The sequence below is a fragment of the Hyla sarda genome, unplaced genomic scaffold, assembly GCF_029499605.1.
Source record: "Hyla sarda isolate aHylSar1 unplaced genomic scaffold, aHylSar1.hap1 scaffold_1337, whole genome shotgun sequence".
Classification (NCBI taxonomy): domain Eukaryota; kingdom Metazoa; phylum Chordata; class Amphibia; order Anura; family Hylidae; genus Hyla; species Hyla sarda.
The window spans coordinates 463-72551 of record NW_026607963.1 but is presented as its reverse complement, the minus strand read 5'-3'; the positions used below and the strand labels follow the sequence as shown (position 1 = coordinate 72551).

The following is a 72089-nucleotide window of genomic DNA, read 5'->3' as shown; positions in this document are numbered from 1 at the left end:
GCAGAGCAGAGCCAAGCAGAGTTTTCCAACAAGCTTTCCCCAGGTTTGTGGCAGATTCCTGGGGAAGAAGCTCCTGCAATGGAGCCTCGTGGCTCCACTCCCCGTTCCAGGCTGGCGGGAAGTGGAGTGAAAACTTCGACAGCCATTGTTCCGGCCGGGAGAAGATCGGGCAGAGTCTGCAGCAATGCAGGCTCTGCTACCCAGGCTACGGATGCCAGCCAGAGATCCACTGGTGGAAGAAAGGCAAGGAAAAGCAGTGTGGAGATGTGGTCGGAGAGTGGGCCCGGCGAGTCCAGTTCCACGTACTGCTCTCGCATGGCCGCAAGGTTTGCGGAGTACGAGCAGCGCGGCAAGGAGCTGAGGATGGCCAGAGAGGATCTGCGTGCGACCCAGAGTCTGATGAGTACAGGATCCAGAAAGAGCAAGCCAGAACTGAAGAAGAGGATAACATCGCTGAAGGGCGAGATTGTGAAGCTGGAGGCGAGGAGAGCGGAGATACTGGAGGGGAGCGGTCTCTTCAAGGAGAAGCTGATCAACAGCGATCAGTTTGCCGCCACGAAATCCCCAGGTAAGGTGGAGGTGGATGATGGGGAGAGTAGTGGCGGCGAAGATAGTGAGGATGGTGGTGAAGAGGAGAAGATGGAGGAAAGTGTGGGAGTTGTAGCTATTCCAGGTGACACCCAGACCCAGGACAGCTACATTGAGGCTGGACAGGTGGCACTTCCGCCAAGCGAGAGTGAGGAGGATGACGTGGAGGGTGAGGCTGGGGGTCTGCTGAGGGCAATTGTGATGCAGGAGTCCCCAGCCCACCTCCAGAATTTCACCTTTGGGGACGAGGAGTGTGAAGATGTGGTGGTCCAGCAGAGGTCCAAGAAAAGGAAGACAAAGGAGACGGTACAATATGTATTTGTCCCCTTCCAGCAGTCTGGGCCAGCTGCAAAGCTGGTTCAGGCTGCGGGCTCCCCCAAACTGCCAGACCCCGTTCCTGTGGTGGAGCGGGGCCAGCACGGGGAGTACAGTAAGGCGTCAGCAACGGCTAAGGGCGCAATAGTTGTGAAGCCCACCCATCCTGTCGGTAGGGAAGGGCAGGATGGGCACATGCCGGGCAGCTCTGGCACTGCAGGACCGCCCCAGGGTGGCAGGGGGCGTGTCCAAGTGCCAGAGGCAAGTTATGCTGCCGTGTGCTCGGGGGGCGGTTCCCCGAGTACTGTGGGCACTACTGGCGCCGCGGGGCACTCCCCTGTGAGGGGGGGGGAGTGTCCGGGCGCCAGAGAGCGTTGTGTCTGTGTGCTCGGGGGACGGTCCCCCGAGTACAGTGTGTTCTGCGGGCACTGCAGGGCACTCCCCTGTGAGGGGGGGAGTGTCCCGGTGTCGGGATCAGTGTCCGGCAATGGCGCCGTGGGAGGAGCTGGGGTGCGCTCGGTGGGGCAGCCCCAGACTCAGGGAGCACCATTGATCATTCAGAAGGAGGAGCCATCATCATCATCAGCAGCAGCAGCAGCAGCCAAGCCGGAAATTAAGCCAGCGGTACTACAAATCCCAGCCAGCCCAGAATCAGTTAGGCAGGGTATGAGTGAGAATGCTGAGTGTAGTAGTGTTGTGGATGAGAGGAGTGTCAGTGGAGTGAATGTTGGTGGGAGTAGTGGTATGAATGGGAAAAAGGATGATGTGAGTGGTGGTGTGAGTGGTGGTGTGAATGGTGGTTCTGGGTCTGGGTCTGGCCCGGCTGCCCCCCCGGCAGTGACTGCTCCTAGGAGCTATGCTAATGTCGCTGCCGGGGGTCCAGGGGGATCCCCGTCTCCGTCCGTCCCCGGGGGTTACTTGCAACAGCGCCTCCTGGAGGCTCTGCGTAGGGGAGACAGGTCGATCCAGGTAGAGGGAAGGGGTGAGGTCGACCTGTCTTTCTGGATAGAGAGGCACGGTTTGGGGGCTTTCCGAGAGCAGAATGGGGAGGTGGTCTGGTCCCTCCCGACAACCGGGCAGGACAATAACCGCAGGAATGTGGTCCGTCTGATTTGGAGGGGTGAGGATGCGTGCCCACCTCGCGCTAAAGTGGTTGAGCTCCTCCTCCAGATGGAATTCAGGGCGAGTGACATCTTTGCCCTGATCCACCCCTACGGTACGTCCGAGTTTGACGTCAGTTTCGTTCGGCCAGAGGGTCTCGAACTCTTCTGGTCAAACTACGAGGTGGCGAAGAACGAGCCCGGCTGGCAGGATTTTGCCGTAAAGGCAATTTCCCGTCAGAACTCGGTCAAGAAGGTGACCGTTTTGACCCGTAACGAGTCACTTTCTTGTTACGACATCATGACCTGGCTCGGTCGGTATGGGGATGTGACGGACATGCCCAAGAAAAACATTGATGAGCACGGGATCTGGTCCGGGGCCTGGACGTTTTCCGTCAAACTCAGGCGTTCAGGGAGTACGGTTGCCCACATTCCGTCAGCCGCCTTCCTTGGACGTGACAGGATCCAGGTCTTCTACCAGGGGCAGCCTAAGGTCTGTCACAGGTGCGGTAGCCCCACCCATTTTAGCGCAGCTTGTACTGTACAGGTCTGTGCTTTGTGTGGTGGGGTGGGTCATCTGGCCGCATCCTGTAGGCAGATCCGCTGCCATCTGTGTGGTGTCCTCGGGCACCCTTTCAGCCGTTGTCCTAGCGCCTTCGCCCGTGCGGCGGCCGCTCCGGCTGGGGAGAGCTGTGAAGTTGCCTCGGCTGGAGAGGGTACGAGCAGGGATGGGGGCGCACCAGGGCTAGTGAGGAAGAAGGGCCCCGCCAAACTAAGGCGGGAGGAAAATCGGAGGAGGAGTAGGGAGCAGGAGAGTGCCCAAGTGACGGGGGTAGCTCCGGCCCCTGCTCCTGAAGCTGGCCCTGAAATGACTGAAGCCCTGGAGGAGGACGTGCTGGATGAGGAGGTCAGGAGACTGGGCGAAGAGGAAGGCAATATGGCCGACTCTTCCGATTCCTCCCACTATGAAAGTGTGGATGAGGAGAGTGTAGAGAAGGCCAAAAAGAAAGACAAGGGCAAAAAGAAAGGGAGAAAGAAGAGGTCCAAGCCCTCTCTCCCTCGTACTGCGGGCCGGGTCCAAAGCGGAAGCCTGACTGCCCCCCCTCTGGTTGACCTGTCAAACCGGTACCTCGTCCTTGATAACATCTCCTCCCCCTCCTTGGAGGGGGAAGGTGAGGGCGAGGTGCCTAGGGAGAGAGAGCCTCTGGGGGGGTTGGACGGAGACGGGGTCGGACGGAGACGGGGACCATATGGACCAGAGTGAGTCCAAAAAAAGGGGTAAAAGCGGTCCTGCCCTTTCTTCTTCTTCTGGGGATGAGGGCACGAAGAAGGGGAAGAAGAAATAAAGGTGAGGCCGTCTAACTTAATCACCCATGATGGCGGCACTCACCCCATTGACGCTGGCATCCATTAACTGTGTCAGCATAAAGTCTGATATGGCTAGATTCGCAGCCTTTGATTTTCTCGGCCGTGTTGAAGCCGACATTTTGTATCTGCAAGAGACCAGGTTGTCAGATCTAGCCTCCCTGGTAAAAGCCAGAAGAGAGTGGAGGCGCGGGCCCTCCCACTGGTCTCTTGCGGCTGAGCCGTATAGTGGGGTGGCGGTCCTTTTTACCGCTCCGGTTGAATGCCGACGGGTTATTGAGTTAGAAATGGGGAGGTGCCTGATCTTAGATGTCCTCATGAAGGGGCAAGAGCTCCGGCTCATTAACATCTACGCCCCACAAACCAAGTGGGGCCGCAAAGATCTCTTTATGAGGATTAAGCCCTTCCTTTTTACTAGCCGGCAAGTGATTTTTGGAGGGGACTTCAATAATGTCACGAGGTCCCAAGATAGGAAAGGTTCCAATGGTCCGCTGGCTTACGATAGCGTGGCCCTCAATAATATAGTTAGGGAAGCTCGCCTAGAGGATGCCCACATCCGGAGCCCCTCAGGCCACGTGGGTTTCACCTATCATCGAGGTAGCTGCAGGTCTAGGATAGACAGGTTTTATTTAAAGGAGGAAGCCGTCTCTTCCGCAGTGTCCGTGGTTGAGGTGGAATTCTCCGATCACTGTATGATTTTGTTTTCCTTGAATGTTTCAGAGACCCCCCGGATGGGTAAAGGTTATTGGAAGCTGAATTCGTCCCTCCTGGAGGAAGCGGAGATAAGACAGTCCTTTGAGGACTTTCTTCAGAGTCAGGTACCTTTACTGGACTTTTGTAGTAGTAAGTCAGAGTGGTGGGAGATATTCAAGAAGCGGGTTGCGGGGTTCTTCCGCCAGCTCTCGAGCCTCAGGTCCCTGAATAGGTACCGCCTGTATCAGGGTCTGAGGAGGAAACTCGAGCTCCTTGTCTCGACTGGAGGTAGCCGGGAGGATATCTCCAGAGTGAAATCCTTGCTGACGGGGTGTCAGTACGATAGGCACGCATCTTTGGTTTTTGAGAGGGATTACGGGAGGTACCGCTCGCCCGACCCTTACAAGAACTGTAAGATGTCAGTGAGTAGTAAAGTGGTCTCAGGACTGATTGATAGTACGGGATCTCTGAATCGGTCCAGATCAGGGATCCTGGAGGTCGTCAGATCCTTCTACTCTTCACCTCTTGGGAAGGAAGGATCTAGATCGAGACAGGATGTCGGCTTTCCTGGCTGAAACTATTCCTGAGCCAGGGGTAGACCCCTCTCTTGATGTTTTGGCAGAAGAAATCAGGGAAGAGGAAGTGAGACTGGCGATCGAGGGGCTCGCCCCCAAGAAGTCGCCAGGTCCGGATGGCTTAACATCCGAGTGGTACAGGACCTTTAAGGAGTCTTTAGCTCCCCTCTTGACTGAGGTATTCAATGAGTGTCTCTCCTCAATGAGGTCAGCCCTGATTCTTCTGTCAAAGGGTAAAGATCCTAGCCGGATTGAGAATTGGAGGCCCATAGCTCTCCTCAATACGGACAGGAAGCTTCTGGCCAAGATACTGTTTAATCGGTTGGTGAAATTTGCACCCCGGCTCCTTTCGGGGGCCCAGCACTGCTCTGTTCCAGGCCGAAGCACCTTAAGTGCTGTCCTCAGTGTCAGGGAGGCAGTGGAGCGGAGTAGTGCGGGTCTCTCGAAGGGGTACATGCTGTCCTTGGATCAGGCCAAAGCATTTGATCGGGTGAACCACGAGTACCTCTGGCCCGTCCTCCTGAGATATGGCTTACCGAGTACTTTTGTGAATTGGCTTGTCACCTTATATGCAGGGGCAGAGAGTTTCCCGCTGGTGAACGGTTGGTCTGGCCGCTCTTTTGAGGTGGGGTCCGGAGTCCGTCAGGGTTGTCCTTTGAGCCCGCTGTTATACGTGTTCGCAATCGATCCCTTCGTCCGGAGGGTAGATTGTGGGCCGTTGGCGGGAGTCGCGATGACTCTGGCGGAGCCGGATGTCGCCCAGAGAGTAGTGGCGTACGCTGATGATGTCACTATTTTCGTCTCCTCACGGGAGGAGGTCGATGTGGTGATGTCAGAGGTGGACCGCTACTCGGAGGCATCCGGGTCCAAGATCAACCGGGATAAGTGTGAAAGTCTCTGGCTGGGAGGGGGAGATCCCACGAGGGGGAGATCTCCCTGACACCCTTCCAGGGCTCCAAGAGTCAGCAAAAATTCTGGGCATCACATTCGGCCAGGATGATTATCCCACCAAAAACTGGGACGGTAAGCTCCAGGATGCCACTCAGAGGGTGAACCAGTGGAAGGGTTGGTCTATGACCCTCAGGGAAAGGGTACACCTGATCAAATCGTACCTGCTCCCCTTGTTTATCTATCTGGGCAGTGTATGTATCTTACCAGAGGCTTACTACACTAGGGTCTACAGCCTGTTTTTCCAACTGTTATGGGGGAACAGGTTGAACCTAGTCAAGAGGGAGGTTACGTACCGCACGAGGAGACTAGGGGGTTTATCTATGGTAAACCCCGTGGTGTTCTTAACGAACACCTTCTTGAAAGCCAACATTGCAAACCTCTGGAAAGAGAGGGCTCCTCCGTGGGTACTCTCCTGCAAGGAGTGGTTTCGGCCTTTCTTCCAGGAATGGGAGACAGGAGGGCAAGTGAAGGACCTCCGTACGCCCCATGGATATCTTCCGGCTTACGCTACCCCGACTCTGAAGGCGATACGTCGGTGGGGTCTGGGAGTGTGGGAGATCAGGACCCAGTCAAGGCAGTTCCTTGACAAACGGGTTCTGTTGACCCACTTCCAGAAGCCTCTGGCGCTCAGGGACTGCCCAGGTCGGGATCTGAGGGAGGGGTTGTATCTTTTAAACATGAAAAGGATCCCCCAGAAGTTTTGGGACTTGGCCTGGGGCTGCTTTCAGGGGAAGCTATGTGTAAAGGACAACCTGAAGTACAGGAACTCTGATGACCGGGGATGTCCCCGAGAAGAGTGCGGGGACACGCTGGAAAGCATGGACCACTTCCTGCTTCATTGTCCCTTTAACATAGGGGTCTACAACAGGGTGGGCGCTTCCATCGGCTGGAGTCAACTTGCCGGCCTTGCCTATCCGGAGTGGGCTTATGGGGCATTCAGGAACCTGGGTGACCGAGATCGGGGCACTTTATTTTTAGTCAGTTTAGTGGTTAGGTACTACACGTGGAACGCACGGTGCTTAGTGTCAACCCAACAGAAAATCCTCTCCGAGGTGGAGGTCTGTAGGAACATCACCGGTGACCTCGGGAAGATCAGGTCTTTGGAGTATGGCAGTCTTGGTACCAGTAGGGCTTCTCTCCTGTGGAGAGGTTTCTCATTTCATGTGCCCTAGGTACTAAACCTTTTGGGTAGAGTCCCTTTTATTTTTGGTTAGGGGCAGTGTTATAAGGGTAGAGATAGGGTGAGGGTAGGGTCAGATTTATTGTAGGGATAGAATTAGGGAGAATTGTAGGGGGAGTTAGGGAAAGAGTATAAAATGATTTATGTATCAGGTCTGCCATCCTTCTCCCTGGTGGTGGGCTGATGCATGTGCACATTAGCTTTTTGTTTTGTTTTCAATTTACATGGTATGAAGGGCTTACAGGCAACCAAACTTGGGCCTAAAGGGGGTGGTGGTTCAGAATGTATAAGTTTGTATATAAGTTGGTTGGGAGGAGTGTTAGGTGGGGAGGGTGTATTTGTGGGTGGTGGTTTTGTGGTGTTTTGGGGACCTGACATGGGTCAGTTAAGGACTGGACTTTGAGAACTGTATGGACTCTGACCCATGTACAGGAGGGGTGGTGTGGGTGAGGGGACAGTTTTAGTGTAGGTGTTTTTCTGTTGTTTTTTGTAGTGTATTAACTATATTTTTGTACATTTTCTGTGATTTTGTATATATTGTGTTTTGTATATATTGTGTTTTGTATTTATATTGTTTTATATTATATAGTGTATAGTGGCAGTCGGGCCAGTAAAAATGAAAAAAAAAAGCGGTGTCATATGTGTATGTATATGTATATATATATATATGTATATATATGTATATATATATATGTGTGTGTGTGTTTGATTGTGTATATGCATGTACACATGTTTGTGTATATTTTTTAATTTATTTTATTTTATTTTTTTTCCCTCCTTCAGGGAGCTGCTCCCCTCCGGTGTCTCTGCTCTCCTCGCCTCCGGCATCGCGGTTTCGCTTTTCGGCGGTGTTGTCCTTTTCTTCAGTTCTGGCTTGCTCTTTTTGGGTCCGGTTTCTGGGTTGCGCGTGGATCCTCTCTGGCCGTCCTCGGCTCCTTGCCGTGCTGGGCATGCTTTGCGGGCCTTGCGGCTGTGCGGGGGCAGTGCGTGGGACTGGGCTTTTTGGGCCCTCTCTCCGGCCGCGTCTCCGTGCTGCTTTTCCTTGCCCTTCTTTCACCGGTGGATCTCTGGCTGGGAGGCAGAGCGTAGTTTTTTCACAAGTTGTGCTGAGCAATTTATTTATATATTATTATTATTCTTTTTTTTTTTTTTTTTTTTTCTTCCCCCCCGTGGTAAGGGTAATTTTTATGTTATAGCCAAGTTGTGCTACTTTTATGTTCCTTTTCATTTGGTTTGTTTTTATAGCCAAGTTGTGCTGAATTTTATGTTTATATATTTATTTATTTATTTATTTATTTATTTTTTTTATAAGCCAAGTTGGGCTCTTTTTTTATTTTTTTATTTTAATGTTTTTTTTTAAAAGAAAATGAATGCGTGTTTGTGTGTGTTATTTTGGTATGGGGAAAAAGTAAAAGTGTATTTTAGTAAATTTGGGCTGGCCGGTTAGGCAGAATTTGTTTTTGCAATTTTATTTATGTTATGTTTTTTATAGCTGGTTAAGCTTGTTTTTGTTTAATGTTTTGTATCTGATTTGTTTTGCATTTTTATAATAAAAAGAGTTACAGCTCCCAGCAGATCTTTCTTACTTGTATATGTAAGGATTTGCTTTATCTGTATTACCGCATATACTCGAGTATAAGCCGACCCGAGTATAAGCCGAGACCCCTAATTTCAACCCAAAATCCCAGGAAAAGTTATTGACTCGAGTATAAGCCTAGGGTGGGAAATACCTCATCCCCCCCTGTCATCATCCAGACCCGTCATTAACATCCTCATCATCATCCCCTTGTCATCATCCCACACATCCCCCCTTCATCATCCCCTTATCATCCCACACATCCCCCCTTCATCATCCCCTTATCATCCCACACATCCCCCCTTCATCATCCCCTTGTCATCATCCCACACATCCCCCCTTCATCATCCCCTTATCATCCCACACATCCCCCCTTCATCATCCCCTTCATCATCCCCTTATCATCCCACACATCCCCCCTTCATCATCCCCTTATCATCCCGCACATCCCCCCTTCAATCCCCTTATCATCCCACACATCCCCCTTCATCATCCCCTTCATCATCCCCTTATCATCCCACACATCCCCCCTTCATCATCCCCTTATCATCCCGCACATCCCCCCTTCAATCCCCTTATCATCCCACACATCCCCCCTTCATCATCCCCTTGTAATCATCCCACACCCCCCCCTTCATCATCCCCTTGTCATCATCCCCACCCCCCTTCATCATCCCCACACCCCCCCTTCATCATCCTCTTCTCATCATTCGCCCTCAGTGGTCTTCAACCTGCGGACCTCCAGAGGTTTCAAAACTACAACTCCCAGCAAGCCCGGGCAGCCATCGGCTGTCCGGGCTTGCTGGGAGTTGTAGTTTTGAAACCTCCGGAGGTCCGCAGGTTGAAGACCACTGCGGCCTTCAACATCATCCAGCCCCCTCTCACCCCCTTTAGTTCTGAGTACTCACCTCCGCTCGGCGCTGGTCCGGTCCTGCAGGGCTGTCCGGAGAGGAGGTGGTCCGGTGGGATAGTGGTTCCGGGCTGCTATCTTCACCGGGGGCGCCTCTTCTCCGCGCTTCCGGCCCGTAATAGAGGCGTTGCCTTGACAACGACGCAGAAGTACGTTGGCAATGAACGCACCTCTGCGTCGTTGTCAAGGCAACGTGACTATTCTGAGGCCGGGCCCGAAGCGCTTTGAAGAGGCGCCCCCGGTGAAGATAGCAGCCCGGAACCACTATCCCACCGGACCACCTCCTCACCGGACAGCCCTGCAGGAACGGACCAGCGCCGAGCGGAGGTGAGTACTCAGAACTAAAGGGGGTGAGAGGGGGCTGGATGATGTTGAAGGCCGCAGTGGTCTTCAACCTGCGGACCTCCGGAGGTTTCAAAACTACAACTCCCAGCAAGCCCGGACAGCCGATGGCTGCCCGGGCTTGCTGGGAGTTGTAGTTTTGAAACCTCTGGAAGTCCGCAGGTTGAAGACCACTGCGGGTGGGGGAGTTCACTCGAGTATAAGCCGAGGGGGGTGTTTTCAGCACGAAAAATCGTGCTGAAAAACTCGGCTTATACTCGAGTATATACGGTAGTTTTCTACTTATTTTTCTTTAATCCTCACTTTTTCCTATTTTTGGATGACATTTTGGGGCCTTTAGAACCAATTACCAGGTTACCATAGAGTTCTGGTCTCAACATACAATGGTCGTCCCGGAACCGATTAATATTGTAACTTGAGGGATCACTGTATTTACTTAGTTCAAGAACATAAATATCCAACAATCCATAAATATTTTGCTCAGAACCGTTTTTAACCCCTTCACTTCATCACTGTCCGACACTCATCCCCTATTTTTTAAATACCCAGAGCGTTGTGCAACCGATAAAAATGATTTTATTGGGCGCTCAAAAGATCAGCCGACATACAAGTGTTCTCTCGTTCCTCAGCTTATCGCTGGCCTTTTTACACAGGCCAGTCATCGAGAAAAATAATTGTTCCTTCCCAGAAACTGAATCCTCTATTTCAGTGGTCTCTAAACTTTAGCCCTCCAAATGCTGCAAACTACAACTTTAAGCATGACCGGACAGCCACACGATGAAAGAAACACATGAGAAAAGTGCTGGGGAAAAAACACACACAAAAACATAGTAAGTTTCTATACAAATAAACATTATTCTTAGTGAAAAAAACACCACTGAAAAATAAATAAACAAAAGGACGGAGGTGAAAAAAAAATATACTGTTAAGTTAAATAAGTCTCATTCACACCATGGATTTCAGAGCAGAATTCCACTTGAAAAATACAGTGCAGCAGCCTCTCATTGGGTGAGATTTATTAAAACCTGTGCAGAATAAAAACTTTAGCCCTCCAAATGCTGCAAAGTACAACTCCATAAATACCAATCAGATCACTCCATTTATTTTTTAGCGTCCTTTTTTGAAAATTAATAAAGCAATCCTATTGGTTGCTCCGAGCAACTTCTCCACTTTTCCTTTGCACGGGTTTTGTTAATCTCCCCCAACTGTCCTCAATACATTTCTGCTGCAACTTTTATTCTATGGAATTTCCGCAGCGGAAAGAATGTACATGTTCATTCTTTCAGCGGAATGCGCTTAGAAATGAATTGATATGGAGACGGCGCATGTCCGATCGGTCCTAGCGCTCTAGATGGAAACTCTGCCCGGAATATCTCTGGACGGAGATTCTGTAGTGTGAATGAGCCCTAAAACCTAAAGGGGTACTTCACCAGAAAACATCTTATCCAAACAGTAGGGGATAAGATGTCTAATTGCTGTTGGGGACCCCAACGACCTCAGCTGTGGCACCCCAGTCATCGGATGCACGGAGCAAACTGGCGACTTCAGCCGTCATGCCCCCTCCATTCACGTCTATGGGAGGAGGCCTGACAGCTGCCGCTGCCGGCCCAGAGATCGCCAGGTCCCCAGCGGCGGGACCCCCATGATCAGACATCATAGATGTTTTCTGGCGGAGTACCCCTTTAAAGCGTCGCTGTCATTTGAATAACTTTTAAAGTGTCGTCCAGACATGTCAAAAGTTGACACAGCACCAGGTCTCATTCCCGTGACCTGCTGCGATCTTGGGTTACAAGGCAATGAATTGCGCGTCTCACTCCACGGCTGTCCTCACACAGCTCCATATAGGGGGTCAGAACATGACGATGCAAACAGTATTTTCATTATTATTATAATTATTATTTTTTATATTGTAATAGTAGTAAAAAACATAAAAACTCTATACATTTGGCACGGCTGTAATCATACAGACCCAGAAAATAAAGACAGCACATCATGTGTACTGTGCTGCCAATGTCATAAAAACTGTGTGTTTTTGTTTCTTTTTATAATTTCACCCTACAAATACATTTCTCGTACATTATGGTATGCAAAAAAAATTCAATAAGTAAATAAAAAATCCTTCATCCGGCTATTAATGGCTCTTGGAAGGCAATGAGGCAAAAAAAAAAACAACACACACACACAAACAAAACGCCATCACATAAAATAAAAATATTTGCAGCAGGAAAGAGTTAAACTTGTACATACGCGTTTACCTGACGCATGGAAAGTTCCACTATAGACCAGTGTGCCTCCAGCTGTTGCAAAACTACAACTCCCAGCATGCCCGGACAGCCTTTGGCTGTCCGGGCATGCTGGGAGTTGTAGTTTTGTAACAGCTGGAGGCCTTCTGGTTGGCAGGGCCGCTGCATTGCCGTGGAATGAGATTTGCCATAGAATGAGATGGTCCGCCTCCATCACATCGTATTGGCTCACTCTTGTCACGTGACATATTTAAACGTCACGCATCGATGCGCACAGCAGTGTCAATTTGGAGAGGATCTCCTCACCCTGTGATAGCTGAAGCTGCACGGAGGTCTCATGGCCTCTGTGGCCCGACAGAAGTTCACACATGTACGCAGCTCATACGGCTGCCTCATATACATTTACTGTTGATCCACAGCGCTATCAGGATCCCGATGCCGCTGTCATCAATGTGCGTCCCCGCGAGCGCCCCATGCCCGCAGCTCTACTCCCCGTCCTCCGCCCCCCGCAGCTCTACTCCCCGTCCCCCGCTGCTCTACTCCCCGTCCCGTTAACGCTCAGGGAGCGGGGAACAGAAAGTAGAGCATCGGGCGCAGGTTAAGTTATTCGCGTAGTGCTGCGCATGCGCAGTACTACTTTACCTGCGCCCGATGCTCTACTTTCTGTTCCCCGCTCCCTGAGCGTTAACGGGACGGGGAGTAGAGCAGCGGGGGACGGGGAGTACAGCTGCGGGCATGGGGCGCTCGCGGGGACGCACACTGATGACAGCGCCATCGGGCGTAGGAATCCCCATAGCGATGTGGATCGCTCCCTGAGCGTTCACAGGGGATGGAGAGTAGAGCTGCGTAGGACAGGGAGTAGAGCTGCGGGGGACGGGGAGTAGAGCTGCGGGGGACGGGGAGTAGAGCTGCGGGGGACGGGGAGTAGAGCTGCGGGGGACGGGGAGTAGAGCTGCGGGGGACGGGGAGTAGAGATGCGGGGGACGGGGAGTAGAGCTGCGGGGGACGGGGAGTAGAGATGCGGGGGACGGGGTGTAGAGCTGCGGGCGTGGGGATCCTGATGACAGCGCCATCGGGCATCGGGATCCCGATAGCGCTGTGGATCAACAGTAAATGTATATGAGGCAGCCGTATGAGCTGCGTACATGTGTGAACTTCTGTCGGGCCACAGAGGCCATGAGACCTCCGTGCAGCTTCAGCTATCACAGGGTGAGGAGATCCTCTCCCTGTGATAGCCAAATTGACACTGCTGTGCGCATCGATGCGTGACGTTTAAATATGTCACGTGACAAGAGAGAGCCAATAGGATGTGATGGAGGCGGACCATCTCATTCTATGGCAAATCTCATTCCACGGCAATGCACCGGACCCCAGCTGCACCCCCCTGCAGCAGCCCCCGCACAGAACCGCTGTAAAGCAGTCTCCTGCTCCCAGACTGACGGTCGGGCACTTCCTGAGCCAGAGGGGGCGGCTGCTGCCAGACACGTTTTGTCTTTACACCTGCGGCATGCGGGCCCTGTGATATCAGCGCAGGGGCTGCACTGTCTGCCTGGGATGAGGAGAGCAGAGAGGTCCGGCCCCGCCCCCCTCACTCTATTGGTGGAGCAGGAGCACATGACCTTCTCCACAGACTGACACCAGCTCACCGAGGAAGCCTTCCAATACCTACAGCTGGGTCCTGCCCATCAAAGGAAGTCACTTTCTAGGAGGAGGGGGGTCGTGTGTGCAGGTTGCAATTTGGGGATTATTGGGAGGTCTATAGGCATTATCTCATGCAACAGATGGAGGCACCCTGGTAATGAAACATTGAGATAATGTCTATTTATCGCCATCTCATTATTTCTTAACAAGGGTGCCCCCAGCTGTTCCAAAATTGCAAAACTACAACTCCCAGCATGCCCACACAGCCAAAGGTATGCTGGAAGTTGTAGTTTTGCAACAGCTGTAGGCACCCTATTTGAGAAACGAGTTGGGGGTAAATATACACTATCTCAATGTTTCTCAACAAGTATGCCTCCAGCTGTTACAAAACTACAACTCCCAGAATGCCCAGACAGCCAAAGCCATCTGTCTATCTCATATCTATCAACTATCTATCTATCTAATATCTATCTATCTATCTCATATCTATCTATCTCATATCTATCAACTATCTATCTACCTAATATATATCTCATATCTATCTCATATCTATCTATCTCATATCTATCTATCTCATATTTATCTATCTATCTATCTCATATCTATCTATCTATCTCATATCTATCTATCTCATATCTATCTATCTATCTATCTATCTCATATCTATCTATCTATCTATCTCATATCTATCTATCTCATATCTATCTATCTCATATCTATCTATCTATCTATCTCATATCTATCTATCTCATATCTATCTATCTCATATCTATCTATCTATCTCATATCTATCTATCTATCTCATATCTATCTATCTATCTATGTCATATCTATCTATCTCATATCTATCTATCTCATATCTATCTATCTATCTCATATCTATCTATCTATCTATCTCATATCTATCTATCTATCTCATCTTCTATCTATCTCATATCTATCAACTATCTATCTATCTATCTATCTATCTATCTCATATCTATCAACTATCTATCTATCTATCTCATATCTATCTATCTATCTATCTCATATCTATCTATCTCATATCTATCTATCTCATATCTATCTATCTCATATCTATCTATCTCATATCTATCTCATATCTCATATCGTCCCGGATAGAACGCATTTCTCAGTCCAGATATGCATGCCTGTCTATGGGCAGAGTAAAACGGTGTACAGCTTAGGACTGTGTGGGGGCCGAGGAGCAGGGGGTTTAGCTCCTGGCATGGACTCTTTGTTTTGGGATATTTCTTGGGATGCTCAATTTATAGGACGGGGAGGAGGATATTAATGTAGAGGTCAGTGTATTAATTCTGTTATTTCATTCAGGCCCTGAGGCTGTAAGGAATTCAGGCTGAAGATCCAAAACATCTCTTTTCTGACTAGTGCTTCAAATCTGTTGGTAAGGTGTCCAGGCACTTGGTCAATTGGTATAATTGTTATGGGGTTGGTGCTTCCAGGATGATGTCGGCTGCCGTGGCGCGATAATCCATGCAGTTGGTAACCTTTCCTTATGTTGGCCCGGTGTTGGTTCAATCTGATATGTAGGGGTTGTGTTGTCCTACCTACTTATTGCTTTCCACATTCACATTGGATGAGATACACAATGTAGTTGGAATGACATGTGAGGTGTTTCTTTATGGGGAAGGATTGTCCAGTGTTGGTACTGGAGAAGTGTGATTCGTCATGACGGATGGTTTGGCAACATAGGCAGCTTGGTTTGTTTCACCGGAATGATCCTTTCTTCCCTTGATGTCCCTGTTCCTGTTTTAGGGTATGTCTTTTTAGTTTGCTTGGGGCAATCATTCCTTTCAGGGTGGGTGCTCGGCGGAATGTAATCCTGGGTTTGGTTGGGACGATTTCTTTCAGGTAGGGATCGGACTGTAAAATATGCCAATGTTTCTGTAGAATGTTTTTTATGGCTTGTTGGCCGGCAGAGTATGTTGTGATAAAATTGCAGTTGTAGGGGTTCTTTTTTGTGTTGCTCCTTTCTTTTTGCTTGGTCGGTAGGTCTGTTTTTTTATCCATGCGCTCCTCTTGGCTTAGTGCCTTGGTCCTGGAATAAGCATTTTGGATCAGTGTTTTCGGGTATCCTTTGGCCAGAAAGCGTTTTTCCAGGGTCTTAACCTGGGTCGCGAAGGTCGTGTCCTCGGGTACAATTTTTTCTGACCCTTTTGTATTGTCCGAAGGGTGTGTTTTCCCTCCATTTTTTGTAATGGCCACTGTGGAAACAGATGTAACTGTTTGAGTCCACAGTTTTGAAGAACGTGGATGTTATAATAGCTCCTTCTTTATGGGTGATCTCCAAATCCAAAAACTCCACTTTATCTGCGGAGAAATTTGGGGTGAGGGTTATCCCCCAGTCGTTGTTGTTAATCTCTACCACCAATTGATTTATTTTGTCCATCGGACCTTGCCATAGGATAAAGAGGTCGTCTATGTACCTCTTATATACTCTGGCATATTTGGTGAACTGGTAATGAACGTATCTTCGAAGCGCCCCATGAATAGGTTGGCAAATGCAGGGGCTACTTTCGTGCCCATGGCGGTGCCACGTATTTGATGGAATGTTTGTCCATCATATTGGAAGAAATTATTTTTAAGGACTGTTTCCAGACAAGTTGTTAGAAATGTGACCTGTTCCGTGGGGACATCAGGGTCCTCTTCTAGGAAATATCTGGTACACTGGACTCCAAGATCATGGCGTATATTGGTGTATAACGCCGTCACGTCCATTGTTACCAGGATCATGTCATCTACCCATGGTATGGGTTTCATTAGTGAAATAAGTTGATCGGAGTTCTTCAAATAACTATCGAGATTTTGGACATATTCCTGTAATATAAGATCCAGGTACTGTGACATGTTACAGGTACTACTGTCTATCCCGGAGATGATGGGTCTCCCAGGGGGGCATGTGGAGTTCTTGTGAATTTTGGGAAGGTGGTAATAATAGGGGACAGAGGGATTTTGTATGAACATGAACTTTTTCTCTTGTTTTGAAATTATTTTTTTGCTAAGACCGTCGTTGAGTAGGGACAGGATCTCCTTTTTTAATGTGGAATCTAGAGAGAGGGAGGAAGGCGCCTCATGTGCGGGATCAGTAGATCTTGCAGGTGGGGGTAGGGGACGGTAATTCCCAAGCCGCTTACCAAAGTTGGTTGTGCGCCCACACACAACAAGGTTAAGAGCAGAAGAGATATAGAAGAAGGTCCACTGCAGCCCTCCTGGGTAAGAGTAAAATCAAAACCGAATGACCAGGGAGTCAGGAGTTTGTCTGGCGCAGAGAGGAACCATCAGGCAGCCAAGTAAAATCAATGGATTTATTAATCCATTGATTTTATTAATCCATTGATTTTACTTGGCTGCCTGATGGTTCCTTTTTTAATGTGGGGAAAGGATCACCTTTGACTCTTCTATAGTAGTTTGTATCTTCCAGAATATGGCAGGCCTCCTGGTGGTAGTCTATATAGTCCTGGATAACCAGTCTCCCACCCTTGTCGGCTGGTCTGATGACGATATCCTTGTTTTCTTTTAGAGTTTTTAGGGCTTGTTTTTCTCCACATGTAAGGTGACCCTCTCGGGATTTCTGTGGGAATCGATCTGGCAGTTTCCTTAGATCTTCTGCTACCAATTCATGGAAGGTTTTCAGTCTAAACCCCTGACTTTCTACCGGATAGAATTTGGATTTGATATTTATATCAGGGTGTTTTCCAGTGGTTCCATGATCCTCGTCCTTCTTATAATTTTTTTTTTGGGTGTTGGGAAGTGTGAAATGATGCTGCAATGTCAGACGGCGGGTGAATTTATGAAGGTCTAAAAATACATCAAATTTGGCCGGATTGTTGTGAGGGCAGAAAGATAAGCCCTTCTGCAGAAGTGATGTTTCGTCGGAATTTAGGATATGGGTAGATAGATTGAATATTTTGATGGTAGAGTCCATGTCTTCGTTTTTATTTCTGTTTTCATTCATGTTTCCAATGGTGTCGTCTTGTTTCTTATTTCTTCTTGAATCTGCGACCCACTTACTTTCACTCAGCCTCGCTGACAGACGGCTGTCCGCGCATGCGCAGGGAGACTACAGCGGCTTCCAGGCACCTCCACAGCCCCCTGTACGCCGACCCTCCGACTTGCCAACTGCAGCGGAGGACGGTGACAGCCACCAGGGACCATATCAACATCATAGACACGTAGCAACAGCACGCACCTGTAATTGGAGGACACTAGTTGTCAGCATTTGACTACTCGATACCTGGTGAATCCACCTCCATAAAAACATCACAAAACTCAAAATCACCTAGTAAACATGTTCCTCTCTGTCATATACTTACAGAATAATGACTTAATGACCACTTATAATACGGTTTGTAACATCGCAAAGCACATGGTTCCTTTGTTTACCTTTTCTTTCTGTTCCTCCCTGACACGCACGCATGTCAGTGACGTCACCCGACCTGCCCACATACCGTTTTTTTTTGCGGGTTTTTTCGTATATAAAAAGCATCATGTTATCTGTCACTGTACCCATGACCTGAGAAAGAGGGGCAATCCCTCGAAACGCGTTGTCAGTTTTATATGAAGAAATAAAGACTGCATTCTTTATCAAATCTGAAGTCTTCACCTGATTGACCACTAAGACGGATCCTGCGAGCGCCAGAGGAATGTCAACCTTTGATCTGTGACCTCTGCTATGAGCACAGAACTTGCATCTATCTCATATCTATCTATCTATCTCATATCTATCTATCTATCTCATATATATCTATATATCCATCTGTCTATCTTATATCTATCTTATATCTATCTCATATCTAACTATCTCATATCTATCTCGCTGCCAGCCCTTTATTCCAGGTCTTCCAGCTAACAACCCTCCCCGTGCCCCCTACCAGTGGGCGTTGCTAGGGTTGGTGTCACCCGGTGCGGTAGAAAATTGTGTCACCCCATACCTCCCCCCCCAGTAAGTTTTTAGCCTGTTGTGACAGACACCACTGTTGTAGCGCATTGTGAGAAATTCCAGTATAATAATCAGATATACCAGTTGCCACAGAATGGGAAAGTGTTAAAGAAGTTTTCACCATTTAAATATACAGCTCCCAGAATTACTTAAAGGGGTACTCCACTGGAAAACATTTACTTTTATATCAACTGGTGCCAGAAAGTTAAACAGATTTTTAAATTACTTCTATTTAAAATCTTAATCCTTACAGTACTTATAAGCTGTTGTATTCTCCACAGGAAGTTGTGTAATTCTTTCCAGCTTGTCCACAGTGCTCTGTCTGTCCATGTTAGGAACTGTCCAGAGCAGGAGAGGTTTGCAATGGAGATTTGCTCCTACTATGGACAGTTCTTGACATGGACAGAGGTGTCAGCACAGAGCACTGTGGTCAGACAGAAAATAAATTAAAAAAAAAGAACTTCCTGTGAATCACTTATACAGCAGCTAATAAGTACTGGAAGGATTAAGATTTTTAAGTAGAAGTAATTTATAAATCGGTTTAACTTTGTAGCACCAGATGATTAAAAAAAATGTTTTCCAGTAGAGTAACCCTTTATGCAGTGGTTAGGTTATGCTGGAAGTTGTAGTTTCACTCACCATAACTGTAGAACTGACAAGTGACTACAGCTCTGATAGGACATAATGAGGAGAATGTACAATGATATCAGTGACTACAGGTGACGTCTTCTCTATAGTAAGGAGAATACACAATAATATCAGTGACTACAGGTGACATCTTCTCTATAGTGAGGAGAATACACAATGATATCAGTGACTACAGGTGACGTCTTCTCTATAGTGAGGAGAATACACAATGATATCAGTGATTACAGGTGACGTCTTCTCTATAGTCTTTCCTTATCTAATTCAGATGGTACATACCACCTGGTCCAGCTAAAACTTCTGTCTGCAGAATGTGACGCCCAGACGTCTCCTCACTATGTCAGTGCATTCTCATCCTCTATATGAAAACAAGTATTATTATAAACCTGCCAGACACTGTATCCTCTAAATATAATACTACTATACACTACACTCTTTGATTATAAACCTTCCATACACCGTACCCACTGAATATAATACTACCACACACTGTACATTCTGAATATAATACCAACACATACTGTACACTCTGCATATAAATCTGCCACATACTGTACCCCTGTATATAATGCCGCCACACACTGTACCCTCTGAATATAATACTACCACATACTGTACCCTCTGAATATAAATCTGCCACATACTGCGCCCTCTGAATATAAATCTGCCACATACTTTACCCTCTGAATATAAATCTGCCACATACTGTACCCTCTGAATATAAATCTGCCACATACTGAACCCTCTGAATATAAATCTGGTGGTGTAGCTAGTGGATGATGGGGGTGCTTGTACTGGGGGGTGTTGCTGGAGGATGATGAGGGTGCTACTGGCCATCCCCCCTGGCAGTATCATCCCCATCATCCATCGGCAGGATCATCCTCCTGGCAGGAGGCATCCACCATCAGGATCTGCTGATGGAGGTGCTGCTTCTGGAGGGGGTTGCTGGTGGATGATGATGGTGCTACTGCCAGGGGGGTAGCATTAGGTAGGCAGCAGTTCCCCCACTTAAGGTAGGTAGCAGTTCCCCCACATTAGGTAGGTAGCAGTTTCCCCACATTAGGTAGGATAGATTCCCCACATTTGGTACCAGTTACCCCACATTAGGTAGTAATTTCCCCACATTAGGTAGCACAGATTTCCCACATTAGGTAGCACAGATTCCACACATTAGGTAGCAGTTTCCCCACATTAGGAAGCACAGATTCCCCACATTAGGTAGCAGTTTTCCCACATTAGGTAGCAGTTTTCCCACATTAGGTAGCATAGATTCCCCACATTTGGTAGTAGTTTGCCCCCATTAGGCCACAGGTTCCCTTGCATGTTCTCCACCATAGGTCAAAGTCTCCCCACATTAGATCGCTGGTTCAAACAAACCCCCCCTCCCCCCACACAAAAAAAACACATACACACACAACACAGAGACACACACACACACACACACACACACACACATACAGATAGATAGAGAGAGAGAGAGACACACACACACACACACACACAGTCAGAGAGACACACACACAGTCAGAGAGACACACACTCACAGAGAGACACACAGTCACACACAGAGTCACAAACAGACAGATAGTCACACACAGACAGAGAGCAACACAGACAGAGATAGCGACAGATAGACATGTGCAATTCGGTTCGGCATGAATGTCTAAATTAACGAATTTTACCGTTTTCGTGCATTCGGACCGATCCGAATGCACGAAAACATATTTTGAACATTCCCGAATAGCCACGATAATACGAATAGCAAAGTAACGAATACATTCGTTATTTCTGAAAACGAACGAATATAGATAGTTTGATTTTTCGGATACATTCGGTATTCGGGTACATTCGGTAAATCTTTTTATTCTTTTTTTGGACTTTAGCGATCCTAAAAAATTATGGAGACACCTTTTTTATAAAAATTTCGTAGGGTATCATAAAAAAATCATAATAAAAAAGATACAGTGGTGATGGAAAAAATTGTATCTAATGAAATGTATCATTTTTATTATGAAATGTTTATTCATTTTTAAACAGGGATCAATTTATGTGAGCGGGTAAAGCACTAAAAATGTAGCCGACAATAATGAAAATGTAGTGTGTGCGTGTTTTTCACTTTTTTTAAAAACATTTTTTAGGTAGTACTACTACTCCCAGCATGGAACACACTCTTCCATGATGGGAGTAGTAGTTACCTGTACTAATTGACAGATCGCAGGGGTCCCTTGCGATCATCTTGTATAATGTATAGATGCGGCAGCTGCTCTTCTATGGTCCCCTGCACTCACGTATATGTACACATATTCATATTTCCCGCAGAGCTGTGATTGGCCAGATGGTTCCAGCCAATCACAGCTCTCTGTGAGAAATAGGAATATGTGTATATATACGGCCGTGCAGGGGACCATAGGAGAGCGGCCGCCACATCTATACATTATACAAGAGGATCGCAGCGGGTGTCAGGAGTGATACCTGCAACAAGAGGATCGCAGCGGGTGTCAGGAGTGATACCTGCAGTGATCTTTCCTTTACTACAAGTACTAATACTCCCAACATGGAGCACACTCTGCTCCATGCTGGGAACTGTAGTACCTGCATTAATAGACAGATCGCAGTGGGTGTCAGAAGTTACACTCGCTGCCATATGTCTATTAACGCAGGTACTACAGCTCCCAGCATGGAGCAGAGTGTGCTCCATGTTGGGAGTATTAGTACCTGCAGTAAGGGGCAGATCCCAGCGGATGTCACTTCTCCTGACACCCGCTGCGATCGTCCTTATGTGAATGTCGGGATGAGCTGTTCTCAGGGCTACAGAGCCCGGAGAACAGCTGACGCTGAGCCGTAGGTATACATCGTATATCTACTGCCCAGCAAGAACTGGCTGAGAATGAAAATACGGGGAACCCTATGCGTTTTTTTATTTTTATTTTTTTATTTAAATTAAAAAAAAAAACGCATAGGGTTCCCCGTATTTTCATTCTCAGCACAATACCAACCAAACAGCAACAGCCTGACGTTACCAGGGTGGGTGAGGACCATTGTTACTGGCCCTCCCCAGCCTAAATAACGCCAGCCTGTTACCGCCTAGGTCCAGGAGCGCCATTTTTGACGCTCCGGGCCTGTTGGTACCGGCTCTTCCCGGCACCCCTGTGGCGGTGGGTACCGGGGTAATAATTGGGTGTTAGCGCTAGCTGTTTTTGGGGCTAGCACTAAGCCCTGGCCTAGTAATGGATTCTGTCAATAAGACAGCTTCCGCTACTAACCCTGAAAATTTAATAAAAAAAAAAAAAAAAACACAACACATTGGAAAAATTATTTTATTTAAAAAAACACTCCCCCACAGCCCTCGTTAACCATTTTATTAAAGGGAAAAAAAACAATCCGATGTAATCCATCGAATCCGCAGTAATCCTCTGCATACACGGATCTGAAACGAGAAGAAAAAAAAACACAAAAAATTGGTTATGACATTTTTGGCGCTGTCCGCTGGGGAGAGCACCCATGATGCAATGTCTACCCAAACAGGGAGCCACCAATTGGTGCAAAACTACAACTCCCAGCATGCCCAGACAGCCTTTGGCTGTCTGGGCATGCTGGGAGTTGTAGTTTAGCAACAGCTGGAGTCTCCCTGTCTGGGTAGACACTGCCAGAAGGGTCTGTTCACATTATACAAAACGTACAATGTGAACAGAGCTTCAGATAAACTAGCCTTGTTCCCTTCTGTAGCTCCGCCCCCTAATGACGTCATCACTAGGGGGCGGAGCTACACGAACTTGGCCCGGGACTCGAGGGAAGTAAGCTGGACTTCGTCTTCTGTATACACTGTATACAGCTATCTATAGATAGCTGTATACAGTGTATACCGCACAAAGGGTTAACCTACACTGTCCAGCAGTGTAAGTTAACTCTTCCCTTGCTGGGCTTGCGCATAGCGCACAGCTCAGCAAGGGGTTAAGTGAGCCAGCAATGTGTATACTGTATACACATTGCAAGCTCACTGTAAGTTCTTGCTGGGCAGTAGATATACGATGTATACCTACGGCTCAGCGTCAGCTGTTCTCCCGGCTCTGTAGCCCTGAGAACAGCTGATCCCGACATTGACATCAGGAGGATCGCAGCGGGTGTCAGGAGGAGTGACATCCGCTGGGGTCTGTCCCTTACTGCAGGTACTAATACTCCCAACATGGAGCACACTCTTCTCCATGCTGGGAGCTGTAGTACCTGCATTAATAGACATATGGCAGCGAGTGTAACTTCTGACACCCGCTGCGATCTGTCTATTAATGCAGGTACTACAGCTCCCAGCATGGAGCAGAGTGTACTCCATGTTGGGAGTGGTAGTACTTGTAGTAAAGGAAAGATCACTGCAGGTATCACTCCTGACACCCGCTGCGATCCTCCAGTATAATGTATGAATGCGGCGGCTGCTCTTCTATGGTCCCCTGCACGGCCGTATATATACACATATTCCTATTTCTCTCAGAGAGCTGTGATTGGCTGGAACCATCTGGCCAATCACAGCTCTGCGGGAAATATGAATATGTGTACATATACGTGAGTGCAGGGGACCATAGAAGAGCAGCTGACGCATCTATACATTATACAAGATGATCGCAAGGGACCCCTGCAATCTGTCAATTAGTACAGGTAACTACTACTCCCATCATGGAAGAGTGTGTTCCATGCTGGGAGTAGTAGTACTACCTAAAAAATGTTTAAAAAAAAGTGAAAAACACGCACACACTACATTTTCATTATTGTCGGCTCCATTTTTAGTGCTTTACCCGCTCACATAAATTGATCCCTGTTTAAAAATGAATAAACATTTCATAATAAAAAAGATAAATTTCGTTAGATACAATTTTTTTCATCACCACTGTATCTTTTTTATTATCATTTTTTTATGATACCCTGCGAAATTTTAATAAAAAAGGTATCTCCATTATTTATTAGGATCGCTAAAGTCCAAAAAAAGACTAAAAAGATTTACCGAATGTACCCGAATACCGAATGTATCCGAAAAAAACAACACGAATACCCGAATACCGAATGTATCCGAAAAATCTAAACCGAAAATATTGCCGAACCGAAATTTTTTTCCAAAACGAAAAAACGAAACGAAATTAAACGAAAATTTTTCTAGTGCACAAGTCTAGCGACAGACACAAACACAGAGACACACACACTCACAGACAGAGAGACACACACACACACACTCACAGACAGAGAGACACACACAGGGGCGGACATATCGCCTGTGCAGCCGGTTCAGCTGCACAGGGGCCCAGCGTGGGAGGGGGCCGCTGCCCTCTCCAGGTCCGGCCCCAGAGGCGAGCATTAGACCACCGCATACTCCCCGACCACAGCAAGTTTGACAGCACCCAGATGGACGCTGCGTTCAACCACCCCTGCAGCCAGTGGCGTCTCTAGGGGGGGCACGGGGGGGCACGGCCCCCCCTACATCATGATTGCCCCCCCTTTTGCCCCCCCCCCTAGCAGCAGTATGTCACTAGCAGCTCTCATGGCCATCAGGGGGGTACAGCTAGTTCACCAGTAAGGGGCCCGAGCCCCCGCTGCACCCCCGCCCCCCGGAGCCATCTACTCCGCATCCTTTTTTTAAATAAATCTTCAGCCTGCAGCCCTGTCACCACGCAGGGGCTGCGCTATGCAGACTGGGAAGAGCAGACAGGAAGCTCCTCCCCCTCTCTCACTCCCCTGTATACTGGACCTTGTGGAGCAGGCCCGCTGTGTGTATACAGGCCCGGACACCACCAGTATGGAAGACTTACCTGCCCAGTGCCCACTGCTCATGCTGCCCTTTTAAAGTAAGTAACTTGCTTGGGGGAGAGGGGGAAAGTTGTAGGAGACAGTGGGAGATAGTTCAGTGTTTCCCAACCAGAGGGCCTCCAGCTGTTACAAAACTACAACTCCCAGCATTCCTTTGGCTTTATGAGCATACTGGGAGTTGTAGTTTTGCAACAGCTGGAGGCCCCCAGGTTGGGAAACTCTGATCTATCTATCTATCTATCTATCAATCATCTATCTATCTATCTCTCATCTATCTATTATCTATCTATCTATCTCATATCTATCTCCTATCTATCTCATATCTATCTATCTATATCATATCTATCTATCTCATATCTATATATCTATCCATCTATCTATGTATCTATCTTTCTATTTATCTATCTATCTCTCATATCTATCTCAGATAGATGAGAGATAGATGAAAGATAGACAGATATGAGAGATAGATGATAGATAGATAGATAGATAGAAAGATAGATAAATAGATGACAGATAGATGATAGATATGATATAGATAGATAGGATATAGAAAGATAGATAGATAGATAGATAAAGAACAATACGATGCAGCACGCCACAAGTTTGCAGAAAATGGTGGTTTATTCCATCATGTGCATAGTCTATGCACATGATGGAATAAACCACCATTTTCTGCAAACTTGTGGCGTGCTGCATCATATTGTTCTTTGTCCCGACTGAGGAACCAGTGGACCCAGGTTCCAAGTATGCGGGCACCCCGACTTCTATCTAATTTCTGGATTTTGGTTGTGCCGTTTTTATTTGTTTTAGATAGATAGTATCTATCTATCTATCATCTATTTATCTATCTTTCTATCTATATATCCATCTATTTATGTATCTATCTATCTCTCATATCTATTTATCTTTCATCTATCTATCTCTCATCTATCTGAGATAGATATGAGATAGATAGATAAATAGAAAAATAGATACATAAATAGATAGATGGATATAGATAGATGGATGAATAGATAGATAGATAGGAGATAGATGGATAGATAAATAGATAGATAGATGATTGATAGATAGAACAGTGTTTCCCAACCAGGGGGCCTCCAGCTGTTGCAAAACTACAACTCCCAGTATGCTCATAAAGCCAAAGACATGCTGGGAGTTGTCGTTTTGGAATAGCTAGAAGCCCCCTGGCTGGGATACACTGATCTATCTATCTATCTATCTATCTATCTATCTATCTCATATCTATCTATCTCTCATATCTATTATCTATCTATCAATCACATGTCTATCATCTATCTATCTATCTATCTCATATCTATCTATCTATCTATCTATCTATCTATCATCTATCTCATATCTATTATCTATCTATCTATCTCATATCTATTATCTATCTCATATCTATCTATCATCTATCTATCTCATATCTATTATCTATCTATCTATCTATCTATCATCTATCTATCTATCTATCTATCTATCACATGTCTATCATCTATCTATCTATCTCATATCTATCTATCATCTATCTATCATCTATCTATCTTGTATCTATTATCTATCTATCTATCTATCTATCTATATATCATCTATCTCATATCTATTATCTATCTATCTCATATCTATTATCTATCTCATATCTATCTATCATCTATCTATCTCATATCTATTATCTATCTATCTATCTATCATCTATCTATCTATCTATCTATCACATGTCTATCATCTATCTATCTATCTCATATCTATCTATCATCTATCTATCTTATATCTATTATCTATCTATCTATCTATCTATCTATATATCATCTATCTCATATCTATTATCTATCTATCTCATATCTATTATCTATCTCATATCTATCTATCATCTATCTCATATCTATTATCTATCTATCTATCTATCTATCTATCTATCTATCTATCATCTATCTATCTATCTATCTATCTATCTATCTATCTATCTATCTATCACATGTCTATCATCTATCTATCTCATATCTATCTATCATCTATCTATCTTATATTTATTATCTATCTATCTATCTATCTATATATCATCTATCTATCTATCTATCTACAAAACTAAAGATCCAGCGGCACTCCCAGATAAGGTGCAAAAACAAAGTGTTTTATTCCCCCATGTATGTGTGACGTTTCGATAGCATCCCGCCATCTTTATCATACGTACAGTTGTACATTCTGCAGTCTCTGTGACATCACTGTGCTTCATAATAAACTGTGACATCACTGTGCTTCATAATAAACTGTGACATCATTGTGCTTCATAATAAACTGACATCACTGTGCTTCATGCTGTAATTTGATGTCACTGTGTATAACAACCCTGTAGTGACATCACAGTTTATTATTCTTGAATGCTGACTTCACTGTGTATATTTTCCCGGTACAATGACATCACTGTATAGTTACCCTCTACTGTGACAACACTGCGTTTATTAACCTTGTAGTGGCAAAACTGTTTATTGTCCCTGTACAGAGACATTACTGTTTATATTAACTCTGAACTGTGATGTCATTGTGCATATTTACCCTGTATTGTCACTCGCAGTGCAAGGTAAATATGTACAGTGACATTAGGGTATACAGGCTTAATATATACAGTGATGTCACAGTGCAGTGTAAGTATCAACAGTGATGTTGCAGTATAGAGATAACACACAGTGATGTTATAGTTTAGAGATAATATAGACAGTGATGTCACAGTACAGGGATAATATACACAGTGATGTCACAGTACAGGGATAATATACACAGTGATGTCACAGTACAGGGATAATACACAGTGATGTCACAGTACAGGGATAATACACAGTGATGTGACAGTACAGGGATAATACACAGTGATGTCACAGTACAGGGATAATACACAGTGATGTCACAATACAGAGATAATACACAGTGATGTCACAGTACAGGGATAATACACACAGTGATGTCACAGTACAGGGATAATACACACAGTGATGTCACAGTACAGGGATAATACACACAGTGATGTCACAGTACATGTATAATACACAGTGATGTCACAGTACAGGGATAATACACACAGTGATGTCACAGTACAGGGATAATACACACAGTGATGTCACAGTACAGAGATAATACACACAGTGATGTCACAGTACAGAGATAATACACACAGTGATTTCACAGTACAGGGATAATACACAGTGATGTCACAGTACAGAGATAATACACACAGTGATTTCACAGTACAGGGATAATACACAGTGATGTCACAGTACAGAGATAATACACACAGTGATGTCACAGTACAGGGAGGGATAATATACACAGTGATGTGATAGTACAGGGATAACACAATGACGTCACAGTACAGAGATAATACACAGTGATGTCACAGTACAGGGATAATACACAGTGACATTACAGTACAGAGATAATACACACAGTGATGTCACAGTGCAGGAATAATACACAGTGACGTCACAGTACAGGAATAATACACAGTGATGTCACAGTACAGGGATAATACACAGTGATGTCACAGTACAGGGATAATATACACAGTGATGTCATAGTACAGGGATAATATACACACAGTGATGTCACAGTACAGGGAGGGATAATATACACAGTGATGTCATAGTACAGGGATAATACACAGTGACGTCACAGTACAGAGATAATACACAGTGATGTCACAGTACAGGGATAATACACAGTGATGTCACAGTACAGGGATAATACACAGTGATGTCACAGTACAGAGATAATACACACAGTGATGTCACAGTGCAGGAATAATACACAGTGATGTCACAGTACAGGAATAATACACAGTGATGTCACAGTACAGGGATACTATACACAGTGATGTCACAGTATAGGAATAATATACACACAGTGATGTCACAGTACAGGGATAATATACAAACAGTGATGTCACAGTACAGGGATAATACACAGTGATGTCACAGTACAGGGATAATACACAGTGATGTCACAGTACAGGGATAATACACAGTGATGTCACAGTACAGGGATAATACACAGTGATGTCACAGTACAGAGATAATACACAGTGATGTCACAGTACAGAGATAATACACAGTGATGTCACAGTACAGGGATAATACACACAGTGATGTCACAGTACAGGGACAATACACAGTGATGTCACAGTACAGTGATAATACACAGTGATGTCACAGTACAGGGATAATACACAGTGATGTCACAGTACAGAGATAATACACAGTGATGTCACAGTACAGGGATAATACACACAGTGATGTCACAGTACAGGGATAAAACACAGTGATGTCACAGTACAGGGACAATACACAGTGATGTCACAGTACAGAGATAATACACAAAGTGATGGCACAGTACAGAGATAATACACAGTGACGTCACAGTACAGGGATAATACACAGTGATGGCACAGTACAGAGATAATACACAGTGATGTCACAGTACAGGGATAATACACAGTGATGTCACAGTATAACCATCTCACAGCTGGACCACCATGTAATTTCAGCAGAAAATAAAGCAGGGCCTCATGTTCAAGTTTCGCCGAAGGCCTCACAAAGTCTAGAGCCGCCTCTGGTTGGCCCTACCATGGGACCCGGTGGGACCATAAGTCCCAAGTGGCACTTTTCAGGGGTGGCATTTTGCTGCCCCCCTTTTTTTGTGCCTAGTAGGTTCATGGTAGGGTTGGCGCCGCCGCTGCTCACTGTTCTAAAGCAGCTGCGGGGTATAATAGCACAGCGGGCACTTTAGACAGTGAGTCTGCCTCCGGCCGACCGGGGTCTGACGAGGGACGTCGCACAAGTGACGTACTTCTGCAGACCTGCTCAGGAGGACGTCAGTGATGTCACTCGTCAGGCCGCCGCCGGAGAGGAGAAGCGCTGTGCAGGGCAGTTAAGTGTGTCTGTGTGTGTGTCTGTGTCTCTGTGTGTTTGCGTGGGGGCTATGGCTACCTAATGTGGGGAAACTATGTTACCTAATGTGTGGAATCTGTGCTACCTAATGTGGGGAATCTGTGCTACCCAATGTGGGGAAACTATGGTACCTAATGTGGGGAATCTGTGCTACCTAATGTGGGGAATCTGTGCTACCTAATGTGGGGAAACTGCTACCTAATGTGGGGAAACTATGTTACCTAATGTGGGGAATCTTTGCTACCTAATGTGGGGAAACTATGCTACCTAATGTGGGGAAACTATGCTACCTAATGTGGGGAAACTATGCTACCTAATGTGGGGAAACTATGCTACCTAATGTGGGGAAACTATGTTACCCAATGTGGGGAATCTGTGCTACCTAATGTGGGGAAACTATGCTACCTAATGTGGGGAATCTATGCTACCTAATGTGGGGAATCTATGCTACCTAATGTGGGGAAACTATGCTACCTAATGTGGGGAAACTATGCTACCTAATGTGGGGAAACTATGCTACCTAATGTGGGGAAACTATGCTACCTAATGTGGGGAAACTATGTTACCCAATGTGGGGAATCTGTGCTACCTAATGTGGGGAAACTATGCTACCTAATGTGGGGAATCTATGCTACCTAATGTGGGGAATCTATGCTACCTAACGTGGGAAAGCTATGCTACCTAATGTGGGGGGCTTGAATGAGCTGCGGCATATGGGAGCCCTTAATAAATAATTAGATACTTATACAGGGGGGGGGTCTTCCCGAGCAAGTGACATATGGGGGTCCACCTGAGTAGGTGACACATGGAGGGGGGGGTCCTGAACAATTGATGTTTTTTTTTGGGGGGGGGGGGGGCCCAGGCACATTCTTTGCACAAGGGCCCTCTGCTGTCTGTGTCCGCCCCTGGACACACACACACACAGAAAGTCACACACAGACAGTCACACACAGTCACACACACACAGAGTCACCCACAGTCACACACACACACATAGAGTCACACAGAGTCACACACACACAGAGTCACACACACACAGACAGAGACACACAAACAGAGATAGAGTGAGACAGACACACACTCACTCACCCAACCAGCGCAGCGCTCCTTCTCTCGGGGCGCTCTGCGAGTGACGTCACGTCCTCCTGCACGGCCCTGCAGAGGCACGTCGGGCCGGCGCAACAGAAGGCATGGGGGCGCAGGCCGGTTCACTGTGCAGGTGACGGGGGGGGGGGATGGTCCTACTAGTAGGGAGACAGCGCAAGTGAGGACGGGGGGGGGGTGCTAGTACAGAGACAGCGCAAGTGAGGACGGGGGGGGGGGGGGGAGTGCTGCTAGTTCGGAGACAGCGCAACTGAGGATCGGGGGCGTACCTAGTGTCACCCCATCAGGATGGTGTCACCCGGTGCGGGCTGCACCCCCCGCACACCGGTCGCAACGCCACTGCCCCCTACTCACTTAGACGCCAGGATGGGCTGAGGGCCCTTTACAATCAGCACAGGGGCTGCTACTATTTACCCAGGGCATTACTTACCTGGTGGAGCTACCTATTGGAGGCGTGACCTACCTGGAGGAACTACCCACTGATGGTACTTCCTATTAGGACATAACCTACCTGGGGGCACTACCTACTGATGGCACTTCCTACTTAGACATTACCTACCTGAGGGGGGGCACTATTTCCTGGGAGTATTATTTTCTCAGGGGCATTACCTACCGGGAGGAATAACTTACTACCTACTGGGGGCATTGTCTATTACATACCTGCAGGGGGCATTAAGTACAACTTATCTAGCTGAATGACCTACTGCCTACCTACTGGGACATAACCTATCTGGGAGCATTACTGAGGGAATTACCTACAAGGAGCAATATCAACCTACTGGTGGGGTTCTACTTTAACCCCTTAAGTACACATGACGTACTGGAACGTCATGTGTCCGTTATAGAACGTCATGTGTCCGTTATAGATCGAGGCGTGGCCCGGCCTCTAACAACGGCCGGGACCCGTGGCTACGCCCTGCATCCCGAGTCCTTAAGGACCGAGGGCGTATCCATACGCCCGTGGGAATTCCGTCCCCCACCGCTAGCCGGTTGGGGACCGGAGCCGGATGCCTGCTGAAATCGTTCAGCAGGCATCCCGGCATATCGCCCAGGGGGGTCATTATGCCCCCCCATGTCGGCGATTGCCGCAGATCGCTGGACAATTCAGTCCAGCGATCTGCGGCGATTCCGGGTCAATCGGGTCTCCAGCCAGAGCCTGCAGGGGTGAGGTGGCACTGGTGCCACCTCACGATCGCCCTGATTCGTCGGCCGGATTACCGGCCGACCAATCAGGGCGCCTGCTGCGGGTGTCACTCCCGCACCCGCTCCGCCCCTCTGGAGGACGTGAGCGGGTGCGGGACGTGCACCCCGGGTGCTGGGGACCCCGATCACCGGCGTTAATGTTGGGATCGGGGCCCCAGGAGCAGCGGCGGCGGCGGGACTGACCTGCAGTGTCTGGATCGTTGGAGGTGAGTGACAGCCTCCTGCTGTTGCTTAGCAACAGCTCCCAGCATGCAAAAAGGGCATGCTGGGAGCTGTAGTTATGCAACAGCAGGAGGCAGACCACCACAACTCCCAGCATTCCCTTATGGGCATGCTGGGACTTATGGTTTTGCAACAGCTGGAGGCACATTCTTTCTATGGAAAAGTGTACCTTCAGCTGTTGTATAACTACAACTCCCAGCTTGCACAAACAGCTAAAGTGCATGCTGGGAGTTGTAGTGGTGCATCTGCTGGTTGCATAACTACAACTCCCAGCATGCCCGTTGGCTGTCGGTGACTGCTGAGAGTTGTAGTTTTGCAACAGCTGAAGGCACACTGGTTGTGAAACTCAGAGTTTTTTTTTACCTAACTCAGTGTTTCACGACCGGTGTGCCTCCAGCTGTTGCAAACTACAACTCTCAGCAGTCACCGTACACCATGCACCGTACATGCTGGGAGTTGTAGTTTTGCAACAGCTGGAGGCACACTGGTTGTGAAACACTGAGTTAGGTCACAAACTCAGTGATACATAACCAGTGTGCCTACAGTTGTTGCAAAACTGCAACTCTCAGCAGTCACCGACAGCCAACGGGCATGCTGGGAGTTGTAGTTATGCAACAGCTGGATGTCCCCCCCAATGTGAACGTACAGGGTACACTCACATGGGCGGAGGATTACAGTAAGTATCTGGCTGCAAATTTGAGCTGCCGCAAACTTTCTGCTGCAGCTCAAATTGCCAGCGAGAAACTACTGTGAACCCCCGCCCGTGCGACTGTACCCTAAAAACACTACACTAACACAAAAAATTAAATAAAAAGTAAAAAACACTACATATACATATACCCCTACACAGCCCCCCTCCCCTCCCCAATAAAAATGAAAAACGTTTGGTACGCCACTGTTTCCAGAACGGAGCCTCCCGCTGTTGCAAAACAACTCCCAGTATTGTCGGACAGCCGTTGACTGTCCAGGCATGCTGGGAGTTTTGCAACAGCTGGAGGCCCCCTGTTTGGGAATCACTGGCGTAGAATACCCCTATGTCCACCCCTATGCAAGTCCCTAATTTAGGCCTCAAATGCGCATGGCGCTCTCACTTTGGAGCCCTGTCGTATTTCAAGGCAACAGTTTAGGGTCACATATGGGGTATCGCCGTACTCGGGAGAAATTGTGTTACAAATTTTGGGGGGTATTTTCTGCTTTTACACTTTTTAAAAATGAAAAATTTTTGGGAAAACAAGCATTTTAGGTAAAAAAAAAATTTTTTTTTTACATATGCAAAAGTCGTGAAACACCTGTGGGGTATAAAGGTTCACTTAACCCCTTGTTACGTTCCCCGAGGGGTCTAGTTTCCAAAATGGTATGCCATGTGGGGTTTTTTCTGCTGTCCTGGCACCATAGGGGCTTCCTAAATGCGGCATGCCCCCAGAGCAAAATTTGCTTTCAAAAAGCCAAATGTGACTCCTTCTCTTCCGAGACCTGTAGTGCGCCAGCAGAGCACTTTTCACCCCCATATGGGGTGTTTTCTGAATCGGGAGAAATTGGGCTTCAAATTTTTAGGGGTATTTTCTGCTATTACCCTTTTTAAAAATAAAACATTTTTGGGGAAACAAGCATTTTAGGTAAAATTATTATTATTTTTTTTTACATTTGCAAAAGTCGTGAAACACCTGTGGGGTATTAAGGTTCACTTTATCCCATGTTACATTCCCCGAGGGGTCTAGTTTCCAAAATGGTATGCCATGTGGTTTTTTTTTTGCTGTTCTGGCACCATAAGGGCTTCCTAAAGGTAACATGCCCCCCAAAAACCATTTCAGAAAAACGTACTCTCCAAAATCCCCTTGTCGCTCCTTCCCTTCTGAGCCCTCTACTGGGCCCGCCGAACACTTTACATAGACATATGAGGTATGTGCTTACTCGAGAGAAATTGGGCTACAAATACAAGTAAACATTTTGTCCTTTTACCCCTTGTAAAAATTCAAAAATTGGGTCTACAAGAACATGTAAGTGTAAAAAATGAAGATTGTGAATTTTCTCCTTCACTTTGCTGCTATTCGTGTGAACCACCTTAAGGGTTAAAACGCTGACTGAATGTCATTTTGAATACTTTGGGGGGGTCTAGTTTTTATAATGGGGTCATTTATGGGGTATTTCTAATATGAAGACCCTTCAAATCCACTTCAAACCTGAACTGGTCCCTGAAAAATACTGAGTTTGAAAATTTTGTGAAAAATCGGAAAATTGCTGCTGACCGTTGAAGCCCTCTGGTGTCTTCCAAAAGTAAAAACACGTCAATTTTATGATGCAAACATAAAGTAGACATATTGTATATGTGAACCAAAAAAAATTTATTCGTAATATCCATTTTCCTTACAAGCAGAGAGCTTCAAAGTTAGAAAAATGCAAAATTTTAAAATTTTTCATCAAATTTACGGATTTTTCACCAAGAAAGGATGCAAGTATCGACAAAAATTTACCACTATGTTAAAGTAGAATATGTCACGAAAAAACAATCTCGGAATCAGAATGATAACTAAAAGCATCCCAGAGTTATTAATGTTTAAAGTGACAGTGGTCAGATGTGCAAAAAACGCTCCGGTCCTTAAGGCCAAAATGGGCTCCGTCCTGAAGGGGTTAAAAGTTTGAATCACCCCCCTATTCCCATCAAAAAAAAAACACAGTGTAAATAAAAATAAACATATATGGTATCGCCACGTGCGGAAATGTCCGAATTATAAAAATATATTGTTAATTAAACCGCACGGTCAATGGTGTACGCGCAAAAAAATTCCAAAGTCCAAAATAGTGCATTTTTGGTCACTTTTTATATCATGAAAAAATGAATAAAAAGCGATCAATAAGGCCTATCAATGCAAAAATGGTACCGATAAAAACTTCAGATCACGGCGCAAAAAAATGAGCCCTCATACCGCCCCATACGGGAAAAAATAAAATAGTTATAGGGGTCAGAAAATGACAATTTTAAACATGTCGGGTTTGCAATAGTAAATGAGGGCCAATGTGTAAATAAAGAGAGGTGTATAACTACTATATAGCCTGATCCCAAAGAATACAACTGTCATCAATATTTAAGGGGTACGGACTATTTACCAAGCGAATAACCTGCAAGTCCCATTCTTGTGCTTTTATACTTAACCCTTTAATTTATTTATTTATCCAGGATATCACGCTCTCTTCTTTACCACACACTGCCACCTGGCATCAGGGACAGTTACACATCTATGCATACATAGAGGTAAGTACAACGCTGTGTAAGTGCATTACATTGTAGATCTACTTGTAGGTATACCCGGGCACTACAGCTCATTATACACGTATTCATTTTATTTTATCTAGACCATCGACACATTGAGGATTATTACCACTATCTGCAGATTACATCAACATTCAACAATAAAAGTATCTCTATTGTTTAACCCTTTCAGCGCTGGGATATGTTTATTTAAATATATATATTTTTATACACACACTCTACTGTAGAGACCCTGCTCAGGTTTCAGTTTGCGGCCCAATTTCCTGCCACAGGGTGTGGATTAAAGTTGCTCGTGATGCGATAGCTACACAGCACTTAGCATGACTGGAAGCCAACAATGAGTTAAGTGTATGCAGAAGAGTCCTTGCTCAGCTACTACTTTTTACTGACAAGAAAAATTCTTCTCATTGGAGCAGGAAGCAGGATTTTGGAGATAACTGGAAAATGAGTTCTGACTAGGCCTAAACTCCTCTCACATGGGACCTAGCAGAGATATGAGACAATCAGGTTCAAGTCCTCTAGCCTGTTCAGGACGTAGGGCGTATGCATACGCCCTGCATCCCGAGTCCTTTAGGACGTAGGGCGTATGGATACGCCCGTGGGAATTCCGGTCCCCACCGCTAGCCAGTTGGGGACCGGACTGGGATGCCTGCTGAAATCATTCAGCAGGCATCCCGGCACATCGCCGAGGGGGGTCCTGAGACACCCCCATGTTGGCGATCGGAAAAAATGACATGTCAATTCAGACATGCGATTTTCTCCTATTTCGGGATGATCGGGTCTCTAGTGACCCCATCACGCGGAAAATAGGGATGATCAGAGCTGTCAGTGACAGCCCCGATCATCCTGAAGGATAGGAGCGAGGTTTCAGCGCTGCAATCTCCTCCTGTCCCCTGCCATTAGTCAGAAATGAATTCTGACCAATGGCAGTGCACGACAGGGGGTTGCCATGGAAACCCCCCGCTCTGCCCACCCCTGGATGTCGGGCAGAACAGGGGGAGAAGATGGCGGCCTGTACCTGTGCAGAAGATGCCGTGCGGACTGCCGTTCATCGGTAGAGACAGCGGAGATCAGCGGCGCAGGTAGGGAAGTGACGGTGGGAGGGGGGAAAGAAAGGTGGCAGTAAAGCAATATTTACTGCTGCCCTTCTAGTGGTTGCTAAACTGCAACTCCCAGCATGCCCAGACAGCCAAAGGCTGTCTCGGCAAGCTGGGAGTTGTAGTTTTGCAACATCTGGAGGGTCACAGTTTGGAGACCACTTTTAAAGTGTTGCCCAAACGGTAGCCCTCCAGATGTTGCCAAACTACAACTCTCAGCATGCCTACACTGCCCAGGCATGCTGGGAGTTGTAGTTCTGTAACATATGTCCCTTCAGATTTTGCAATTTTCATGAAAATTTAGAAAATTGCTGCTATAGTTTGAAGTCCTCTAATTTTTTCAAAAAGTACAAATATGTCCATTTTATGATGCCAACATAAAGTAGACATATTGTATTTGTGAATCAATATAAAATGTATTTGGAATATCAATTTTCCTTATAAGCAGAGAGCTTCAAAGTTAGAAAAATGCTAAATTTTCAAAATTTTCATGACATTTTGGGATTTTTCACCAAGAAAGGATGCAAGTAACAACTTAAAGTTACCACTACCATAAAGTAGAATATGTCACGAAAAAACAATCTCAGAATCAGAATAATCGGTAAAAGCATCTCAGAGTTATTAATGCTTAAAGTGACGGTGGTCAGATTTGCGAAAAAGGGTCCTTAAGGTGAAAATGAGCTGCGTCCTTAAAGGAGTAGTCCAGTGGTGAACCCAGTGGTGAACAACTTATCCCCTATCCTAAGCATAGGGGATAAGTTGCAGATCGCGGGGGGTCCGACCGCTGGGGCCCCCTGCGATCTCCTGTACGGAGCCCCGACAGCCCGCGGGAAGGGGGCGTGTCAACCTCCGCACGAAGCGGCGGCCGACACGCCCCCTCAATACAACTCTATGGCAGAGCCGAAACGCTGCCTTCGGCAATCTCCGGCTCTGCCATAGAGATGTATTGAGGGGGCGTGTCAGCCGCCTCTTCGTGCGGAGGTCAACACCCGCTATCTGGCCGGAGAGCCTGGCCCCCGTACAGAGAGATCGCAGGGGGCCCCAGCGGTCGGACCCCCCGCGATCTCAAACTTATCCCCTATCCTTAGGATAGGGGATAAGTTTTTCACCACTGGACTACCCCTTTAAGGGGCTAGGGAGAAAGGGTTGGACTTAGGAGACTAGCAGTTTCTGCATAGAATCTAGCTAAGATGAGTCATGTGACCAAGGATCTATACATTCTTACACATACATATATGGCTCATAAGTAGGGGCAACAAAGAGTAAAATGTCAACTCTTTCACAGCCATAATACCTCAATGTATTCAGTAGTAGACTTATAAAAATAACATGTTATGTAAATGTGACTTATGATAATGTCCATATTATGATGGGCCTGCACCCAACTAAACATACAGGGGAAGATTTATAAAAACCTGTGCGGAGGAAAAGTTGACCAGTTGCCCATAGCAACCAATAAGATTGCTTCTTTCATTTTTAAATGGGCCTCTGAAAAATATAAGCAGCGATCTGATTGGTTGCTACTGGCAACTGGTCAACTTTTCCTCTGCACTGGTTTTGATAAATCTCCCCAACAATCCTTTATTTTTTCGAGATGAAATGTTTTCCCCATGTTGTATAAAATGAGGGCACACAACTCTTGGTACAACTTGGTACTAACTGCCAGGAGTGGTCCATATGAGCCGACCATTTTGAAAGTCAAAAGAAGCTCTGCAGCAGCTGCGTTGTGTAAGATAAATTATAGCCCCATGGTCTGAATATAATACGCTGCCTTATACTGTTTAAATGGTCATGGAAGATCATAAAGACCCTTTTGTGACTTCAAATATTCTTCTATTTTACAATAAGCCTTCATTATTTTATATATATATATATATATATATATATATATATATATATATATATATATATAAGCTTTGTATTAGTTATTGCTTACAATTCAGTCTCCTATACAAGGAAGGAAACATAACATATGAGCAGTTGGATGAGGTCCCAGGTGACATGGAGTAGCACATATGCGGATTTACCTGTGTGGTGTCTATAAATGTAAATTATATATAGGAAATATACTGAGGAGCAGCTTTTGCATTAAGGACAGGCACTTCCATTAATAATTAGAGGGGATTGATGTCAGGGTTTCAGCAGGGATATTGGTTATTGATCCAAAATTATTGGGGAGATTTATCAATCATCCTAAAACCCTATTATATGTATGAATCCAGCAGATCATCTACATACAAAAGAGCTGGTTTGTGATTGGTTGGTCTTGATACAAGTGAGCTGGCCTGTGATTGGTCGGTCTGGCTTGGCACCTGCACGGTATGTTTGTCTGTTGTCCTGACAACCAACCACTCAGCTGGAGCGACCGCCAGAGGAGGAGCTATTCTGTGATTTCTGAGCCGTACAAGTGCATTATTGTATTATTTGTTGCGTCTTAGTGTCTGTGTGTGTTGTTTGTTGTTGTGTGTCTGTGTGTCTGTGCTTTTATTTCAGGTAACACCTCACTTTCCGGTTATACCATCCTTTCCGGATCATCCAGTGGTAAGTCCTACTCTAAACTATATTATCCCTCATTAATATCGTCACATATTTCTGTCCAGTTACACATCCAGGGGGAGAATTATCAAAACCTGTTCAGAGGAAAAGTTGTCCAGTTGCCCATAGCAACCAATCAGATCTCTTCTTTCATTTTGGACAGGCCCTTTTTAAAATGAAAGAAGATATCTGATTGGTTGCTATGGGCAACTGGGCAAGTTTTCCTCTGCACAGGTTTTGATAAATCTCCCTCCCAATGTATATTATAGCTGTATATTGCTCCAACTGTAAATATATGTCTGAAATAATAGGTCATGAGACTGGCATGTGATGGGCACTAACTGGTCACAGCCTGGCACATATATCATCTTATTATTATATGAACTGGGCTCTATGGGGGAGATTTATCAAAATATTTGAAAGAAGCGATCCAATGGGTTGCTATGGGCAACTGCACCACTCTTCCTCTACATGTTGGAGAGCACTGCTTTAGGCTGGAAAAAAAATGCCCCCAAAATGCATTTGGGACAAAACTACCGCTGCCAGATGTTAGCTAGGAGTCAATAGGAAAATATGAAATTCCATACCTACATAGTGTTTTAAAGGATAACTCCTGGATGTAACAACTTATCCCCTATCCTAAGGTCGCGGGGGATCTGACAGCTGGATCTCCCGAACGGTGCCCCAGTTCTCAGCATGAATGGGGCGTGTTGACCACCACACAAAGCGGCGGCCGACACGCCCCTTCCGGGCAGCTCTATGGGAGAGCTGGAGCGCTGCTTTCGGCAATCTCCGGCTCTGCCATAGGACTGCATGGAGGGGGCGTGTCAGCCACAGGTTCGTGCTGTGGTCGAAAGGGCTTGTTTCATGCAGGGAGCCGGGGCTCCATGCGGGAGATAACGGAGGGCCCCAGTGGTCAGACCCCAGCGATCTAACACTTTAGATAGGGGATAAGTTGTTACATCCCGGAGTTATCCTTTAATTTTTGGCATTACCTCACCCTTTAGTGGTGTTTTTTTGGGCTCAATGGAAACTTTTCAAAATCACTGCATTCACTAGCTATGTTGTTGTTTTTTTTTTGTTTTTGTTTTTGTTTTTTTCCTTTTCTTAAAAAAATTGTGGTGTTACTCCTCTCATAGTCCTCTTTAGGTGGAAGAAAGGGCATTTTTCAATAGAATTCCTTGAGTCACATGATATAAGAATCAGTGCACCTCTCTCCCCCTTGCCATGTGTTCTATGTACAGTTAATTGTTTACATCAGAATTCTGGACCAGGCTGTAAATTTTGGTTTTGGTAATATTTTTTGTTTGTCAGGGGAGCAGATATATTAATACTATTGATTCTTGGACAGTGTAAAACTTTCAAAATCACCAAATTTATCACAGTAGCTGTATGATATAAATCTGGCACATCTTTAGACTGTCTAATATAAGTTAGTACAGTGGTCCCTCAAGTTACAATATTAATTGGTTCCAGGGCAACCATTGTATGTTGAAACCATTGTATGTTGAGACCATAACTCTATGGAAAGATGGTAATTGGTTCTGAAGCCTCCAAAATTTTATCCAAAAATAGGAAAAAGGGAGGAGTAAACAAAAATAGGTAGATAACTAATATAGATAAAGCAAGTCCTTACATATAAAAGTACGAAAGATCTGCTGGTTGCTGTAAATCACTGTCTATGTAGAGGACAGGAGCTTCTTCAGGGTCCTGTATAGTACACACAATGTCCAAAAAAAGTATCATGGAGTCGCCTTTACCTGGTGTCCAAAGGAGCAGCTAACCCTGGCACAGGTAAAGAGTAGTACAGAACATGTAATACCTCCCTGCACTGTAGAGGGTGCTATCGGACAGGAATTCAGTGCATGCACTTCAGTAACAAGGGTTTTTCCAGTAAAATATCCGTTCTGATTGGTCAGTTCTTCCAGCCATGTTGAGTCTGGATTCAAGTTAAAATGGTCCAGAAAATACTATTGTATGTTGAAACTATTGTATGTTGAGGCCATTGTAAGTTGAGGGATCACTGTATCAGTAGTTTAGTTTTACATACCATTTCTGCATTCTTTTGTTTAGCAATTTGTTTATTAACCACTTAGGGACCAAGGGCGTACAGGTACGCCTTCGCTCCCTGGTACTTAAGGACCAAGGGCGTTCCTGTACGCACGTGGGAATTTCGGTCCCCGCCGCGCACCGGGCGGGGACCGGACCGGGTTGACTACTGATATCTATCAGCAGGCACCCCGTGCAAATGCCCAGGGGGGTCCTGAGATCAACCCCCCCCCCATGTCGGCAATCGCCGCAAATCACTGGTGAATTCATACTGGTCTACGGTGACCCGGTGACCCGGAAAGTAAGGGGAATCGGGGTTGTCCAAGACACCCACGATACTCCTGAAGGGATAGGAGTGAGGTGGCAGGGGGGGCACCCCTCCTATCCCTGCTATTGGTCGTTCAGAAGCAAAGACCAATAGCAGATCGGGGGCAGGGGGGGGGTTAACGTTCGGTTCCCCCATTCTGCCCACCCACAGTGGCCGGGCAGAACGGGGAACCGTCGGTGCACAGTGCCGGAGGTCCACTTACCCATCGGCAGCTGGCGGCGATCAGCGGCAGCGGGCGGGGATTGGTCGTTCAGAAGCGACGACCAGTAGCAGATCGGGGGCGGGGGTTAACGTAGGCTGGGCAGAACGGGGAACCGTCGGGAAACAGCGCCGGAGGTCCACTTACCCATCGGCAGCGGGCGGCGATCAGCAGCAGTGGGCGGGGATCGGTGGCGCCAGAGGACAGCGATGCGGCTCCCTGGATTCTACGGAAGCCGGTGAGTTGCCTAGCAACATCTGGAGGGCTACAGTTTGGAGATCACTGTGCAGCGGTCTCTAAACAGTAGCCCTCTAGATGTTCCAAAACTGCAAATCCCAGTATGCCCAAACAGCAAATAGCTGTCTCGGCATGCTGGGAGTTGTATTTGCGTACCTCCAGCTGTTGCATAACTACATCTCAGTTGTAGTTTTGAAACAGCTGGACTGGCACACTGGTTGGAAAATACTGAGTTAGGCAACAGAACCTAACTGAAGGGTTTCCAACCAGTGTGCCTCCAGCTGTTTCAAAAGTACAACTCCCAGCATGCACGGTCTGTCAGTACATACTGGGAGTTGTAGTTTTGAAACAGCTGGAGGTTTGCCCCTCCATATGAATGTACAGGGTACATTCACACGGGCGAGTTTATAGTGAGTTTCCTGAAGTTTGAGCTGCTGCAAATTTTTTGCCGCAGCGCAAACTCCTAGCTGGAAACTCACCATAAACCCGCCCGTGTGAATGTACCCTAAAAACATTACACTACAATACACTAACACCTAATTAAGGCTAAAACACTACATATACACCCCCTTACACTGTCCCCCCAGTTTAGCAACCGCTCGAGGCACCCTGTTTGGGAATCACTGGCATAGAATACCCCTATGTCCACCCCTATGCAATCCCTAATTTAGTCCTCAAATGCACATGGCACTCTCTCATTTCGGAGCCCTGTCGTATTTAAAGGAAAGGAAGTTTAGGGCCACATATTTGTGGGGTATTTCCATGACTCCATTTTGGAAACTACACCCCTAACGGAATGTAACAAGGGGTATAGTGAGCCTTAACACCCCACAGGTGTTTGAAGAAATTTAATTAAAGTTGGATGGGAAAATGAAAAATAAATTGTGTTACCCTAAATTTTTCATTTTCACAAGGGAAAATAGAAAAAAAAGCCCCCCAAAATTTGTAACCCCATTTCTTCTGAGTAAGAACATACCCCATATGTGGATGTAAAATGCTCTGCGGGCGAACTACAATGCTCAGAAGAGAAGGAGCGCCATTGGGCTTTTGGAGAGAAAATTTGTCCGGAATTGAAGGCCACGTGTGTTTACAAAGCCCCCATAGTGCCAGAACAATGGACCCCCCCACATGTGACCCATTTTGGAAACTACGCCGCTCATGTAATGTAATAAGTGGTACAGTGTGCATTTACACCCCACAGGTGTCTGACAGATTTTTGGAACAGTGGCCTGTGAAAATGAAAAATGAAATTTTTAAATTGCATAGCCTACTGTTCCAAAGATCTGTCAAACGCTAGTGGGGAGTAAATACTCACTGCACCCCTTATTAAATTCTGTGAGGGATGTAGTTTCCAAAATGGGGTCACATGAGGGGGGTCCCGCTGTTCTGGCACCACGGGGGGGCTTTGTAAACGCACATGGCCCCTGACTTCCATTCCAAACAAATTCTCTCTCTAAAAGCTCAATGGCGCTCCTCCTCTTCTGAGCATTGTAGTGCGCCAGCAAAGCACTTGATGTCCACACATGGGGTATTTCCATACTCAGAAGAAATGGGGTTACAAATTTTAGGGGTAATTTTCTCCTATCACCCCTTGCAAAAATTAAAAATTTACACGTCCAACTTTAACAAAAAGTCGTCAAACACCTGTGAGGTGTTGAGGCTCACTGTACCCCTTGTTACATTCCTTGAGGGGTGTAGTTTCCAAAATAGTATGCCATGTTATTTTTTTGCTGTTCTGGCACAATAGGAGCTTCCTAAATGGGACATGCCCCCCAAAAACCATTTCAGCAAAATTTGCTTTCCAAAAGCCAAACGTGACTCCTTCTCTTCTGAGCATTGTAGTTCACCCTCAGAGCATTTTACGTCCTAACATGGGGTATTTCCATACTCAGAAGAGAGGGGGTTACAAATTTTGGGGGGCATTTTCTCCCATTACGCTTTGTAAAAATGGTAAATTTGGGAAAAAAATTTGCACTTTAGTGAAAAATATAATTATTTTCATTTACACATCCGAATTTAATGAAAAGCCGTCAAACACCTGTGGGGTGTTAAGGCTCACTGGATCCCTTTATACGTGTCTTGAGTGGTGTAGTTTCCAAAATGGTATGCCACATGGGGCGTTTTCTGCTTTCTGGTACCATAGGGGCTTCCTAAATGTGACATGACCCCAAAAAAACATTTCAGCAAAATTCACTCTCCAAAATCCCATTGTTGTTCCTTTCCTTCTGAGCCCTCTACTGCGCCTGCCGAACACTTGACATACACATATGAGGTATTTCCTTACTCAAGAGAAATTGGGTTACACATTTTAGGAAGATTTCTCTCCTTTTACCCCTTGTAAAAATTCAAAAACTGGGTCTACAAGAACATGCCAGTGTAAAAAATATAGATTTAGAATTTTCTCCTTCAATTTGCTGCTATTCCTGTGAAACACCTAAAGGGTTAACACACTTACTGAATTTCACTTTGAATACTTTGAGGGGTGCAGTTTTTATAATGGGGTCATTTGTGGGGTATTTCTAATATTAAGGCCCTTCAAAATCAACTTCAAATCTGAACTGGTCCCTGAAAAATTCCAATTTAGAAAATTTTGTGAAAAATTGGAAAATTGCTGCTGAACTTTGAAGCCCTCTGATGTCTTCCAAAAGTAAAAACATTTCAACTTTATGATGCCAACATAAAGTAGACATATTGTATAGGTGAATCAATATATAATTTATTTGGAATGTCTATTTTCCTTACAAGCAGAGAGCTTCAAAGTTAGAAAAATGCTAAATTTTCAATTTTTGCATCAAATTTTGGAAATTTTTCACCAAGAAATTATGCAAGTATCGAAAAAATTTACCACTAACATAAAGTATATTTTGTCAGGAAAAAAACAGTCTTGGAATCAGAATGAAAAGTAAAAGCATCCCAGAGTTATTAATGCTTAAAGTGACAGTGGTCAGATGTTCAAAAAACGCTCTGGTGCTTAAGGTGAAAATTGGCTTGGTCCCTAAGGGGTTAAAATGCAAAAAAAAAAAAAAAAATTTCCATAGTGTATCTACCCCATGTGAACATACCCTATCAGGACAGGTATAAGAGCTTTGTCCTGTAATAAGCCAAGCAACCCAGTGATCACATGATTGGGAGAGATATTCAGCCATTGGAAGTAACAATGAAGGTTCCCAGGGGTGGACATGTTTCATGTGCAGACTATTGTATAGGGGTCAAGTAGTAAAAGGATCCACTGCCACCTTATAGGCAGCTTCCTACTGCCCATTAGATTGCATGTAATAATACATCTCATAGCTTACAGATACTGTTGGGTTGTTAGAGGAACATGAGGGGGAGCTCTATGAAAGGCCGACATGCTGTTCTTATGCAGGTGACCTCTGCTTTCTGTGTCCAACCCTGAAGGTTCCTATTGATGACAACAAGAAACAGAAATCAACAAAACACTGGTGCAGAAAATACATAGAAAAATCCTCATATTTTTTTATCATACAAATAGTAATGTGGTAAATATATAAAGAATAATTGTATATGTCAATCACTAATCAATCAGGTTATATGAATATTGTGCAGGAATATGTCTTTACTGTTTACAGAACGAGTCAATAAGCTGACCTCTGTCTCTTTTTTTGGAGATGGAGCGCCACACTTTTGAAAGGACACCCCACTATGACTACACGGATGACGAGGTAAATCTCATGTTTGTGTTGACTTTCATTAATCCTATAGTTGTGAATAATAATTGCTCTGTTAAAGTGAATCTTCTCCTGAATCATCTCCATACAAGGTGTAGAATCTGCAGATCTTTGCATTTAGGTGCTAGAGGGATAAGATTACCCATACATTTAGTTTTGATGATCGCCTGTGTTACCAGCTGAAGAGTCAAACAGTTGGTGCTAAGTTTCAGCAGCATCTCCTCCCTCCTCTGTTTTGTCGGATTAAGGAACTGAGTAGTGACGTGGGCTGTCAATCATGCCGAGGGGACATTACTGCACCCAGAGCGGCGAGACTAGATAAGTATAGCTCCCGTCTAGGGGGCTACTTACAGGGCTGCTGGGGGGGGGGGGGGGGGGGGACTTACAAACTGCAAATCCTCCCCATCCCTGTGGACAGAAATGTCCTCCGGGGATGGTGCAGATGAAGATATTACTACACTGCTCAAAAAAATAAAGGGAACACTTAAATAACACAATTGCACTCCAAGTCAATAACATTTCTGTGAAATCACACTGTCCACTCAGGAAGAACACTGATTGACAATCAATTTCACATGCTGTTGTGCAAATGGAACAGACAACAGGTGGAAATTATAGGCAATTAACAAAACACCCCCAATAAAGGAGCGGTTCTGCAGGTGGTGACCACAGACCACTTCTCAGTTCCTATGCTTCCTGGCTGATGTTTTGGTCACTTTTGAATGCTGGCGGTGCTTTCCTTCTATTGGTAGCATGAGACTGAGTCTACAACCCACACAAGTGGCTCAGGTAGTTCAGCTCTTCCAGGATGGCACATCAATGTGAGCTGTGGCAAGAAGGTTTGCTGTGTCTGTCAGCGTAGTGTCCAGAGCATGGAGGCGCTACCAGGAGACAGGCCAGTACATCAAGAGACATGGAGTAGGAGGGCAACAACCCAGCAGCAGGACCGGTACCTCGGCCTTTGTGCAAGGAGGAGCAGGAGGAAAACTGCCAGAGCCCTGTAAAACGACCTCCAGCAGGCCACAAATGTGCATGTGTTTACTCAAACGGTCAGAAACAGACTCCATGAGGGTGGTATTAGGGCCCGACGTCCACAGGTGGGGGTTGTGCTTACCAGAAAATACCAAGATTGGCAAATGCGCCACTGTTGCCCTGTGCTCTTCACGGATTAAAGCAGGTTCACACTTAGCACATGTGACAGACTGCTTTCTAAAAAAAAAAAAAAAAAAATGTGGCTGTGACAGGGGGAAAATAGCCTAAAAGGCCATACGAACCCAGCCTTGGTCCCCCGCAGCTCCTGTGTGTCTCCTGGTCCCCTGATCTTCTCTTTTCTTCCTGCCTTTGAGACAGGCAATTAGTCCAGGACTTGCTCGCTCAGCCAATAACTGGCTGTCAGAGGACACTACTGTGAAGAAGAAAGATCGGGGGACCTAACCGGGGCGAAACAAAGCTGGGGTGGACCAACAGGGCATTGGGCTAGATATATATCTATATATTTTTTTTTTCCTGCCCCAGCAGCATATGATTCATTTTTTTTTTTTTTTTTTTTTAGAAAACATTGGAATACCCCTTTAATATTTAAAGGGGAACTCCGGTGGAAAAATTATGTTTTCAAATCAATTGATGCTATAAAGTTAAACAGTTTTGTAAATTACTTCTATTTTTAAATCTTAACCCTTCTAGTACTTATCAGCTGCTGTATACTACAGATATACTACAGAGAAATTTGTGAAATTCTTCACAGTCTGACAAGTCCAGTCTGTCCATGTTAGGGACTGTCCAGAGCTGGAGAGGTTTTCTATGGGATTATGCTTCTAATCTGGACAGTTCCTGACATGGACAGTTGTGTCAACAGAGAGCACTGTGGTCAGACTGGAAATAACTACACAAACTTCTCTGTAGTATATCTGTAGTATACAGCAGCTGATAAGTACTAGAAGGATTACAAATCTGTTAAACTTTCTGGCACCAGTTGATTTGAAAACATTTGTTTTCCACTCTTTAAAGGTCTAACACATTGATAGGCTGCGCTCTTTCACTTTAATGGAACTGCCCTGCATTATCATTCACAGCTGCCTATATGGACAACCTGCTAATCCTGTAGACATAATGAAGAAGATGAGAAAGATGACCAGTTGCCCATTGCAACCAATTAGATTGCTTCTTCAATTTTTGAACAGGCCTCTGAAAAATAAAAGAAGCACTCTGATTGGTTGTAAGGGCAACTGGTAAACTTTTCCTAGACATAGGTTTTGATAACATTTCCCCCATGGTGTTCAGGGAGCATCCCAACCATCAAATATTGGTGGCCTTTCCTAAAGACAGGCCATCGACATTTACCTCTTAGTGGAGAGTAATAACACTACAGGTTATGGATACTAGATTCAAAAGGACAGAACGTTGGTTCAGGGATTTATTCTGATGCCATATTTGGAATCAGGAAGGAACATTTCCACTTGGTATTGGGCAATTGGCATGAGCCTTATAAGGTTTTTTTTTGCCTTCCTCTGGATCAACACAGTAGTGACACAATAGGCATATAGGTTGAACTTGATTAACTTTTTTAAAAAAATCTTTTTTCAATTGTGGGGAAGATTTATTAAACCTGTGCAGAGGAAACATTTACCAGTTTCCCATAGCAACAAATCAGGTTGCTCCTTTCATTTTTAAAAAAGCCTCTGAAAAAGAAAAAAAAGAAATCTAATTGGTTGCTATGGGCAACTGGTCAACTTTTCCTCTGCACAGATTTTGACACATCTCCTCCTTTCTAAGTATCTGTCCCCCAAAATAGAGCCTAAAATCCTGAATCCTGGATGTTTGGTGCCATCTTTTCAAAAAGGCAATGTTGAAATCTATGTTGATATTTATTTCTTTATTTTTCTTAGTACCTAATATGATAGATTTACCAAGACCAGCAATTCATAACAGATGTAAAGTAAACTATCTACAGCCAACCCATACACAATGTATAGAGAGGCAGAGCACATACATGACTGCCTTTCCATGCTCGATATCACAGGTGGTCCCAACAATGAGACCCCTGCAATCATACTGCATACTTATCCCCCATTCTGGGAATAGGGTATACATCTTAACCTCTTAAGGACGCAGGGCGTATGGATACGCCCTGCATTCCGAGTCCTTAAGGACGCAGGGCGTATCCATACGCCCGTGGGAATTTCGGTCCCCACCGTTAGCCGGTTGGGGACCGGAGCCGGATGCCTGCTGAAATCTGCCCGCCCCTGGTTGTCAAGGGGCTCTGGAAAGAAGATGGAGGCCGTACCTGCAGGAGAAGATGCCTGGGGACCTGGGATCTTCGCTTGAGCCTGCAGGATCCTGATCAGGTAGGGAATCCACAGTGGGGGGGGTGGAATTGAAAGTGAAAGTAAATCGATCTTTACTGTGGCAACCACTAGGGGGGCCAAACTGCAACTCCCAGCATGCCCAGAGAGCCAAAGGCTGTCTGGGCATGCTGGGAGTTGTAGTTTTGCAACATCTGGAGGGTCACAGTTTGGAGACCACTGTTACAGTGGTACCCAAACAGTAGCCCTCCAGATGTTGCCAAACTACAACTCTCAGCATGCCTCGACTGCCCAGGCATGCTGGGAGTTGTAGTTCTGTAACATCTGTCCCTTCAGATTTAGTAATTTTCATGACATTTTTGAAAATTGCTGCTCTACTTTGAAGCCCTCTAATTTTTTCAAAAAGCAAAAATATGTCCATTTTATGATGCCAACATAAAGTGGACATATTGTGTTTGTGAAGAAAAATAAAATGTATCTGGAATATCCATTTTCCTTACAATTAGAGAGCTTCAAAGTTAGAAAAATGCAAAATTTTCTAAATTTTCATGAAATTTTGGGATTTTTCACCAAAAAAGGATGCAAGTAACGCCGAAAATTTACCCCCAAAATAAAGTAGAATATGTCACGAAAAAACAATCTAGGAATCAGAATATTCGGTAAAAGCGTTTTCGTGTTATTAATTTGTAAAGTGACGGTGGTCAGAATTGCGAAAAAGGGCTCAGTCCTTAAGGTGAAAAAGGGCTGCGTCCTTAAGGGGTTAATAATGGGACAAACCCTTTAGGGTCTATTCACACAGCAGAATTTCCACACCAATTCCGCTTCCTTGGGTGGTTTCTGGCTTGTGGATTTTATGCGGAATTTGTGCTTAATCTGTGCAGAAATTCAGAAGTGTTAATGGGAGAGAGGAATCCCATAGAAGTCTATTGGGCTTTCATTTGAGGCAGAATTCCACAAGCGCAAATTCTGCTGTGTGAATAGACCCTTAGGCTATAATTCCACTTGGGATTTTGTGCAAAATTGCCCCCATTCTGTCGCACAGAGTTTTTTGCCTTGAAAAAGCGCTGCAGCCAGATTTCAATAAGGAACTGCAAAATGCTAGGTCCACTTGCCATTTTTGAGTTTGGCATTTTATAAATCTTTTTGGCTCAGTGGGTGATTTTCAAAAACGACCTCATGTTGAAAACATGGCGTTTTTCGAGCAAATCTGATTTATCTGCGAAGGCACGGATGCTGACCGCTGTGATTGGCCATACAGTACCGGCCAATCACCGGCAAACATGAATAAGTTATGTGAAGTTCTGTTCACATCACTGGCCGGAGTACGGTACAGTGCAGGGATGTGGAGCGGTGTTGCGTGTCACCTGCTTCTCATGACTAGAAATTATGATCACAATGGGTCTCAGGAGTGAGACCCGCTGTGATCTGTCACTTAGTGCAGGTACTACTGCTCCCAACATTGAACAGACTCTGTAGTACCACAATAATCACGCACATATAGTTGATATCGGATTTTACACTGTATTTATTAAAAATATCATTATTAAAATACATCAAAAACATTATTAATAAAAAGTTTTAGAAAATTAAGATAAAAATATATATTATTTTTACAATTACATGGACCCTTTATCCATTTGGACTATTGCCGGCTACATTTTCACGTCCCTGACCGCTCACATCAATCATTACCTGATTGAAAATGTAAAAAACTTTTTGTCATAAAAAAGAAATACTTAATTCCCTACAAATTTTCCCATCCCTACTTCTTCATTTTAAATTTTTTTTCTCTTGTACCAAACTAAATTTGTTAAAATACACCCACAAGGAATCTGCCAAAAGGTAAAAACACCTGAAAAAACACCTGAAAAAAATCAGTGGCAGTTTTTCATGCATTTTTTCTGGTGTTTTTTTAGCCTAAAAAAGACACCAGTACAAAGCTTTAGTGTAATTCTAGCCTTAGGCTTCGTCCTATAGATTATTACTTAGATAAGATACAAATAAAGACATTTGATAGGGGAAATGAGTAAAACAAGATCATTTTATTTCATCATAATGTATAGATATAATACATTACGCCATAATATGTTTAATGAGCTGAATAAAACTAAGTTTAATCTGTTCTGTTCTAGGTCTTTGAGATGAACAGAAGGGCCATAGACATTATCACAGCGTTCCAGGAAGAAGTAAGTGACATTGGAGATAATCAAATTTGTTATATAAAAGTATACATATAAAGTTTAGTAGGCATTCAGGGGATTCATCAATTGTGATATTTTTGTTGATTTGTGAAAAAGGCAAATAATTGCACAATTTGTGCACTAACTGCAGATGTGTGATTATTTGCTGTTTAAGACGGTACTTGCTAAAGGGGTGTGACCTATTGAAAAGGGGTGTGGTTGCTCACCGTTTACACTGCCAGCCTAAACTGCTGCTAAGATCTCCCCTTGCTCAGAGCTGGCGGAGATATCATCATGGGTGCACAGGTTTACTGGACTTATATAGAGGTGTCTGCTTCTTCATAAATCCAGGGAGCCTGTGCGCTGGCAGGGAAGCCTGTGCGCTGGCAGGGAAGCCTGTGTGCTGACAGGGGAGCCCATACGCTGACAGGGGTGCCTGTGCACTGGCAGGGAAGCCCGTACGCTGACAGGAGAGCCCGTACGCTGACAGGAGAACCCGTACGCTGACAGGGGAGCCTGTGCGCTGGTGGGGGGAGCCCGTACGCTGGCAGGGGAGCCCGTGCGCTGACAGGGGAGCCTGTGCGCTGGCAGGGAAGCCCGTACGCTGACAGGAGAGCCCGTACGCTGACAGGGGAGCCTGTGCGCTGGTGGGGGGAGCCCGTACGCTGGCAGGGGAGCCTGTATGCTGATGAGGCTTCATAAATGCCCCCTAGATTATGTTATGGCAGATTTTACCAGTTTTGATGAATGTGTCAGTAATCTTATGTCTATGTAGCTAACCCTAATAGACCCCAAATATCTGTGCACACAGTATAAATGACCTGCACCATTGTTTCCATCGATGAAACTGGCACCAGAGGTTCCTCTTTCCTAGGATATATCAAGCTTATTTACCCAGCCCAAAGAACTGTCCAGAGTAGAAGAACCTTCATTCCTCATACCCCATGGTGCCATAAGGAATTTTAGGAACTCATACAGCCACAGCGTCTGTCCCTCCCTCCTCCCTTCCAAAAGCAATAGTCCAAAAAACTACTTTTTTAACCTCTTAAGGACCCTTGATATACGCGTATGTCATGACACCCTGGTACTTAAGGACCAGGACCCATGACGTATGCGTACGTCATGGAGTATTCCGGTCCCCGCAGCGCGCCGGGCGGGGATCGGACCGGGATGCCTGCTGAAATCCTTCAGAACCCCCCCATGTCGGCGAACGCGGCAAATCGCAAGTGAATTCACACTTGCGATTTGTGCAATTACGGGTCTATGGTGACCCGGAATATAAGGGGGATTGCGATCCCCCTGAAGGGATAGGAGTGAGGTGGCAGGGGTGCCACCCCTCCTATCCCTGCTATTGGTCGTATAGACGCGACGACCAATAGCAGATCGGGGGCGGGGGGGGGGGTTACTTTCGGTTTCCCCGTTCTGCCCACCCACAATAGGCGGGGCAGGACGGAGAAACAGACAGGGACCGGCGCCGAAGGTCACTTACCGATCTGCGGAGGCTGCGGGCGACGGTGATCGGTGGGCAACGATGTTGTGCGGCTGGCTCCCTGGATCCTAGGGAAGCCGATGAGTTGCCTAGCAACATCTGGAGGGCTACAGTTTGAGACCACTATACAGTGGTCTCAAAACTGTAGCCCTACAGATGTTACAAAACTACAGTTTTGGAGTTGTAGTTTTGCAACAGCTGGAGACACACTGGTTTGAAAATACTGAGTTAGGTAACAGAACCTAACTGAAGGTTTTCCAACCAGAGTGTCTCCAGCTGTTGCAAACGTACAACTCACAGCATGCACGGTCTGTCAGTACATGCTGGGAGTTGTAATTTTGAAAAAGCTGGAGGTTTGACCCCCCCCATGTGAATGTACAGGGTACATTCACACGGGCAGGTTTACAGTAAGTTTCCTGCTTGAAGTTTGAGCTGCAGAGCAAACTCCTAGCTGGAAACTCACCGTAACCCGCCAGTGCGAATGCACCCTAAAAACACTACACTACACTAACACATAATGAAGGGTAAAACACAACATATACACCCCCTTACACTGTTCCCCCCCCCCCCAATAAAAATGAAAAACGTATTGTATGACAGTGTTTCCAAAACGGAGCCTCCAGCTGTTGCAAAACAACAACTCCCAGCATTTCCGGACAGCCACTGACTGTCCAGGCATGCTGGGAGTTTAGCAACAGCTGGAGGCACCCTTTTTGGGAATCACTGGTGTAGAATACCCCTATGTCCACCCCTATGCAATCCCTAATTTAGTCCTCAAATGCGCATGGAGCTCTCTCATTGCAGAGCCCTGTCGTATTTCAAGGTATCAGTTTAGGGTCACATATGGGGTATTTCCATGCAGCTAAAGCAGGACGAAATTGCTTTCTGACATCAAGTTAGACTACATTCACACCACTATTTTTATCATACGTTTGCCAGATCACCTGTAGAAATTTCAAAGTTGGCCACTGCCGTATCCCCGCCAGACCCACGCCACATCTCATTCTCATTTTTGAGACTGGAGTCAGATAGTGACTTTGGTCGGCTCATTTTTGCACCGCATCAGTTTTATTGCCGGACTTAAACCGCAACATTCCATGGTTTTTCCGTCCAGCAACAAAACCAGATTTTGTTGTGAAAAATGATCTGACCAGAGTCACTATCTAACTCCAGTTGGCTCATGCAAATCAATGAGACAGGTCTGTCGAGGATACAGCAGCGGACGGTTTTGAAATTTCCGGCGATCCGGCGACTGTATGAAGAAATCGTGGTGTGAATGTTCCCTCTGTGATCATTTTTCCAGAAGGGGCGATTTCCCCATGGACACCCATGCTTGCACTATAGATCTACAATAAAGCTGTGAATTATAATACACAGAAGAAAGTGCTGAACTTTTCCCAAAGGAATCCTACAAATATTTACAGGCATATTTAAAGTTGTGAATAAACCGGGCTATTCACAAAACGTAAATCCTCAATTCCAGCCACCAGCCAATTGCATAAGGTCTAAAATACATAGAGCATATAATAACACTGCCAGTGAAGAGACGTAGTAATAAAAGGGGAGACCAAATTTAGGGAATACACTTGCTTTAAAAGATGTGTCTTTAGGGCATGTTTGAAACTGAGGAAGATGGGTATAAGCCTGATGGTCCGAGGTATTGCATTACAGAGAACTGGTGCAGCACAAGCAAAGTCTTGGAGGTGGAATTGAGGGGTTCAGATTAAAGAAGATGTTAACTTTAGATCATTTCACTACTTATTAGCTGCTGAATATTACAGAGGAAATTCTTTTCTTTTTGGAACACAGTGCTCTCTGCTGACATCATGTCCACAGTGCTCTCTGTTGACATTTCTGTCCATTTTAGGAACTGTCCAGAGCAGCATATGTTTTCTATGGGGATTTTCTCCTACTCTGGACAGTTTTTAAAATGGACAGAGGTGTCAGCAGAGAGCACTGTGGTCATGACGTTAGCAGAGAGCTCTATGTAAGAAAATAATTTCCTCTGTAGTATTCAGCAGCTAATAAGTACTGGAAGGATTAAGATTTTTTTTAATAGAAGTAATTTACAAATCTGTTTAACTTTCTGGCACCAGTTGATTAAAAAAAAAAAGTTTTCCACCGGAGTATCCCTTTAAGATCACATAACAGCTGTAGAGAAAGATGAATCTGGCAGTGGCATTTAGGATGGACTGGAGAGGGAGAGTTTAGAGAAGGGAAGGCCTATTAGTAAAGAGTTTCAGTAGTCCAGGTGGGAATGAATTAAAGCATCCACAATAGTTTTGGTTGTTTCAGCAGTAAATGAGGGGTGCGTGGAAGACAGATCTGAGTCTACCATAACTTCAAGACAGCGGGTTTACTGTCCAGGAGTAATGGTTGTACCACTCACCGAGATGGAGATGTCAGGTTTAGGTAGATTAAATGGAGGAAATACAAGAAGTTCTGTAATAGAAAGATTTCTTTTCAGGAATAGGGAGGACACAATGTTAGAGACAGCAAAGAGAAAGTTGCTGGTGTTCTGTAGGAGTGCGGGGGTGATGATACGGGAAGAGGTAGAGAGCTGTATGTCATCAGCGGAGAGATGGTACTGGAGTTCAAATCTACTGAGGAGAAGGCCCAGGAAGGGTCCCTGAACCCCAACAACAAGAGCAGCAGGGAAATAGCTAGAGATAGGGATTGATACACCGAAGGAGCGTTCACGGAGGTAGGAAACAAAAACCAGGAGAGAGAGGAATCTTTAAGAACAATGGAGTGGAGTATAGCAAGAAGTAATTGGTGATCTACAGTGTCAAATGCTGCATAGAGATCAAGAAGAATCAGTAGAGAGAATTGCTATTAGATTTAACCATAAGACATAATTAGTGACTTCGGTTAAGCCAGTTTCTGTGGAGAATGGGGAATGTAATCCAGACAGTAAGGGGTCAAGGAGAGAGTTCCTGGAGACATAATGGATTAGGTGGGAATAGACCAAGCATTCCAGGAGTTTGGAGATGAAGTGGAGAGACAGGTCAATAGTTAGCTGCACAGGATCCAGAGATGTTTTCTTCAGAAATGGGGTTATGACAGAATGTTTGAAGGAGGAATGAAAGATTTTAGTTATGTGATTGGTGATGGCAGGGGAGAGAATGCGGTAACACGGTGAGAGGATGTACCTGTATATACTTTCATGTACTGATTCATAGCACTATATACATGTATATAGCATCATGTACCTGTATATTACATCACCTACCTGTATATACCACCATTGAACTTTATATTTCATCACCTACCAGTACAAACCACCATGTAGATAGCAGCGTATGCCTGTGCAGCTGGCTTTTTTGGGGGTAGGGGTGTGCTGATACAGGACTTCACCAGGGGCACAATGGACACTATAGTGCCCCACACAGTAGTTAGATCTCAGTATAGTGTCCCTCACAGAAGATTGTAGGGATGTACTGATATTGGTATCAGTCAGGATATAGGTATGAACTTCGTATACTCGTGCAAATGTCCCTGCTAACATATGATGTAGATATAAGAAAGGCTTTCTTCACAACGGTCACATGGGTTCAGTTTTAAAGACATGATGAATATGAAGGATTTGTTATAATCTAGTTTCTAAAAGATCTTCTAAATAGAATTACACAGAATGCTGCAGTATTCTAGAAGACAGAGACTACGTGCGCTCTTTTCTTATAGATATTTTCTTTATTAATAGATAAGCCCTTCAATACATAAGTATGTTCTGAATACCTACATTAGATTGAAGTAACAATAACTTATTTCTGTTTTATTTTTCATGTGGACAGAACAGAGAACAGGAACTAAGGATCACCCAATACTATGTAAGTGATATAACAAATAACCATATTAGCTCCTTATAGACAGAGGCAATTTTCATTTTTTTGCAGTTTCAGTTTTTCCTCCTCTCTTCTTATAGTCATAAAAATGTTTCATAAAATATGCTGGGAAACAAAAAATTTATTTTAAGGTGAAAACGAACACAAATTTATTTTTTTTTTTTATCTGAGTTGGGGGTGCTATTTTTTATACATTGTTTATTATGCTCGTTAACTGACATGTTATGTTGATGCTTTTAAAATGTACACATATGCTTAAAGAGGTAATCCAGGGAAGTATATATATATATATATATATATATATATACATATATATATATATATATATATATATATATATATATATATAGTCCAACAGGAAGCATGAAGCGGCACTCCAGCGATTTCAAGATAAGAAAAAGTTACTTTATTCACCCATAGTGCTACATTTCGACCCTCTCAATGGAGTCTTTATCAAGCATGCTTGAAATCGCTGGAGTGCCGCTTCATGCTTCCTGTTGGACTATTTTTGTTTGATGCACCTTTGGTCAACGTTGGAGCTGGCTGAGCACCCACAGATCTATTATATAGGGCTAGAAGCCCCTTCATGGTGCTCCTTAACTACTATTTTCAATTTTATATAATATATATATTTATGAAAAGAGCACAAACCAAAGCAACCACACTACCTGGATATGTTCCCTGTAAACTATCCTGCCTGATATGCATTGTCTTCTCTGGCTTCTTGAAATTCTTTGCCATCTTTCCCTCGCCTTGCCTACATCTCCCAGCAATCATTGCAGCACTGCTCTGTCAGCTGGCTCCCTTCTGCAGTGAGCAGCAGAGAGAGGTTCAGTGTCTGATTGGCTGAGGCTTCACACACCTCACAGTTCTTAGCACTAAAGAGAGCATGACCATCAGTGCAGGGTAGAAACCACATGGTCTGTGTCTCACAGGAAGGTGGGGGTTGCTTTCAGATAGTTATTAGGACAGAGACAGAGTGGATGGCTGGATGATGTCATTCCCTCACTTTATGCACATAAGTAACAACTAAAGAGGGGAGACTGCTCTATATAGCTAATGAATGATATTTAGACAATTAAATACGTTGATGAGAGGAAAAGATGGGCTATAGGTTTAGTTTCCCAGAGTACCCCTTTTTACACCTGTGGAATCATTTTAGGGCTCTTTTTTTCTGTATAAGTCATTCCCCATGCAGGATTAATAAGGTTAAGTTTTATGAGTTAGGATAATTATACATGCAGTTATTCCAAATATGCAAACAACATTTTTTTTTCTTTACTTTTTTGTATGGGGAGGGTTAATTTATATTTGTAAAAACAGATTTCTTTTTCTTTACACGTTAACAGCCAATTACTGTTGGGGCTTGCTGGAAGATGTGGTTTTGCAACTTTTGTAGGTCTAGAGTTTGGTGACCAATGCCCAAGGGGACTTGTATGAGCAATGGTTAGATGACTTATACAGATTTATGCAGGACATATGTCCTTTATTGATCTAAGTGATTTACATACATCCCACTCCATACATCCTACAACACGCGCTCAGAGATAAGAGACGGACTGCAGTTCTGGAGATCGTGGAGGTCCCAGCAGTCAGACCCTCCTCAATTATACTCTTACCTTCAACCTGTGGATATGGATTAAGACATTTTTACTGCATCCTTGAGGACTGATTTTTTATTTTCTCTGTAATTAATTGTTTTGCATTGTAGTATAAGCCCTCTGTGGTTATGCACAACATCAGAAACCTTGGTTACTAGTTTATTTTGTTAAAGTGAGCTACACATATCTTTCTTCTTGTTCATTGTTTCATAAACCTTGTTGTTATCATTCATGAGTCAACCTAAAAGAAGTATTTCCTAGAGAAAAGTGATATTTGCCCAAAATTGCCTACAAATAAAGACACCATCGTTGGACCTCTGTTGTCTCATTATGTCAAAGTCTTGGCTTTGGATCCCCTGATACTGTTCTAGTCGAGAGCAACCCTTTCTGACGGAGGATATTACAACAATCATGGAAGGCTGGATGAGGCAAATCATACAGATTATCTGATTTACTTATGTGTGAAGGAAGAAGAGGAGAAGAAGGAGAAGGAAAACAAAGAAGAGGAAGAGGAAAAAGAGGAGGATGAAGGGGAGGAAAAAGAAGAGGAAGAGAAGGAGAAAAAGAAGAAATATGAAGAGGAGAAGGAGAACGAAGATGAGAAGCAGGATGAAGGGGACAATGAAGAAAAAAAAGAAGAGAAGGAGGAAGAGAATGACAGAAAGGAGAAAGAACAAGTGGAGAAGAATGAAGGGCAGAATGAAGCAGAGGAAGAGGTAAAGAAGGAGAAAGATGAAAAGGTAATAGAAGAAGAAGAAGAAGAAGAGCTAACTTGCTGCACGTGGTTTTGTACACCAACTAGAGCCTTCATCAGCAGCGTAACAAACTTTTTCTTTACCAAATGTGGAGGACTCCCTTAACATCAAGTGGAGTCTGGAGGAGGCGCTGTTAAAGAGATTATCAATAGGTATTACCTTTCTTCCCTTCCCAGCAGCTCACTTCTGATTTGGTCTCTACTCTTCCTAATACCTTCTGGTATGAAAAGGTAGATCTTAGATGGCAGAGCAGGTACTATGCTGAAGCCTTTACATGCAGGTGAAACCAGTGGCAGCAAATGTATGCAACATTGTGTGTACATTGGCTACCATATGGAGGCATGGTTTTGCCCACATGTGGTGACCACAACAAAGTACTTGACCCACCATCTCATTCCCCCCCTTTTATTCCAGGTGATAAGTCAACAGGGAAAGAGACCAAGCTTGAAGTGAGCCACTGGGAACCAGGGAAAGATAATGCCATTTTAGATGCTGAGATAACCCCTTTAACATGTAGAGGCAAATGAGGCGCCATTACTATCAGGAGGGTTCATTTGCCTCATATGGGGTAGGAGGAGACCCCCTTTAAGTTCAAAGATTGGAGGACAAGACTCCCTTAAGACCACTGGAGTCTGGAGGAGGCGCTGTTAAAGAGGTTATCAAGACAGCTGAAAAGGTATGACCTTCCTTCGCTTCCCAGCCACTGGAGAGAGGGAAAAGTTTATGCCATTTTAGCTCCTTTGATAACCCCTTTAACATAAAGAGGCAAATGAGGCGCCTATAACATCAGGAGGATTCATTTGCCTCATAAGGGGTAGGAGGAGACCCCCTTTAAGATCAAAGACTGGAGGACAAGACTCCCTTAAGACCACTGGAGTCTGGAGGAGGCGCTGTTAAAGAGGTTATCAAGACAGCTGAAAAAGTATGACCTTACCTCGCTTCCCAGCAGCTCACTTCTGCTTTGGTCTTGACTCATCCTGATACCTTCTGGTATGAAAATGGAAGGCCGAGATGGGGGAGCAGGTAGCATGTTGCAGTCGTCACATGCAGGCGAAATCAGTGGCGGCAAATGTATGCAACATCGGAGGCCTGGTTTCACCCACATGTGGTGACCACAACACATTACCTGACCCCTTATTTCAGCCACCCCCTTTATTCCAGGTGAGAAGGTATAGGGATGAGATGAGAGCTATGTGGAAAAGAACCACTGGAGGTAGGGGAAAGTTTATGCCATTTTAGCTCCTCTGATAACCCCTTAAACATATAGAGGCAAATGAGGCGCATTTAACATCAGGAGGATTCATTTGCCTCATAAGGGGTAGGAGGAGACCCCCTTTAAGATCAAAGACTGGAGGACAAGACTCCCTTAAGACCACTGGAGTCTGGAGGAGGCGCTGTTAAAGAGGTTATCAAGAAATCTGAAAAGGTATGACCTTACCTTGCTTTCCCAGCAGCTCACTTCTGGATTGGTCTCGACTCGTCCGGATACCTTCTGGTATGAAAATGGAGGGCCGAGATGGGGGAGCAGGTAGCATGTTGCAGTCGTCACATGCAGGCGAAATCAGTGGCGGCAAATGTATGCAACATCGGAGGCCTGGTTTCACCCACATGTGGTGACCATAACACATTACCTGACCCCTTTTGTCAGCCACCCCCTTTATTCCAGGTGAGAAGGTATCGGGATGAGATGAGAGCTAACTGGAAAAGAGCTGGAGGGAGGGGAAAGTTTATGCCATTTTAGCTCCTTTGATAACCCCTTTAACATATAGAGGCAAATGAGGCGCCTTTTACATCAGGAGGATTCATTTGCCTCATAAGGGGTAGGAGGAGACCCCCTTTAAGATCAAAGATTGGAGGACAAGACTCCCTTAAGACCACTGGAGTCTGGAGGAGGCGCTGTTAAAGCGGTTATCAAGACAGCTGAAAAGGTATGACCTTCCTTCGCTTCCCAGCCACTGGAGAGAGGGAAAAGTTTATGCCATTTTAGCTCCTCTGATAACCCCTTTAACAGAGGCAAATGAGGCGCCTTTAACATCAGGAGGATTCATTTGCCTCATAAGGGGTAGGAGGAGACCCCCTTTAAGATCAAAGACTGGAGGACAAGACTCCCTTAAGACCACCGGAGTCTGGAGGAGGCGCTGTTAAAGAGGTTATCAAGACAGCTGAAAAAGTATGACCTTACCTTGCTTCCCAGCAGCTCACTTCTGCTTTGGTCTTGACTCATCCTGATACCTTCTGGTATGAAAATGGAGGGCCGAGATGCAGGAGCAGGTAGCATGTTGCAGTCGTCACATGCAGGCGAAATCAGTGGCAGCAAATGTACGCAACATCGTATGTACATTGTCTACCACATGGAGGCCTGGTTTCACCCACATGTGGTGACCACAACACATTACCTGACCCCTTATTTCAGCCACCCCCTTTATTCCAGGTGAGAAGGTATCGGGAGGAGATGAGAGCTATGTGGAAAAGAGCCACTGGAGAGAGGGAAAAGTTTATGCCATTTTAGCTCCTCTGATAACCCCTTTAACATATAGAGGCAAATGAGGCGCCTTTTACATCAGGAGGATTCATTTGCCTCATAAGGGGTAGGAGGAGACCCCCTTTAAGATCAAATACTGGAGGACAAGACTCCCTTAAGACCAGTGGAGTCTGGAGGAGGCGCTGTTAAAGCGGTTATCAAGACAGCTGAAAAGGTATGACCTTCCTTCGCTTCCCAGCCACTGGAGAGAGGGAAAGGTTATGCCATTTTAGCTCCTCTGATAACCCCTTTAACAGAGGCAAATGAGGCGCCTTTTACATCAGGAGGATTCATTTGCCTCATAAGGGGTAGGAGGAGACCCCCTTTAAGATCAAAGATTGGAGGACAAGACTCCCTTAAGACCACCGGAGTCTGGAGGAGGCGCTGTTAAAGAGGTTATCAAGAAAGCTGAAAAAGTATGACCTTACCTCGCTTCCCAGCAGCTCACTTCTGCTTTGGTCTTGACTCATCCTGATACCTTCTGGTATGAAAATGGAGGGCCGAGATGCAGGAGCAGGTAGCATGTTGCAGTCGTCACATGCAGGCGAAATCAGTGGCAGCAAATGTACGCAACATCGTATGTACATTGTCTACCACATGGAGGCCTGGTTTCACCCACATGTGGTGACCACAACACATTACCTGACCCCTTATTTCAGCCACCCCCTTTATTCCAGGTGAGAAGGTATCGGGATGAGATGAGAGCTATGTGGAAAAGAGCCACTGGAGGTAGGGGAAAGTTTATGCCATTTTAGCTCCTCTGATAACCCCTTTAACATATAGAGGCAAATGAGGCGCCTTTTACATCAGGAGGATTCATTTGCCTCATAAGGGGTAGGAGGAGACCCCCTTTAAGATCAAATACTGGAGGACAAGACTCCCTTAAGACCAGTGGAGTCTGGAGGAGGCGCTGTTAAAGCGGTTATCAAGACAGCTGAAAAGGTATGACCTTCCTTCGCTTCCCAGCCACTGGAGAGAGGGAAAAGTTTATGCCATTTTAGCTCCTCTGATAACCCCTTTAACAGAGGCAAATGAGGCGCCTTTAACATCAGGAGGATTCATTTGCCTCATAAGGGGTAGGAGGAGACCCCCTTTAAGATCAAAGATTGGAGGACAAGACTCCCTTAAGACCACTGGAGTCTGGAGGAGGCGCTGTTCAAGAGGTTATCAAGACAGCTGAAAAGGTATGACCTTCCTTCGCTTCCCAGCCACTGGAGAGAAGGAAAAGTTTATGCCATTTTAGCTCCTCTGATAAAACCTTTAACAGAGGCAAATGAGGCGCCTTTAACATCAGGAGGATTAATTTGCCTCATAAGGGGTAGGAGGAGACCCCCTTTAAGATCAAAAACTGGAGGACAAGACTCCCTTAAGACCACTGGAGTCTGGAGGAGGCGCTATTAAAGAGGTTATCAAGACAGCTGAAAAGGTATGACCTTCCTTCGCTTCCCAGCCACTGGAGAGAGGGAAAAGTTTATGCCATTTTAGCTCCTCTGATAACCCCTTTAACAGAGGCAAATGAGGCGCCTTTAACATCAGGAGGATTAATTTGCCTCATAAGGGGTAGGAGGAGACCCCCTTTAAGATCAAAGACTGGAGGACAAGACTCCCTTAAGACCTTTGGAGTCTGGAGGAGGCGCTATTAAAGAGGTTATCAAGACAGCTGAAAAGGTATGACCTTCCTTCGCTTCCCAGCCACTGGAGAGAGGGAAAAGTTTATGCCATTTTAGCTCCTCTGATAACCCCTTTTATAGAGGCAAATGAGGCGCCTTTAACATCAGGAGGATTCATTTGCCTCATAAGGGGTAGGAGGAGACCCCCTTTAAGATCAAATACTGGAGGACAAGACTCCCTTCAGACCAGTGGAGTCTGGAGGAGGCGCTGTTAAAGCGGTTATCAAGACAGCTGAATAGGTATGACCTTCCTTTGCTTCCTAGCCACTGGAGAGAGGGAAAAGTATATGCCTTTTTAGCTTCTCTGATAACCCCCTTAACATATAGAGGCAAATGAGGCACCTTTTACATCAGGAGGATTCATTTGCCTCATAAGGGGTAGGAGGAGACCCCCTTTAAGATCAAAAACTGGAGGACAAGACTCCCTTAAGACCACCGGAGTCTGGAGGAGGCGCTGTTAAAGAGGTTATCAAGACAGCTGAAAAAGTATGACCTTACCTTGCTTCCTAGCAGCTCACTTCTGCTTTGGTCTTGACTCATCCTGATACCTTCTGGTATGAAAATGGAGGGCCGAGATGCAGGAGCAGGTAGCATGTTGCAGTCGTCACATGCAGGCGAAATCAGTGGCAGCAAATGTACGCAACATCGTATGTACATTGTCTACCACATGGAGGCCTGGTTTCACCCACATGTGGTGACCACAACACATTACCTGACCCCTTATTTCAGCCACCCCCTTTATTCCAGGTGAGAAGGTATCGGGATGAGATGAGAGCTATGTGGAAAAGAGCCACTGGAGGTAGGGGAAAGTTTATGCCATTTTAGCTCCTCTGATAACCCCTTTAACATATAGAGGCAAATGAGGCGCCTTTTACATCAGGAGGATTCATTTGCCTCATAAGGGGTAGGAGGAGACCCCCTTTAAGATCAAAGACTGGAGGACAAGACTCCCTTAAGACCTTCGGAGTCTGGAGGGGGCGCTATTAAAGAGGTTATCAAGACAGCTGAAAAGGTATGACCTTCCTTCGCTTCCCAGCCACTGGAGAGAGGGAAAAGTTTATGCCATTTTAGCTCCTTTGATAACCCCTTTTACAGAGGCAAATGAGGCGCCTTTAACATCAGGAGGATTCATTTTCCTCATAAGGGGTAGGAGGAGACCCCCTTTAAGATCAAAAACTGGAGGACAAGACTCCCTTAAGACCACTGGAGTCTGGAGGAGGCGCTGTTAAAGAGGTTATCAAGACAGCTGAAAAAGTATGACCTTACCTCGCTTTCCAGCAGCTCACTTCTGCTTTGGTCTTGACTCATCCTGATACCTTCTGGTATGAAAATGGAGGGCCGAGATGTGGGAGCAGGTAGCATGTTGCAGTCGTCACATGCAGGCGGAATCAGTGGCAGCAAATGTACGCAACATCGTATGTACATTGTCTACCACATGGAGGCCTGGTTTCACCCACATGTGGTGACCACAACACATTACCTGACCCCTTATTTCAGCCACCCCCTTTATTCCAGGTGAGAAGGTATAGGGAGGAGATGAGAGCTATGTGGAAAAGAGCCACTGGAGGTAGGGGAAAGTTTATGCCATTTTAGCTCCTCTGATAACCCCTTTAACATATAGAGGCAAATGAGGCGCCTTTTACATCAGGAGGATTAATTTGCCTCATAAGGGGTAGGAGGAGACCCCCATTAAGATCAAATACTGGAGGACAAGACTCCCTTAAGACCAGTGGAGTCTGGAGGAGGCGCTGTTAAAGCGGTTATCAAGACAGCTGAAAAGGTATGACCTTCCTTCGCTTTCCAGCCACTGGAGAGAGGGAAAAGTTTATGCCATTTTAGCTCCTCTGATAACCCCATTTACAGAGGCAAATGAAGCGCCTTTAACATCAGGAGGATTCATTTGCCTCATAAGGGGTAGGAGGAGACCCCCTTTAAGATCAAATACTGGAGAACAAGACTCCCTTAAGACCAGTGGAGTCTGGAGGAGGCGCTGTTAAAGCGGTTATCAAGACAGCTGAATAGGTATGACCTTCCTTTGCTTCCTAGCCACTGGAGAGAGGGAAAAGTTTATGCCTTTTTAGCTCCTCTGATAACCCCCTTAACATATAGAGGCAAATGAGGCGCCTTTTACATCAGGAGGATTCATTTGCCTCATAAGGGGTAGGAGGAGACCCCCTTTAAGATCAAAAACTGGAGGACAAGACTCCCTTAAGACCACTGGAGTCTGGAAGAGGCGCTGCTAAAGAGGTTATCAAGACAGCTGAAAGGGTATGACCTTACCTTGCTTTCCCAGCAGCTCACTTCTGGATTGGTCTCGACCCGTCCTGATACCTTTTGGTATGAAAATGGAGGGCCGAGATGGGGGAGCAGGTAGCATGTTGCAGTCGTCACATGCAGGCGAAATCAGTGGCAGCAAATGTATGCAACATCGTATGTACATTGTCTACCACATGGAGGCCTGGTTTCACCCACATGTGGTGACCACAACACATTACTTAACCCCTTATGTCAGCCACCCCCTTTATTCCATTTGAGAAGGTATCGGGATGAGATGAGAGCTAACTGGAAAAGAGCCACTTGAGGGAGGGTAAAGTTTATGCCATTTTAGCTCCTTTGATAACCCCCTTTACAGAGGCAAATGAGGCGCCTTTTACATCAGGAGGATTCATTTGCCTAATAAGGGGTAGGAGGAGACCCCCTTTAAGATCAAATACTGGAGGACAAGACTCCCTTAAGACCAGTGGAGTCTGGAGGAGGCGCTGTTAAAGAGGTTATCAAGACAGCTGAAAAAGTATGACCTTACCTCGCTTTCCAGCAGCTCACTTCTGCTTTGGTCTTGACTCATCCTGATACCTTCTGGTATGAAAATGGAGGGCCGAGATGAGGGAGCAGGTAGCATGTTGCAGTCGTCACATGCAGGCGGAATCAGTGGCAGCAAATGTACGCAACATCGTATGTACATTGTCTACCACATGGAGGCCTGGTTTCACCCACATGTGGTGACCACAACACATTACCTGACCCCTTATTTAAGCCACCCCCTTTATTCCAGGTGAGAAGGTATAGGGAGGAGATGAGAGCTATGTGGAAAAGAGCCACTGGAGGTAGGGGAAAGTTTATGCCATCTTAGCTCCTCTGATAACCCCTTTAACATATGGAGGCAAATGAGGCGCCTTTTACAACAGGAGGATTCATTTGCCTCATAAGGGGTAGGAGGAGACCCCCTTTAAGATCAAATACTGGAGGACAAGACTCCCTTAAGACCAGTGGAGTCTGGAGGAGGCGCTGTTAAAGCGGTTATCAAGACAGCTGAAAAGGTATGACCTTCCTTCACTTCCCAGCCACTGAAGAGAGGGAAAAGTTTATGCCATTTTAGCTCCTCTGATAACCCCTTTAACATATAGAGGCAAATGATGCGCCTATAATATCAGGAGGATTCATTTGCCTCATAAGGGGTAGGAGGAGACCCCCTTTAAGATCAAAGACTGGAGGACAAGACTCCCTTAAGACCACTGGAGTCTGGAGGAGGCGCTGTTAAAGAGGTTATCAAGACAGCTGAAAAAGTATGACCTTACCTCGCTTCCCAGCAGCTCACTTCTGGTTTGGTCTTGACTCATCCTGATACCTTTTGGTATGAAAATGGAGGGCCGAGATGGGGGAGCAGGTAGCATGTTGCAGTCGTCACATGCAGGCGAAATCAGTGGCAGCAAATGTACGCAACATTGTATGTACATTGTCTACCACATGGAGGCCTGGTTTCACCCACATTTGGTGACCACAACACATTACCTGACCCCTTATTTCAGCCACCTCCTTTATTCCAGGTGAGAAGGTATCGGGATGAGATGAGAGCTAACTGGAAAAGAGCCACTGGAGGGAGGGGAAAGTTTATGCCATTTTACCTCCTCTGATATCCCCTTTAACATATAGAGGCACATGAGGCGCCTTTTACATCAGGAGGATTCATTTGCCTCATAAGGGGTAGGAGGAGACCCCCTTTAAGATCAAATACTGGAGGTCAAGACTCCCTTAAGACCAGTGGAGTCTGGAGGAGGCGCTGTTAAAGGGGTTATCAAGACAGCTGAAAAGGTATGACCTTCCTTCGCTTCCCAGCCACTGGAGAGAGGGAAAAGTTTATGCCATTTTAGCTCCTCTGATAACCCATTTTACAGAGGCAAATGAGGCGCCTTTAACATCAGGAGGATTAATTTGCCTCATAAGGGGTAGGAGGAGACCCCCTTTAAGATCAAATACTGGAGGACAAGACTCCCTTAAGACCACTGGAGTCTGGAGGAGGCGCTGTTAAGGAGGTTATCAAGACAGCTGAAAAGGTATGACCTTCCTTTGCTTCCTAGCCACTGGAGAGAGGAAAAAGTTTATGCCTTTTTAGCTCCTCTGATAACCCCCTTAACATATAGAGGCAAATGAGGCGCCTTTTACATCAGGAGGATTCATTTGCCTCATAAGGGGTAGGAGGAGACCCCCTTTAAGATCAAAAACTGGAGGACAAGACTTCCTTAAGACCACTGGAGTCTGGAAGAGGCGCTGTTAAAGAGGTTATCAAGACAGCTGAAAGGGTATGACCTTACCTTGCTTTCCCAGCAGCTCACTTCTGGATTGGTCTCGACTTTTCCTGATACCTTTTGGTATGAAAATGGAGGGCCGAGATGGGGGAGCAGGTAGCATGTTGCAGTCGTCACATGCAGGCGAAATCAGTGGCAGCAAATGTATGAAACATCGTATGTACATTGTCTACCACATGGAGGCCTGGTTTCACCCACATGTGGTGACCACAACACATTACCTGACCCCTTATGTCAGCCACCCCCTTTATTCCATTTGAGAAGGTATCGGGATGAGATGAGAGCTAACTGGAAAAGAGCCACTGGAGGGAGGGGAAAGTTTATGCCATTTTACCTCCTCTGATAACCCCTTTAACATATAGAGGCACATGAGGCACCTTTTACATCAGGAGGATTCATTTGCCTCATAAGGGATAGGAGGAGACCCCCTTTAAGATCAAAGACTGGAGGACAAGACTCCCTTAAGACCACTGGAGTCTGGAGGATGTGCTGTTAAAGCGGTTATCAAGACAGCTGAAAAGGTATGGCCTTCCTTCGCTTCCCAGCCACTGGAGAGAGGGAAAAGTTTATGCCATTTTAGCTCCTCTGATAACCCCTTTTGCAGAGGCAAATGAGGCGCCTTTAACATCTGGAGGATTCATTTGCCTCATAAGGGGTAGGAGGAGACCCCCTTTAAGATCAAATACTGGAGGACAAGACTCCCTTAAGACCAGTGGAGTCTGGAGGAGGCGCTGTTAAAGAGGTTATCAAGACAGCTGAAAAGGTATGACATTACCTTGCTTCCCAGCAGCTCACTTCTGGTTTGGTCTCGACTCTTCCTGATGCCTAGTGTTGAGCGGCATAGGCCATATTCGAATTCGCGAATATTCGCGAATATATGGGCGAATATTCGTCATGTATTCGCGAATATTCGCATATTCGTAGTATTCTCGCTTTTTTTTTCGCAACGCGAAAAATTCGTGTATGCGAAAATTTACATATGCGAAAATTAGCATATGCAAAAAATATTGCAAGCAAAAATACGAATATGCGAAAATTAGCATATGCAAATGTTCGCATATGCGAAAATCCGCACGCCAGTCTCACACAGTAGTATTAGAGTCTTCTTTACACCACACGAGCTGGAAGCAGAGAGGGATGATCACTGTGATGTGTACTGTGAAAAAATAAAAATAAAAAAAAACGAATATTCGTAATTACGAATATATAGCGCTATATTCGCGAAATTCGCGAATTCGCGAATATGCGATATTCGCGAATCATATTCGAATTGCGAATATTCGCGAGCAACACTACTGATGCCTTCTGGTATGAAAATGGAGGGCCGAGATGGGGGAGCAGGTAGCATGTTGCAGTCTTCATATGCAGGCGAAATCAGTGGCAGCAAATGTATGCAACATCCTATACACATTGTCTACCACATGGAGGCCTGGTTTCACCCACATGTGGTGACCACAACACATTACCTGACCCCTTATGTCAGGCACCCCCTTTATTCCATTTGAGAAGGTATCGGGATGAGATGAGAGCTAACTGGAAAAGAGCCACTGGAGGGAGGGTGAAGTTTATGCCATTTTACCTCCTCTGATAACCCCTTTAACATTCAGAGACAAATGAGGCGCCTTTTACATCAGGAGGATTCATTTGCCTCATAAGGGATAGGAGGAGACCCCCTTTAAGATCAAAGACTGGAGGACAAGACTCCCTTCAGACCAGTGGAGTCTGGAGGAGGCGCTGTTAAAGCGGTTATCAAGACAGCTGAATAGGTATGACCTTCCTTTGCTTCCTAGCCACTGGAGAGAGGGAAAAGTATATGCCTTTTTAGCTTCTCTGATAACCCCCTTAACATATAGAGGCAAATGAGGCACCTTTTACATCAGGAGGATTCATTTGCCTCATAAGGGGTAGGAGGAGACCCCCTTTAAGATCAAAAACTGGAGGACAAGACTCCCTTAAGACCACCGGAGTCTGGAGGAGGCGCTGTTAAAGAGGTTATCAAGACAGCTGAAAAAGTATGACCTTACCTTGCTTCCTAGCAGCTCACTTCTGCTTTGGTCTTGACTCATCCTGATACCTTCTGGTATGAAAATGGAGGGCCGAGATGCAGGAGCAGGTAGCATGTTGCAGTCGTCACATGCAGGCGAAATCAGTGGCAGCAAATGTACGCAACATCGTATGTACATTGTCTACCACATGGAGGCCTGGTTTCACCCACATGTGGTGACCACAACACATTACCTGACCCCTTATTTCAGCCACCCCCTTTATTCCAGGTGAGAAGGTATCGGGATGAGATGAGAGCTATGTGGAAAAGAGCCACTGGAGGTAGGGGAAAGTTTATGCCATTTTAGCTCCTCTGATAACCCCTTTAACATATAGAGGCAAATGAGGCGCCTTTTACATCAGGAAGATTCATCTGCTTTCCCAGCAGCTCACTTCTGGATTGGTCTCGACTCGTCCGGATACCTTCTGGTATGAAAATGGAGGGCCGAGATGGGGGAGCAGGTAGCATGTTGCAGTCGTCACATGCAGGCGAAATCAGTGGCGGCAAATGTATGCAACATCGGAGGCCTGGTTTCACCCACATGTGGTGACCATAACACATTACCTGACCCCTTTTGTCAGCCACCCCCTTTATTCCAGGTGAGAAGGTATCGGGATGAGATGAGAGCTAACTGGAAAAGAGCTGGAGGGAGGGGAAAGTTTATGCCATTTTAGCTCCTTTGATAACCCCTTTAACATATAGAGGCAAATGAGGCGCCTTTTACATCAGGAGGATTCATTTGCCTCATAAGGGGTAGGAGGAGACCCCCTTTAAGATCAAAGACTGGAGGACAAGACTCCCTTAAGACCTTCGGAGTCTGGAGGGGGCGCTATTAAAGAGGTTATCAAGACAGCTGAAAAGGTATGACCTTCCTTCGCTTCCCAGCCACTGGAGAGAGGGAAAAGTTTATGCCATTTTAGCTCCTTTGATAACCCCTTTTACAGAGGCAAATGAGGCGCCTTTAACATCAGGAGGATTCATTTTCCTCATAAGGGGTAGGAGGAGACCCCCTTTAAGATCAAAAACTGGAGGACAAGACTCCCTTAAGACCACTGGAGTCTGGAGGAGGCGCTGTTAAAGAGGTTATCAAGACAGCTGAAAAAGTATGACCTTACCTCGCTTTCCAGCAGCTCACTTCTGCTTTGGTCTTGACTCATCCTGATACCTTCTGGTATGAAAATGGAGGGCCGAGATGTGGGAGCAGGTAGCATGTTGCAGTCGTCACATGCAGGCGGAATCAGTGGCAGCAAATGTACGCAACATCGTATGTACATTGTCTACCACATGGAGGCCTGGTTTCACCCACATGTGGTGACCACAACACATTACCTGACCCCTTATTTCAGCCACCCCCTTTATTCCAGGTGAGAAGGTATAGGGAGGAGATGAGAGCTATGTGGAAAAGAGCCACTGGAGGTAGGGGAAAGTTTATGCCATTTTAGCTCCTCTGATAACCCCTTTAACATATAGAGGCAAATGAGGCGCCTTTTACATCAGGAGGATTAATTTGCCTCATAAGGGGTAGGAGGAGACCCCCATTAAGATCAAATACTGGAGGACAAGACTCCCTTAAGACCAGTGGAGTCTGGAGGAGGCGCTGTTAAAGCGGTTATCAAGACAGCTGAAAAGGTATGACCTTCCTTCGCTTTCCAGCCACTGGAGAGAGGGAAAAGTTTATGCCATTTTAGCTCCTCTGATAACCCCATTTACAGAGGCAAATGAAGCGCCTTTAACATCAGGAGGATTCATTTGCCTCATAAGGGGTAGGAGGAGACCCCCTTTAAGATCAAATACTGGAGAACAAGACTCCCTTAAGACCAGTGGAGTCTGGAGGAGGCGCTGTTAAAGCGGTTATCAAGACAGCTGAATAGGTATGACCTTCCTTTGCTTCCTAGCCACTGGAGAGAGGGAAAAGTTTATGCCTTTTTAGCTCCTCTGATAACCCCCTTAACATATAGAGGCAAATGAGGCGCCTTTTACATCAGGAGGATTCATTTGCCTCATAAGGGGTAGGAGGAGACCCCCTTTAAGATCAAAAACTGGAGGACAAGACTCCCTTAAGACCACTGGAGTCTGGAAGAGGCGCTGCTAAAGAGGTTATCAAGACAGCTGAAAGGGTATGACCTTACCTTGCTTTCCCAGCAGCTCACTTCTGGATTGGTCTCGACCCGTCCTGATACCTTTTGGTATGAAAATGGAGGGCCGAGATGGGGGAGCAGGTAGCATGTTGCAGTCGTCACATGCAGGCGAAATCAGTGGCAGCAAATGTATGCAACATCGTATGTACATTGTCTACCACATGGAGGCCTGGTTTCACCCACATGTGGTGACCACAACACATTACTTAACCCCTTATG

At 45.5% G+C, this 72089-nt stretch overlaps 1 protein-coding gene and 1 long non-coding RNA gene across 8 annotated transcripts; both read left to right on the top strand.

Moving 5' to 3' along the window:
* The first annotated feature begins 24595 nt into the window (after positions 1–24595).
* LOC130305856 (uncharacterized) lies at positions 24596–36895 on the top strand. The gene is made up of 3 exons (XR_008855282.1): positions 24596–24909; positions 35516–35590; positions 35692–36895. It is a non-coding gene; the product is annotated as an uncharacterized LOC130305856 (long non-coding RNA).
* Positions 36896–38855: 1960 nt separating this feature from the next.
* Positions 38856–59491, top strand: LOC130305855 (uncharacterized). Of its 7 annotated transcripts, none has more exons than XM_056552028.1 (6): positions 38856–39246; positions 45683–45736; positions 48628–49086; positions 51177–51230; positions 56508–56543; positions 58627–59491. In XM_056552028.1, the coding sequence occupies exons 3-6, from the start codon at positions 48961–48963 to the stop codon at positions 59017–59019; spliced, it is 609 nt and encodes a 202-aa protein (XP_056408003.1). In that variant the 5' UTR covers positions 38856–39246; positions 45683–45736; positions 48628–48960; the 3' UTR covers positions 59020–59491. The 7 variants fall into 7 exon arrangements, with proteins under 7 accessions (XP_056408003.1, XP_056408004.1, XP_056408005.1 ...); XM_056552029.1 differs by having other exon boundaries at positions 45644–45736; XM_056552030.1 differs by lacking the exon at positions 45683–45736.
* Positions 59492–72089: the final 12598 nt, after the last annotated feature.

Excerpts from the sequence above, each read along its gene's own strand:
- LOC130305855 (XM_056552030.1), top strand. The coding sequence starts at position 48,961 with ATGCCTGCTGAAATCTGCCCGCCCCTGGTTGTCAAGGGGCTCTGGAAA. Across the intron at positions 49,087-51,176 it reads GCCTGCAGGATCCTGATCAG|GTCTTTGAGATGAACAGAAG; the intron begins GTAGGGAATCCA and ends GTTCTGTTCTAG. Across the intron at positions 51,231-56,507 it reads TCACAGCGTTCCAGGAAGAA|AACAGAGAACAGGAACTAAG; the intron begins GTAAGTGACATT and ends TCATGTGGACAG.